Here is a 72,089-nt window from a genome sequence, read left to right on the forward strand (position 1 = left end):
AGGTACCACCTCTGCAAATGTGCTGGGGACCCTCATCCTCAGAGAAGTCAAGGTTCTCCCCAGAGCTGTTTTAATATTGTCTTCTACCATCCCAATATTTGATATTCTATGTAGACTATATTTAAAGACAAAATACATTGACAAAAATACAATAGGGAATAGAACAACATAGATAACATCTCAGAGCTATATTTCGAATACTTCGTCCAGCTCTCCGGCTGTGGGCCGCGTGCCCAGAATGCTGCAGGCATTTTCCCTCTGGATCGCAACACTGAGTCTCTGAATGAGAAAGCTCGTCGCGCTGTGATCCTTGCTTTCTGTGATGAGTTTTTCACCCAACTCTAAGGAACTTTAGAGTGCACTTGCACCATGCTCCAAGGGAATCCGACCATACTGGGATGAAGTTATAACAAGGGGAAAGGCCTCCTGGGTTTCCCGGTAGCTGGCGGTTCCACCCCTCTCAGCAAGTAGGTGTCTGCCAGTGTGGCAGCACAGGTGTAGTCGCAGGTAATCTGCTTACCATTTTACCAGGGTAGCATAGTGGCTCCATCAGGACGCTTTTGACTTCCGTCAGACCTCTGTATTTGGGATTCCCGTTGAGCTGGGCAACGGGCTGTGGCGAGGCTTCTCTTTATAATGTTGTTGACGTCCTCATGTCTATATGCCGTGCCGAATAGGTAAAACCTGCGATTTTAGCATAAATAGCAACGCACTTCTTGCCAAATATGGCAATAGAATATTTGTGTATGTAGAAATTTCGCAAAATCATTCTGAACCTAACGAAAAAAATATATTTCATTGTGATTGTTGGATTAGGCTAAATTAAACTGCGCTTCTTATAATAAGGTTTGGTAAGCTTTTTAAGGTTCAGTTAGTATAAAATTATTAATTTTTCATTAACATACATGAAAAAAATATATCTTTGAACGTATAAGAGAAAATTTAAGAAAGAACTTAATTTTAAATGAGTTCTTGCTAACTCATCAATTTTACTTTTTACCTATTCGGCACGACATTTATATATATATATATATATATATATATATATATATATATATATATATATATATATATATATATATATATATATATATATATATTTATATATATATATTAAATCATAATGACTATGTTCAATATATAAGAGAATCGTTACTGCACAAAGGGTATTAAATAACACATGAAGGTTAAATATTAAATAACTTAATTTCTGACATCAGTGTCATCACTAATTATTAATTACAGGTATCCCCGTGATGCTTTGAAAATGAAGCAATGAAAATATTTAATTTCATATTCGGTTTTAAAAGTTTAAAACTGAAAATATAAAGCATTTTACTGTAAAGACTAGAAATTCATAATCTAAAATTACAGATCAGAATTTGTCCATTATTATATAGCTTTTTAACCTTGATAAGAAAAACCGATAATTAAAAAAAATATGTACATAATTCCGATGTATTAAATTAAACTTTAACAACAAACATATACATAACGGTAATTTAAATTAACCTGGTGGATTTTGGTTGCTGCGCAATCCGAGGAAAGTGCGTCCGTATATCATAACTTAAATCCCTTGTACCTCAGTGCAAGTTATTGGAAAAGAACGAAGTGCAACGTAAGTTGTTAATGCAGTTAAACTTTAGTGCTCAAAAGCTGAAAGGAATTAGAAATTAATAAGGGATCTTCTCGAAGCTGATATCCAAATTTCTTCAGTAAAATTATAAATTAGGACACATTCGGTGCAAATATAATTCAAACCTATCAAATAGACCAACTACAGTGCGCAAGCACATTAGCTTGAAGCCGCCCAGAAGTTTTATATCAGTGGTTTTCAATACGACAAAACACATTAACACAATATTTAAGAGTATGGAAAGCTTGAAGTATATCATAAACGGAAGTGTTTCAACCTTTAAAATATTCTCCAAAAATTCGACCTGGGACTGACGAAGGCTAAAATTAATGAACAACTTTTACAAAAAAAAAAAGCAAGTTTTACCTAAGCCTAGTGTGCATAACCTACGTATATTTAAAAATAGTCTTTAGGGCAAACAGATGTTATCGACATATTAAACAGCATTAAACTATCTTTAATTAGGATAATTGAAGCTAAACACTATGAATTATTGCTGATTAGAAGAAACGTTCTACAATTATTTCACACAAAAAAAATCAATTTGATTTATAAAATTGGCAAATAACTTACACAACATAACATCAAGAAATCGTTTCACTTGAAGAAAAAGATCAGCATTATAACCGTTATTGCAGTTATTGCACAGAACTGAACAAATATTGTACCTACGTAGCCTTAACCCAAGAAACATTCCATACATTTCATATGACTGATGACATTCAGAATTGTTATATTTTAATCATAATTAAGTTCTAAACCCTTAGAGGGGAACAATTATTGAAGTGGGTGATCTGATGTCACTGTCATCAAACCAAGAAAAGTTCTTTGGATCAAGAGCCCCTCACCAGCATAAAGGAAAAAGTAATGCAATAAGGAAAGATACTATTTCGACGTTAAAAATGGCCATTCTTCAGCAATCACTCGAAAAAAATAAAATGGGAATGGCCAGTTTAGCACTATGTCTTGAGCACCCACGCAGCATTATGTCTTGAGCACCCACGCAGCACTATGTCTTGAGCACCCACGCAGCACTATGTCTTGAGCACCCACGCAGCACTATGTCTTGAGCACCCACGCAGCACTATGTCTTGAGCACCCACGTAGCACTGTGTCTTGAGCACCCACGCAGCACTATGTCTTGAGCACCCACGCAGCACTATGTCTTGAGCACCCACGCAGCACTATGTCTTGAGCACCCACGCAGCACTATATCTTGAGCACCCACGCAGCACTGTGTCTTGAGCACCCACGCAGCACTGTGTCTTGAGCACCCATGCAGCACTGTGCCTTGAGCACCCACGCAGCACTATGTCATGAGCACCCACGCAGCACTATGTCTTGAGCCCCCACGCACCACTATGTCTTGAGCACCCACGCACCACTATGTCTTGAGCACCCACGCAGCACTGTGTCTTGAGCACCCACGCAGCACTATGTCTTGAGCACCCACGCACCACTATGTCTTGAGCACCCACGCAGCACTGTGTCTTGAGCACCCACGCAGCACTATGTCTTGAGCACCCACGCAGCACTGTCTTGAGCACCCACGCAGCACTGTGTCTTGAGCACCCACGCAGCACTATGTCTTGAGCATCCACGCAGCACTATGTCTTGAGCACCCACGCAGCACTATGTCTTGAGCACCCACGCAGCACTATGTCTTGAGCACCCACGCAGCACTATGTCTTGAGCACCCACGCACCACTATGTCTTGAGCACCCACGCACCACTATGTCTTGAGCACCCACGCACCACTATGTCTTGAGCACCCACGCAGCACTATGTCTTGAGCACCCACGCAGCACTGTCTTGAGCACCCACGCAGCACTATGTCTTGAGCACCCACGCAGCACTATGTCTTGAGCACCCACGCAGCACTATGTCTTGAGCACCCACGCAGCACTGTGTCTTGAGCACCCACGCAGCACTATGTCTTGACCACCCACGCAGCACTGTGTCTTGAGCACCCACGCAGCACTATGTCTTGAGCACCCACGCAGCACTATGTCTTGAGCACCCACGCAGCACTATGTCTTGAGCACCCACGCAGAACTATGTCTTGAGCACCCACGCAGCACTATGTCTTGAGCACCCACGCAGCACTATGTCTTGAGCACCCACGCAGCACTGTGTCTTGAGCACCCACGCAGCACTATGTCTTGAGCACCCACGCAGCACTGTGTCTTGAGCACCCACGCAGCACTATGTCTTGAGCACCCACGCAGCACTATGTCTTGAGCACCCACGCAGCACTATGTCTTGAGCACCCACGCAGCACTATTTCTTGAGCACCCACGCAGCATTATGTCTTGAGTACCCACGCAGCACTGTGTCTTGAGCACCCACGCAGCACTGTGTCTTGAGCACCCACGCAGCACTATGTCTTGAGCACCCACGCACAACTATGTCTTGAGCACCCACGCACCACTATGTCTTGAGCACCCACGCATCACTATGTCTTGTGCACCCACGCAGCACTATGTCTTGAGCACCCACGCAGCACTATGTCTTGAGCACCCACGCACCACTATGTCTTGAGCACCCACGCAGCACTATGTCTTGAGCACCCACGCACCACTATGTCTTGAGCACCCACGCACCACTATGTCTTGAGCACCCACGCAGCACTGTGTCTTGAGCACCCACGCAGCACTATGTCTTGAGCACCCACGCAGCACTGTCTTGAGCACCCACGCACAACTATGTCTTGAGCACCCACGCACCACTATGTCTTGAGCACCCACGCACCACTATGCCTTGAGCACCCACGCACCACTATGCCTTGAGCACCCACGCACCACTATGTCTTGAGCACCCACGCAGCACTATGTCTTGAGCACCCACGCAGCACTATGTCTTGAGCACCCACGCACCACTATGTCTTGAGCACCCACGCAGCACTATGTCTTGAGCACCCACGCAGCACTATTTCTTGAGCACCCACGCAGCACTATGTCTTGAGCACCCACGCAGCACTGTGTCTTGAGCACCCACGCAGCACTATGTCTTGAGCACCCACGCAGCACTATGTCTTGAGCACCCACGCAGCACTATGTCTTGAGCACCCACGCACAACTATGTCTTGAGCACCCACGCACCACTATGTCTTGAGCACCCACGCAGCACTATGTCTTGAGCACCCACGCACCACTATGTCTTGAGCACCCACGCAGCACTATGTCTTGAGCACCCACGCACCACTATGTCTTGAGCACCCACGCACCACTATGTCTTGAGCACCCACGCAGCACTGTGTCTTGAGCACCCACGCAGCACTATGTCTTGAGCACCCACGCAGCACTATGTCTTGAGCACCCACGCACAACTATGTCTTGAGCACCCACGCACCACTATGTCTTGAGCACCCACGCAGCACTATGTCTTGAGCACCCACGCAGCACTGTGTCTTGAGCACCCACGCAGCACTATGTCTTGAGCACCCACGCAGCACTGTGTCTTGAGCACCCACGCAGCACTATGTCTTGAGCACCCACGCAGCACTATGTCTTGAGCACCCACGCAGCACTATGTCTTGAGCACCCACGCAGCACTATGTCTTGAGCACCCACGCAGCACTATGTCTTGAGCACCCACGCAGCACTATGTCTTGAGCACCCAAGCAGCACTATGTCTTGAGCACCCACGCAGCACTGTGTCTTGAGCACCCACGCAGCACTATGTCTTGAGCACCCACGCAGCACTGTGTCTTGAGCACCCACGCAGCACTATGTCTTGAGCACCCACGCAGCACTATGTCTTGAGCACCCACGCAGCACTATGTCTTGAGCACCCACGCAGCACTATTTCTTGAGCACCCACGCAGCACTATGTCTTGAGCACCCACGCAGCACTGTGTCTTGAGCACCCACGCAGCACTATGTCTTGAGCACCCACGCAGCACTATGTCTTGAGCACCCACGCAGCACTATGTCTTGAGCACCCACGCAGCACTGTGTCTTGAGCACCCACGCAGCACTATGTCTTGAGCACCCACGCAGCACTATGTCTTGAGCACCCACGCAGCACTATGTCTTGAGCACCCACGCAGCACTGTGTCTTGAGCACCCACGCAGCACTATGTCTTGAGCACCCACGCAGCACTATGTCTTGAGCACCCACGCAGCACTATGTCTTGAGCACCCACGCAGCACTATTTCTTGAGCACCCACGCAGCATTATGTCTTGAGTACCCACGCAGCACTGTGTCTTGAGCACCCACGCAGCACTGTGTCTTGAGCACCCACGCAGCACTATGTTTTGAGCACCCACGCACAACTATGTCTTGAGCACCCACGCACCACTATGTCTTGAGCACCCACGCATCACTATGTCTTGTGCACCCACGCAGCACTATGTCTTGAGCACCCACGCAGCACTATGTCTTGAGCACCCACGCACCACTATGTCTTGAGCACCCACGCAGCACTATGTCTTGAGCACCCACGCACCACTATGTCTTGAGCACCCACGCACCACTATGTCTTGAGCACCCACGCAGCACTGTGTCTTGAGCACCCACGCAGCACTATGTCTTGAGCACCCACGCAGCACTATGTCTTGAGCACCCACGCAGCACTATGTCTTGAGCACCCACGCAGCACTGTGTCTTGAGCACCCACGCAGCACTATGTCTTGAGCACCCACGCAGCACTATGTCTTGAGCACCCACGCAGCACTATGTCTTGAGCACCCACGCAGCACTATTTCTTGAGCACCCACGCAGCATTATGTCTTGAGTACCCACGCAGCACTGTGTCTTGAGCACCCACGCAGCACTGTGTCTTGAGCACCCACGCAGCACTATGTTTTGAGCACCCACGCACAACTATGTCTTGAGCACCCACGCACCACTATGTCTTGAGCACCCACGCATCACTATGTCTTGAGCACCCACGCATCACTATGTCTTGTGCACCCACGCAGCACTATGTCTTGAGCACCCACGCAGCACTATGTCTTGAGCACCCACGCACCACTATGTCTTGAGCACCCACGCAGCACTATGTCTTGAGCACCCACGCACCACTATGTCTTGAGCACCCACGCACCACTATGTCTTGAGCACCCACGCAGCACTGTGTCTTGAGCACCCACGCAGCACTATGTCTTGAGCACCCACGCAGCACTGTCTTGAGCACCCACGCACAACTATGTCTTGAGCACCCACGCACCACTATGTCTTGAGCACCCACACACCACTATGCCTTGAGCACCCACGCACCACTATGCCTTGAGCACCCACGCACCACTATGTCTTGAGCACCCACGCAGCACTATGTCTTGAGCACCCACGCAGCACTATGTCTTGAGCACCCACGCACCACTATGTCTTGAGCACCCACGCAGCACTATGTCTTGAGCACCCACGCAGCACTATTTCTTGAGCACCCACGCAGCACTATGTCTTGAGCACCCACGCAGCACTGTGTCTTGAGCACCCACGCAGCACTATGTCTTGAGCACCCACGCAGCACTATGTCTTGAGCACCCACGCAGCACTATGTCTTGAGCACCCACGCACAACTATGTCTTGAGCACCCACGCACCACTATGTCTTGAGCACCCACGCAGCAGTATGTCTTGAGCACCCACGCACCACTATGTCTTGAGCACCCACGCAGCACTATGTCTTGAGCACCCACGCACCACTATGTCTTGAGCACCCACGCACCACTATGTCTTGAGCACCCACGCAGCACTGTGTCTTGAGCACCCACGCAGCACTATGTCTTGAGCACCCACGCAGCACTATGTCTTGAGCACCCACGCACAACTATGTCTTGAGCACCCACGCACCACTATGTCTTGAGCACCCACGCAGCACTATGTCTTGAGCACCCACGCAGCACTGTGTCTTGAGCACCCACGCAGCACTATGTCTTGAGCACCCACGCAGCACTGTGTCTTGAGCACCCACGCAGCACTATGTCTTGAGCACCCACGCAGCACTATGTCTTGAGCACCCACGCAGCACTATGTCTTGAGCACCCACGCAGCACTATGTCTTGAGCACCCACGCAGCACTATGTCTTGAGCACCCACGCAGCACTATGTCTTGAGCACCCAAGCAGCACTATGTCTTGAGCACCCACGCAGCACTGTGTCTTGAGCACCCACGCAGCACTATGTCTTGAGCACCCACGCAGCACTGTGTCTTGAGCACCCACGCAGCACTATGTCTTGAGCACCCACGCAGCACTATGTCTTGAGCACCCACGCAGCACTATGTCTTGAGCACCCACGCAGCACTATTTCTTGAGCACCTACGCAGCACTATGTCTTGAGCACTCACGCAGCACTGTGTCTTGAGCACCCACGCAGCACTATGTCTTGAGCACCCACGCAGCACTATGTCTTGAGCACCCACGCAGCACTATGTCTTGAGCACCCACGCAGCACTGTGTCTTGAGCACCCACGCAGCACTATGTCTTGAGCACCCACGCAGCACTATGTCTTGAGCACCCACGCAGCACTATGTCTTGAGCACCCACGCAGCACTGTGTCTTGAGCACCCACGCAGCACTATGTCTTGAGCACCCACGCAGCACTGTCTTGAGCACCCACGCAGCACTATGTCTTGAGCACCCACGCAGCACTGTGTCTTGAGCACCCACGCAGCACTATGTCTTGAGCACCAACGCAGCACTATGTCTTGAGCACCCACGCACCACTATGCCTTGAGCACCCACGCAGCACTGTGTCTTGAGCACCCACGCAGCACTGTGTCTTGAGAACCCACACAGCACTATGTCTTGAGCACCCACGCAGCACTATGTCTTGAGCACCCACGCAGCACTATGTCTTGAGCACCCACGCACCACTATGCCTTGAGCACCCACGCACCACTATGCCTTGAGCACCCACGCACCACTATGCCTTGAGCACCCACGCAGCACTATGTCTTGAGCACCCACGCAGCACTATGCCTTGAGCACCCACGCACCAGTATGCCTTGAGCACCCACGCAGCACTATGTCTTGAGCACCCACGCAGCACTATGCCTTGAGCACCCACGCAGCACTATGCCTTGAGCACCCACGCAGCACTATGCCTTGAGCACCCACGCACCACTATGCCTTGAGCACCCACGCAGCACTATGCCTTGAGCACCCACGCAACACTGTGCCTTGAGCACCCATGCAGCACTATGTCCTTAGCACCCACGCAGCACTATGTCTTGAGCACCCACGCAGCACTATGTCTTGAGCACCCACGCAGCACTATGTCTTGAGCACCCACGCATCACTATTTCTTGAGCACCCACGCAGCATTATGTCTTGAGTACCCACGCAGCACTGTGTCTTGAGCACCCACGCAGCACTGTGTCTTGAGCACCCACGCAGCACTATGTTTTGAGCACCCACGCACAACTATGTCTTGAGCACCCACGCACCACTATGTCTTGAGCACCCACGCATCACTATGTCTTGTGCACCCACGCAGCACTATGTCTTGAGCACCCACGCAGCACTATGTCTTGAGCACCCACGCACCACTATGTCTTGAGCACCCACGCAGCACTATGTCTTGAGCACCCACGCACCACTATGTCTTGAGCACCCACGCACCACTATGTCTTGAGCACCCACGCAGCACTGTGTCTTGAGTACCCACGCAGCACTATGTCTTGAGCACCCACGCAGCACTGTCTTGAGCACCCACGCACAACTATGTCTTGAGCACCCACGCACCACTATGTCTTGAGCACCCACGCACCACTATGCCTTGAGCACCCACGCACCACTATGTCTTGAGCACCCACGCACCACTATGTCTTGAGCACCCACGCAGCACTATGTCTTGAGCACCCACGCAGCACTATGTCTTGAGCACCCACGCACCACTATGTCTTGAGCACCCACGCAGCACTATGTCTTGAGCACCCACGCAGCACTATTTCTTGAGCACCCACGCAGCACTATGTCTTGAGCACCCACGCAGCACTGTGTCTTGAGCACCCACGCAGCACTATGTCTTGAGCACCCACGCAGCACTATGTCTTGAGCACCCACGCAGCACTATGTCTTGAGCACCCACGCACAACTATGTCTTGAGCACCCACGCACCACTATGTCTTGAGCACCCACGCAGCACTATGTCTTGAGCACCCACGCACCACTATGTCTTGAGCACCCACGCAGCACTATGTCTTGAGCACCCACGCACCACTATGTCTTGAGCACCCACGCACCACTATGTCTTGAGCACCCACGCAGCACTGTGTCTTGAGCACCCACGCAGCACTATGTCTTGAGCACCCACGCAGCACTATGTCTTGAGCACCCACGCACAACTATGTCTTGAGCACCCACGCACCACTATGTCTTGAGCACCCACGCAGCACTATGTCTTGAGCACCCACGCAGCACTGTGTCTTGAGCACCCACGCAGCACTATGTCTTGAGCACCCACGCAGCACTGTGTCTTGAGCACCCACGCAGCACTATGTCTTGAGCACCCACGCAGCACTATGTCTTGAGCACCCACGCAGCACTATGTCTTGAGCACCCACGCAGCACTATGTCTTGAGCACCCACGCAGCACTATGTCTTGAGCACCCACGCAGCACTATGTCTTGAGCACCCAAGCAGCACTATGTCTTGAGCACCCACGCAGCACTGTGTCTTGAGCACCCACGCAGCACTATGTCTTGAGCACCCACGCAGCACTGTGTCTTGAGCACCCACGCAGCACTATGTCTTGAGCACCCACGCAGCACTATGTCTTGAGCACCCACGCAGCACTATGTCTTGAGCACCCACGCAGCACTATTTCTTGAGCACCCACGCAGCACTATGTTTTGAGCACCCACGCAGCACTGTGTCTTGAGCACCCACGCAGCACTATGTCTTGAGCACCCACGCAGCACTATGTCTTGAGCACCCACGCAGCACTATGTCTTGAGCACCCACGCAGCACTGTGTCTTGAGCACCCACGCAGCACTATGTCTTGAGCACCCACGCAGCACTATGTCTTGAGCACCCACGCAGCACTATGTCTTGAGCACCCACGCAGCACTGTGTCTTGAGCACCCACGCAGCACTATGTCTTGAGCACCCACGCAGCACTGTCTTGAGCACCCACGCAGCACTATGTCTTGAGCACCCACGCAGCACTGTGTCTTGAGCACCCACGCAGCACTATGTCTTGAGCACCAACGCAGCACTATGTCTTGAGCACCCACGCACCACTATGCCTTGAGCACCCACGCAGCACTGTGTCTTGAGCACCCACGCAGCACTGTGTCTTGAGAACCCACACAGCACTATGTCTTGAGCACCCACGCAGCACTATGTCTTGAGCACCCACGCAGCACTATGTCTTGAGCACCCACGCACCACTATGCCTTGAGCACCCACGCACCACTATGCCTTGAGCACCCACGCACCACTCTGTCTTGAGCACCCACGCAGCACTCTGTCTTGAGAACCCACGCAGCACTATGTCTTGAGCACCCACGCACCAGTATGCCTTGAGCACCCACGCAGCACTATGTCTTGAGCACCCACGCAGCACTATGCCTTGAGCACCCACGCAGCACTATGCCTTGAGCACCCACGCAGCACTATGCCTTGAGCACCCACGCACCACTATGCCTTGAGCACCCACGCAGCACTATGCCTTGAGCACCCACGCAACACTGTGCCTTGAGCACCCATGCAGCACTATGTCCTTAGCACCCACGCAGCACTATGTCTTGAGCACCCACGCAGCACTATGCCTTGAGCACCCACGCAACACTGTGCCTTGAGCACCCATGCAGCACTATGTCCTTAGCACCCACGCAGCACTATGTCTTGAGCACCCACGCAGCACTATGCCCTTAGCACCCACACAGCACTATGTCTTGAGCACCCACGCAGCACTATGCCCTGAGCACCCACGCAGCACTATGCCTTCAGCACCCACGCAGCACTATGCCTTCAGCACCCACGCAGCACTATGCCTTGAGCACCCACGCAGCACTATGCCTCGAGCACCCACGGGGCACTACATAGCCTCGAGCACCCACGCAGCACTATCTCTCCAGCACCCACGCAGCACTATCCCTCCAGCACCCACGCAGCACTATCTCTCCAGCACCCACGCAGCACTATGCCTTCAGCACCCACGCGGCACTATGCCTTCAGCACCCACGCAGCACTATGCCTTCAGCACCCACGCAGCACTATCTCTCCAGCACCCTCGCAGCACTATGCCTTCAGCACCCACGCACCACTATCTCTCCAGCACCCACGCAGCACTATGCCTTCAGCACCCACGCACCACTATCTCTCCAGCACCCACGCAGCACTATGCCTTCAGCAACCACGCACCACTATCTCTCCAGCATCCACGCAGCACTATCCCTCCAGCACCCACGCAGCACTATCTCTCCAGCACCCACGCAGCACTATGCCTTCAGCACCCACGCGGCACTATGCCTTCAGCACCCACGCAGCACTATGCCTTCAGCACCCACGCAGCACTATGCCTTCAGCACCCACGCGGCACTATGCCTTCAGCAACCACGCAGCACTATGCCTTCAGCACCCACGCGGCACTATGCCTTCAGCACCCACGCAGCACTGTGCCTTCAGCACCCACGCGGCGCTATGCCTTCAGCACCCACGCGGCACTATGCCTTCAGCACCCACGCGGCACTATGCCTTCAGCACCCACGCGGCACTATGCCTTCAGCACCCACGCGGCACTATGCCTTCAGCACCCACGCAGCACTATGCCTTCAGCACCCACGCACCACTATCTCTCCAGCACCCACGCAGCACTATCCCTCCAGCACCCACGCAGCACTATCTCTCCAGCACCCACGCAGCACTATGCCTTCAGCACCCACGCGGCACTATGCCTTCAGCACCCACGCAGCACTATGCCTTCAGCACCCACGCAGCACTATGCCTTCAACACCCACGTGGCACTATGTCTTCAGCACCCACGCGGCACTATGCCTTCAGCACCCACGCGGCACTATGCCTTCATCACCCACGCGGCACTATGCCTTCAGCACCCACGCAGCACTATGCCTTCAGCACCCACGCAGCACTATGCCTTCAGCACCCACGCAGCACTATGCCTTCAGCACCCACGCGGCACTATGCCTTCAGCACCCACGCAGCACTATGCCTTCAGCACCCAAGCAGCACTATGCCTTCAGCACCCACGCAGCACTATGCCTTCAGCACCCACGCGGCACTATGCCTTCAGCACCCACGCGGCACTATGCCTTCAGCACCCACGCGGCACTATGCCTTCAGCACCCACGCGGCACTATGCCTTCAGCACCCACGCACGGAGACAGTCCTGAATTTTGCCTAAAATACTTAACAAAAGCGTTAAAATCCTGAATCCGGTTAAATAAAGCTGTCTTCAGTAATAAATGAAAAATCAATTTGAATCTAACGAAAATGTTGCTAAAAATGCTCCACAAAAAATAACAAAATAGGCAAATTGACACACATACAGCTTGAAATTTATATTAAAAATTACATATTAAGAGTCACCAACATTTTGGGTTTGATACTTAAAACCATTTCAGTAAAATTTAAAATATATACTATTCAGAGTCAACTTATAGGTTATCATATATATTTTAGAATGCGTCGTTATTAATATATTGAAGCCAGTCAGAAGAAGCATTCGTTAGTTATTGAATAAAACATGAAAATCATTATATGATAAAATTAGCAAATTGGGACTTATGGCGGCCAACTGCAGTGCGAGTCTTGTAAAAAAAAAATAGAAGAAACATTCTCCAGTTATATCACGGATTCCAGCGATTCCAAGGTTTTTACTATTTGCCTGCACGCAAACGATGGTTAATAGGTATTATCCTGGCCTTAAGATATATCAGCCATTAAATACTTGAGCCGTTCAGAAGAGGTATGTTGAAATCTATTTAACATGATATGACAGAAATAAAATTTCCTATATTACACGTGAAAACGTTGAAGCTGCATTTACACATTTCATTTTCACTCTCCGCAGTCACCGTAATTTTTTAAAATCTTTTGTAAACGTTAGAAGCTCCACCACTGGAAACTTCGGAATTTATCTGGGCCATTCCACGATGCTGGGAATGAGTTCATTAACGTTGGTCATTGGGGACGTGAACATGCTAATTGATTCTAGAATTTGACTCTTATTACCGCATACAAAGGTTAAAACTTTAAAACTAAACTTATGGTTAAAGCGTTCTCGAGTAATGCGCAAAATAAAATCGAAAAGAAGGAAGAAAAAAGAAAAGAAAAATCAAGAAACCTTCAAGGATACCGAAAAATTCTCAAACCGAAGATTTTTTTTTCACTGATTAACATTTCATTCTCTTTAGAAGAGGAGAGCGAGATTAAATATTTACTGGCAAGTTTTGCCCAAGATGGAGGATCTTCCATATTTTCTTTCGAACACTTTAGTTCTGATGTCATGATTGTGATACATATAACAGCTCGTTTGTTTTCAGATGCAGATTTTTTTTTAAATTTAAGTAGATGTTTGTGACGTGCTCTTGTTACTCTCCAGTTTCTTCATAACATTTATCAAAATCGAAGTGATCAAATTCCTCAATCCTTGTTGCTTTATCTTATTTGTTTCAGTAGAATCGACGATGGTTTACTTCTAGCTAAAAAAATGCATTATCGAAGTTTTTGAGCGGTTGAATTCTCTCCTGAGCGTCAGGTCATTCTCCCTTACATTGAAAATGAAGAAGTTATTCATATATCGGGGATCTAGAGTATCGTGTCGCAGTGTTGTAAATCTCAAACTTAGTTAATGTTGACACTTTCAGAACCGATATGTTACACAAGCATGAAAATCTTGATATACTTAGAGCTTCATTGATGACATGTTTCAAATATTGTACTTGAAGCAGTATTTCTAAAGCAGGATAGTTTCTTGTGAAATATTTACAGCCAAAAAGAGAACTTGGCAACATGTTTCTATTTTTTCAATAAAATGATCGTAGGTGCAATTCCAGTGAGTAGTCACAATCTGAATAATCTTGTGGTTAGATAACTCATTTTGTTCTTGAAGAGCCACTAGTTTACTGCGTCTTAGAGTGGTTAAAGTGGCTCGCAATGTCATATTTTACTCACTGCTCCTGAATACAATCATGGATAACAATGGCAAGGTTTTGTATCCTGTCCCTTCAATTCCTTCGAAGACATTGGCACAATTATCTCATGCTAGCAAATTAATTTTGGAAGCTGGCGTGTTGTATTTACTCATTGCTTTTTTAATAATCTCGATCATATGCGATACTGACTGTGATCCATTAAATGATATCACTCTGTGGATAACAGCTTGCTGAATGAAGTTTTTGCTGAGTCATATGTGAAGGTGTGTACTGTATTTAACTATGTCTACTTACATACAGTCCTGCCTCTCATCTAGCTGTTTACCGGATGCCCTTTCCCAAGCCTTGTAGGCCCTGTCATATGAGACCTACCTCCACAACATGTTCGAAAAAGTCATTCTTCTTCTTAACCACCCTGAGGATAAGGAAGTACTTCCTGACATCCCTCTGCTGCTTTAACTTCTAATCATGCCCCACATGTACCTCACCTCTAGATCAATCCTTGTCTTCCCTATTTATTCATGCTGCTATTAAGTCTCTCCTTGTGTAGCTTACCTCTGTCTTCAGGTTCAGATTCTTTAGCCTCTCCTCATTCCTCATACCCCTTAACTCTGGGATCGGTCTCAATGCATTTTTCTGCACTTTGTCAAGGTTTTCAACATGCTATATCAGGTGCAAGTACCATGCTGTGCTGCATACTCCAAAATGGGTCTGATTTCCACGGGGAGGTTTAAATGAATTTGTCTATATTCCTGAAGGATACTCTTAAATTTGCTAGACGAGCATTGGCTACAAATATACTCTGTGTCTGGTCTTCTAGGTCCTTCTCCAATCTTCATAATAATGCATTTACTGAAGTTGAATTCAAGTATCCACTTATCTAACCTTTTCTGGTTATCATTGGATTTTTACTCCTTATTAGTTCTACAGCATCGGTAGACATACATCTTCCTCAGTCCCATCTGGTATGTCATTCACATAAATCAGAAACATAATTGGATCTAATACTAATCACTGTAGAACCCCGTTTGTCATCTTCCCCTTTCTGACATCTCTTCCCAGACAATCACTTTTCTTTCCTGGAAATACATTCTCTAGTAAACCTGCCTGTTCTTCAAGATTTTCACTTATTTTCTTGTGAAGTACGGTATCAAATGTCTGCTCGCAATCCTAGAATATGCAGGCCATCCATTCCTCTCTCTCGCTCCTTGTCATAGATGTCCAATAGGTTAGTAAGATAAGATATGCCATCTATCAATCCTTGATGATTAGTTTATGAAATCACTTTTTCCCAAGTGCCTTGCCACTCTCCTGATTATCTTCTCCATTGCCTTGCGTATCATGCAGGTCTGTGATACTGGCTTTTATTTCGAAGATTCCTATCTTCTTTCTTAAATATTGGGACCATAGACGCTGTTTTCGAAATCTCTGGCAATTGTCCAGTGTTTTTCAACCAGTTGTAGATCCTAGACAGTGGATCTCACAGTACTTCTGTTGCATCTCGTAGAATCGATGGTGACACATTTCAGGTTCCATTGTCTTTGATGTTTATCAAGAGGCTCAGCATCTGTTCTCTTAGCTCTTCTCGCAATAACGTAAAATGACTCAATATGTGAATTGACAAGGAAACTACCGTATCAGCAGAGAAATATGTTTGCCTGATATGCAATATGAAAAGAAAAGTCTGCTCATAATGCAAAGCACATTTTCTTCTCTAAGACAGAGAACTACAAAGTAAGTCCTTAATTATCACTTGCTGCATGTGCATTACTAAATATTATTATGAACGAATGTATATATCAAATCGTCGCAACTACCTGTGTCTGAAAATTTGAAATGGCAGCTGAGTAAGTCAGGCTTCCAATCTACTCTGATTCCACTGGATCCAATACCAGGAAGCTGACTTGAAATCATCTCTTGTTCATTTCAAAAGCTATTCAGATCTGTCGTCCAGGAGCCGCCGAGTCTCAGCCTCCGAACCATAAATCGATAAGTACACTTATACATATGCTCGAGAATACAAATGCACACGCTAATATATATGTATGTACATATACACACTTCTACATATGCATATCTCTATATATATACGCAGGTATACATCCGTTCCCACATACATATGCATTCATGTACACTAGAACATGTGTTCACAAATATACGCAAATGTATACTCATTAAGAGGTGTACATACGTGCATGCATACATACACACACACACACACACACACACACACACACACTTGCACATTCATACAGACATAATTCGTATTTTGCGCAATTGGAATCATATTACTGCCCTACACCGTTTCATTCTTGCTCCCCGAGGTAGAGCAAGTTGGACATATGGGATACGGGGACACTTTTCTCGGATCATGCAGAGACCGAAATACATCTCGAAGGGACACCTCTATCTAGCTGCCTAATTTATTTTCCTCCTTTATAATTATCGTTCGTAACATGAGAATGTTTCAACTGATCGGCCTCAAATTTTCAACACTGAAGTAAACGCACAAAGATTCATGCAGGAACTCTCACGTACAAATATTCAAGGTTTCATGAACTGGTATGTACAAGTATTCAAGGTTTCATGAACTGGTATGTACAAGTATTCAAGGTTTCATGAACTGGTATGTACAAGTATTCAAGGTTTCATGAACTGGTATGTAAAAGTATTCAAGGTTTCATGAACTGGTATGTACAAGTATTCAAGGTTTCAGTTTCCCTGTGATAACTGGAAAATGGTTTTTCCAGTCCTTAAGTCTCTTTTGTTAAATTTCAAATTTTCAGCCCCGGAGAATCTTACTTAGAAGAAGGTTGGTATTGTTATTGGAATATATAGGTGCCAATTTGCAAAATAAATTTTTAAAAGACGCAGGTTTTTTCCAATAAATGATCTTGATTATAGGCTTCAACTTTGTACACTAACTAATGTTAACTATTATTATGTACTAGCTTTGTACACTAATGCTAGCTTATGTTATGTACTAACTTTGTTCACTAATTAATGTTAACTGTTATGTACTAACTTTGTTCACTAATTAATGTTAACTGTTATGTACTAACTTTGTACACTAACTAATGTTAACTAATGTTATGTACTAACTTTGTACACTAACTAATGTTAACTAATGTTATGTACTAACTTTGTACACTAACTAATGTTAAATAATGTTATGTACTAACTTTGTACACTAATGTTATGTACTAACTTTGTACACTAACTAATGTTAACTAATGTTATGTACTAACTTTGTACACTAACTAATGTTAACTAATGTTATGTACTAACTTTGTACACTAATGTTAAATAATGTTATGTACTAACTTTGTACACTAATGTTATGTACTAACTTTGTACACTAATGTTATGTACTAACTTTGTACACTAACTAATGTTAACTAATGTTATGTACTAACTTTGTACACTAATGTTAAATGTTATGTACTAACTTTGTACACTGACTAATGTTAAATGTTATGTACTAACTTTGTACACTAGTATTTACATTTTAACAGAGCTGTACGTGCTGGTCCGTCTCAAATACAACCTACCCAACATTCTTCACCTGACTCTCCACACTATATATACTCATGTACTCTTTATCCAGGTAGATCCGTTTGTGACTTGATAAAGTTCACTGTTCGGGCGAAAAGTTGTCATTAAAGAATCGCTTTATACTGTATTTGTATTTATTTTTCCATCGTGTCGGTATTTTATACCATTTATCTCCACCTTAAACTACATTCCTAGTGTTTATATTTATTCATTAGGTTTTCGTACTCTGATCTCGCTTATTCGCCAGCCCAGCCTTCTATAGGCCTACGTACATTAAAAAAATATGTAGATTTTTCTCCTTCACTGTTTTACTTTAATTTCCTCTTCTTCCAGTTTGCGTAACTGCTCACGAACACTTCTATTCACCTTAATTACTGCTCGAGTAGTCGTCATACTGATATATAAGCCTATTAGAGCGCTCTTATGCATGCCTATGCGTACTCAGCTATTTGTGGTTGCATGGGTCGATTTATAGCTCCCGGTCCCACCTGTCTGTGTGGGGATGTGTATCCTTTATTATATTCAACATATTATTTTGAGTGGTTCTTAATTTTTTTCTTGTATGGGATTTTATATATTTAGGTAATCTTCTCTTATCATTAGGCAAATCACGGATTCACTGCCTGGGGACGAAAACGATGATAAACCTGTCATTCTCAGTTGGTTGAACTTTTGGAACACTTGTGTGTTTATATATTAATGGCATCAGGTAAATGGTGTTCTGTTTGTGTGTTCAGCATTTTCCCCTCGATAAAAGGAAAAAACTATTAATGCAAGCGGGGACGAATTCGTGCTACAACAACCAACTTAATCACAAGAAGTGAAACATCTCGGGGAGACTTAACCAACTTCAAGTCTACAAGAATGGTGTTCCAAGGTGAACGCCTGCGTGCCCCAGGCCTTGCCCAGGCCTCCCAGTGGACGAAGACCTAATCAACTAGGCTGTTACAGATGGCAATCTTACATTCTTACAATCTTACATTCGTCCGGCTGATCGGGTACTTACTTTAGGTGTCTGTCCAACACCCACTTGAAGGCAACCAGGGGTCTATTGGTAATTTCCCTTATGCACAAGTGGGAGGCTGTTGAACAGTCATGGGCCCCAGACACTTACTGAGTCTTTATTGAAAAGTATGTTATATCATATGCCAAGTCTTCTGCTGTCGTATGAAGTGACTTCGGTGTGCAGATTTGGGACCAGACCTTCTAGGATTTTCTAGGTGTAGATTATAATGTATTTTTCTTGCCTGCGTTCCAGGGAAGGTCACTCGACTTCAAGCGTTCCCAGTAATTAAGGTCTTGAATGCACTTATTTGTGTAGAAAAGATGGTCTGTATTTTCTCTAGATCTGCGATTTCACCTGCCTTGAATGTGGCTGTTAGTATACAACAGTATTTCAGCCTAGAGAGAACAAGTGACTTAAAGAGGTATGGCATCCCTTGTTTTGAAAATTCTCAATATTCATCCTATCATTTTCCTCGCAGATGTGATAATGACACTGTTGTGATCCTCTGACATTAACACCTCTAAGTCATTCACATTTGTTTTTCACTCTATTGTGAGGTTAGAGTTTGTAGTATATTCTGTTCTAGCTATTATTTCGTCAAGTTTTCCATAACTGAGTAACTGAAATTTGTTCTCATTGAACATGGTATTGTTTTCTGTGGCCCATTGCAAAACTTGGTTTATATCCGATTCGAGATTTACCACGTCCACTGTGGAGGACGAGTACACTACCTTGTAGAACAGAGCATTTCACTGCACCAGACTCTTATTTAATTAGCTCTATTAACCATTACTCTGTGTTCTATTGTTAGAAAGCTTATGAGGGGCTCTTGATTTAGGGAATTGAATCTGTGCTCCAGTTCCCCGAATTAAGCCTGAATGCCTTCCACATCCCCCCCTGGGCGCTGTATAATCCTACGGGTTTAGCGCTTCCCCCTTGATTATAATAATAATAATTTAGCACGCATTTTGTGCGCTATTACACCATGATCGCAGTTGCCGAAGGCTTTTGTAAATTCTCTGTATACCACATCTACATTCTGTTTATTTTCCATTAGAAGTCTGTCTCTCCACTTCTCTTCAGTCTGTATCTGCCTCTCTTCTGTCAGTTTGTGTGTATTTCTCTCTGCCTCTCTTCTGTCTGTCTGTCTGTCTCTCTCTATCATGACCTCCACCGTTTTCTCCTTTTGCTTCTTTACTTCCTTCATTGCCTATTCTCTCATTCTGCTCTTCTCTCTACATCGACTTTTAAATTATCTTTTCTCCTTTTTTTATCTTCTGCTTTTCCTCAGAGTTGTTATAAGTTCAGCTGTCCTCACTTCTCAGGTAATTATGTTAGCTTCTCCGTTAATTAAAAGGACCCCAATAGAAATAAGTCACTTTGTCTGACTTTTATGGGTTATCCCAGGTTCTCTACACATACGCTGCTATGTATGATAATCTATATAACTTTATTTGTGTATACCTGAATAAACTTTTTTAATTTTTGATGTTTCAAGATTCAACAGTTTGAGAGAGCTAGAAAATCCGTTTTCTCTTTTACAAGAGAGTAAAAGAGAATTTTTACTACCTGGAGTTTACCTGGAGAGAGTTTCGGGGGTCAACGCCCCCGCGGCCCGGTCTATGACCAGGCCTCTAGACACTTTCTTTTACAATATCACCAAAATTTTGTGTTTTGAAGCTTATTGGTTAACATCGGGGACCTTTTTATTGTGTCGTGTTGGAGAATTTTATGTGAGGGCATGTGAGGTGTTTGTAACCTATAGTTAGTCGGTATATTGGGTTTAAAGCATATCATGACTCTCAATGGAAGTGACTTTTTTCTTGGGTTAACCCAGGAAATTCACACATGTTACTTTGTGTGATAATTTGTGTAACTCTGTTTATATGTACCTGTACCTAAGTAAACTTACTTAGTTACGTGCACACCCCAATGGAAATAAGTCACTCTGTCTGACTTTTTGGAGTTATCCTAGGTTCTCTACACATATGTTGCTATGTATGATAATTTACGTAAATGAATTTGTGTATACCTGAATGAACTTACTTGCTTACACATCACCAGCCAATGATACTTTTATCCGTAAAATATGGATTAAATTAAGTTCTCACTATAAATACAGAGAGATATTCATTTTTCGGTGTATTTATCTTAACGTGTCCTCTGATTTGGCGCTATTTTATCTTCGAATGATTCGGAATATTGGGATTTTATCTCGAAATACTCCTTTCCTCTAAACTTTTTTAAGTTCCACGGTTTAGGTTACTATGTGGGAATATTCCTCCATGTTGACCTTTTGCAAGTGGTGACATTCTCAGTCTTGTTATAACAAACTTAGTGAAAACAAATCCTTAATTATGTACCAGGATTCTTCAGACTCTACAATATCTGATATTCCCTATGCATTGTAACCATGATATCAACACCGCCTATTCCTGCTGCAGCTTTAGCTCGATATTCTCAATCATGATTGAGTCAGGGAGGCAGTGGCGATAATTATCCACTTAGCAGAATGAAGGTGGGTGGTGGTTTATTTGTCAGGAAGCAGAATAGGTGTCTCCAGACTCAGTCTTTGTCGGATAACTCATAAATGGTTACTCATCTGCTGGCTTAATTATTGGAGTTGGGGTTTAGTGACGCTGCAGTGGCCTCCACACTTAACAGGCTGTTTACAAGCCCAGCAGTGGACGTGTGTTGGCGTGTAGAAGGAAGTCTGGGGGTTCGTGCAGGAAAACAAGTGTACTACCAATCACATATAAGAAAGCTGTCCCCTGTGCTATCTTCAACCATTGCAACCCCGTTCAATAAATCTGTTAAAACCAAAACTTTCCCTAACATACTTAAGGCAGCTCGTGTTACCTTATTCCTCAAAACAAACCGAACTGAAAACAAAAATCACTAACTTACATTTATTTACTTAAATCTTTGACACGATTGTATGTAAACGAATATATGCATTAACCACCAAACAGAATATTCTTAAAGCTTGCCAGTTCGGCATCAGACAAAAGCTCTCGCTTGACACGGTGAGTGTCCGGGTTCGACTCCCGGCAATGGTACAAACATTGGGCGTGTTTCCACAGGTTGTCTATGTTCACCCATCAGTAAAATGGTGTGGGTCGCATCCTGGGACAAAACTGACCTAATATGCCGAAATATTCTCCATAACAGTCGGCTTTCTATATAGTAGTATGTCTTTGATGTCAGCTAGGACTGTATACCTTGCACATGTACTTGAAGAAATAAAATTATTATTATTAATTGTTATTATTATTATTATTATTATTATTATTATAACTGACAACACCCTCGAAGGCGTCTTCAAAGGTGTTACTCATTTCATTATCTTTACATCCCTACTGGTTCTGCCGCCTCCTTTGTACTCGACTGAAGAAGTCTACGTACCAATGCCCGTGCCGGGGACTACCTAGATGGGAATTTCCCAAATTCATTCTATCTTGTACCAACTGAGTCCACGGAAGTCACCGCGATCATAAAGTCACTTAAAAATAACTCGGGGAATCTGTCTCACGTCCCACCATTATTGTACAAGCAAGCAGCCCATTACTTTTTAACAAGTCACTAGAAACTAGCACTTTCCCGACACTACTCAAGACAGCAAGGGCTACACCAATACATAAAGGTGGTGACCCTACAGATGTAAACAACTACAGGTCAATATCAAACTTACCTTTGCTATCCAAAATCTTCGAGAAACTCTTGTACGTCAAAAAACGTCACAAAACATACTCAACCCCTACCAATTTGGATTCAGGAAAAATAAAAGCACTAATGATGCAATTATAAAAATGCTAGACCTGCTTTACACAGCATTGGAAAATAAGGAATATCCGCTAGGAATTTTTATTTACCTAAGAAAAGCGTTTGACACAGTAGACCACGGTATCCTACTCCACAAACTTGACCACTATGGTATAAGAGGCCATGCGCTTGCATATTTAAAATCATGCCTTTCTAATAGGTATCAGTATGTCACCATTAAAGACATAGCCTCATCAATACGGCCACTTGATACTGGAGTTCCGCAGGGAAGTGTCCTTGGACCCCCTGCTCTTCCTCATTTACATCAATGATCTCCCAAACATATCCCAACACCTGAAACCCATTCTCTTTACTGACGACACGGCTTATGTCATCTCCCACCCTAATCTTGCCACCCTCAACACCATTGTTAACGAGGAGCTGCTCAAAATATCGACTTGGATGACAGCCAATTAACTTACACTTAACACTGGCAAAACCTACTATATTATGTTCGGTAGCAGAGCAGGTGTTGCGCAACTTAACATTAAGATCGACAACACTCTAATTGCCAGACATAATGCGGGCAAATTCCTTGGCCTATACCTCGACAACAACCTAAATTTCAGCACCCATATCCAACACATAACAAAAAAGTATCCAAAACGGTGGGGATCCTCTCCAAGATACGATACTACGTGCCGCAAACTGCCCTTCTCACACTATACCATTCACTTATATATCCATACCTCACTTATGCTATCTGTGCTTGGGGTTCAACTGCAGCAACACACCTGAAGCCAATAATAACCCAACAAAAAGCAGCAGTAAGAATAATCACTAAATACCATCCCTGACAACACCCCCCACTCTTCATAGATCTAAACTTACTCCCTGTTCAGAACATCCACATTTACTACTGTGCAATCTATATCTACAGGACCTTAAATTCCAATATTAACCTTTACCTAAAACGCTTTCTTGATAGTTGTGACAGGATCCACAGGCATAACACCAGACACAAACATCTCTGTGACATTCCCCGTGTCCGACTAAACCTTTACAAAAATTCAATGTATTTCAAAGGACCTAAAATGTGGAACACCCTACCTGAAAACTCTAGAACTGCAGACACATTCATCACTTTCAAAACTACAGTTAGAAAACATCTTATCTCCCTGATACACCCCGACAACTAACTACATGATAACCACCTGGTGGTTCACAATTACACTCACTCACCTATTGACTATAAACACAGAAATACTAATCTTAATTTTAAAATAATGAATCCTAACTAGTCATAAGTTTGCCTATGATACTCCAATATACACTCTTTGTATTGTGCCAAAACAAAAGCATTCACTTTGCTAAACTCACAAATTATAATGTAGTCACTTAGCCTTAATACCATAATCTGTAAGGATTTAATGTTAAGAATTAATCTAAGTCTGCCTGAAATGCCTAGCCATGCTAGGTGTCCTAGTGGCCCCCTCTGTAATTAGTATTTTATAACATGTAAACCACACAATACCCAAAACCTGTAAACCCCACATTGTAACCCTTATAGAGAATAAACTTGATTTGATTTGATTTGATTTACTGTGTAGGCGAAACATTTCGGAATAAAGTTACCTAACTGCTGAACATCTGTCTTATTTATAAGGTATAAACTGTGCTGCTTTAGAAAAAGAATGATAACAGTCAAATATAAACACTATTATTTAGAAATGAAAATATAAAACAATTAAATATGAATTTTTATCCTACTTGAAAGAGAAATGAGAAATGAAATATAAAAATAATATCTGAATTCAACGCTAAATGTACAGTTAGACTGGGATGTCTGGTTGATGTTGTTGACACCACGTATTGTAGAAATTGTAGCCGTTGCTGATGATGGGGGGGATGGGGTCACAGATGTTGAGTGACAACCCAACGACTAGTTCTTCACAGAGTCTCTAGCCTTGAATAATCCGTCAAGATGATAGGAACGCAGGTCTTTCACCACTGCAAAGATGAGAGTTAGTTGCCTGGGGTTGGCTACACTTAGGTATACAAATAAAATGGTGACGTCCCAGAACTTAGGTAAAGTTCGTCTCCTTCAACACTGTTTCTTTGGTTGTCAAATGACCCGAGCTGACATTCCAAGCTAGAAAGAGACAAAGGTTACCCACTGCCTAAGAAATCACTATCCATGATAAGTAAAGTATTTAAAAAACATGGTGATTATCTAAAAGCACATGGAAATCAAGGCAGAATAAACTACGTCTTAAAATTGGATAAAAGTGAAGCTTTTAACCAATATATTTATTAAAAACAGGAGCAGAGGCTTTTACTTACAGTTGTGTTGGGAGCTGAGAGTCAAGTGATTACCACTTGGTCGGAGCCCCACACGTCACCTTTTGGGGTGGAGAAAAAGGGGGGGAATAGTGGGAGCTAGACTGACCCTACCTTAACAAGCAGACAGGCAATCAAACTATCGTCACCATATACTCGCTCGCTACTCCTATCTGTTGAAATTTTCCCTCACACTCCCCCATACCAAGACTTATAGTCAAGGAGTATAAGAATAGGAGAGGAAAAAGTTCTAACAAGTGGAAGTCGCGTAAGGCACCAAATATTCTACTAACTGTCACGACTTAACCAGTCAGAGAAATAATTGGATGAACCATTGATATACACAATATGGAACTTAAAAGCTTGGAGTGCCAATGTCCACCTCAAGATGCTACTGTTGGTTCCCTTAAAAGTTTCTAGGTATATCAAAGGTTTGTGATCCGCCTCCAAAATGAATTCTTTTCCCTGTAAATAAAATTTACAGGGAAAAGAATTCATTTTAGTGGAGTATCTAGTTTCTACAGGAAGAAGTTTCCAGCTTAGGAAGCATACAGGAAAGGGTGTACCATGATGATAATGTAGTAACACTGCACCTAGGCAGGTATTGGAGGCATCAGTTCTTAAACAAAACAGCTTATTAATATCTGGAATCTTAAGTATAGGGTCTTTCGAGATGTTCTTAATCTCATTAAACTTTTCTCGAGCTACGTCGGAAAGTTCAAGAGGTTCCTTCACAGACTATTTAAGGTAGTCGGATAAGATGCCTGATAGATCGGTGATGTTTGGGATAAACCGTGCATAAAAATTTACAGAACCAAGAAAGCTACGCATGAGCTTCTTGGTTTTGGGGAATTTAAACTCTTAAAAAGCTTTGATCTTACTGGGAAGATTTGCATGATGAGGATGATTCAGAATGGGTCCTTAGCCAGGTGATTCAGAGGAAACTGGCTGGCACCACAGTGCATGAGTTATACCTAAAATATCGGACGAATAGGTTTATGATACAACAAATTATTGAGGGGTTGGGAGATCTCGTTTCTCATTTGAGTATAGGTGTGAGAGAAGAGTCACCACATAAAAACCCAGACAGTTACTAATAGTACTCGAGAGATCAGTCTAAAGTTCATACGACTAACGTTGGAGTGGTAAAGAAGTGTCTAAGGTAAGAACCTCTAAGCAGAACCTCAGAGGCACTCATGCCAGAATATGCGTGTTCTGCGAAGGCCTCACGGAAAGTTAGTATGATGTTGGGAGAGGCTATAAGTCAGGCCCCACCCAAATCTTATGATGTGGTGGATCTCACAGTCAAATTAGGTGGACATCGCACAGACATTACCCCCTTGGTGGTAGAGATGTTACCCAGGGCAATTACAGCGAGAGGTCTTGCTGCAGCAGCTAAGCGATTGAAAGACCTTGACATGAAGCTAGCAGACCAGGGAATTACCACTGACAGTCAGAAATGTAGGTATCCTGGTGGGAGCCAATCAGATAGATGACTTCCTGTCTACACGACGGACGTTTAGGGAAGGAATTGGTTTATACAGATCCCCAGTAGGATACATCATAGGCGGCAGGATTCCACCTGAATTCCCTGCCACGCCAGATGGAGAAGAAGCTGTCCTCATGATAGCTGGGGGAGTAGTGATAATGAGTACCAGTATACATGATGAACCGCCAGGGAAGCTGAACCAGGTAGGGAGTGACGAACACTCGGCCACCTTGGGAAAACACTTTTACAGGGTACGTAAAAAGGGAGATAGATTGCCATTAAATTCAGGGAACTTCGTGTCAGTGGGAGGAAAGGCTACCAGGGCATGTGGGCAACTGGGTGGGAAAGTACGGAGCCACTCAGTCAAGGCTAGACATACGAAAGATGTTAAAGTTAAAGGAAAGGGTGCTAAGACCACTGGAACCAACAAGTTTACACCCCCAGAGGTCCACGCAGGGGAAACTGGACGGTTGAAGTTAGACCAGAGTCTGCTCGACGAGAGTGGCCGAACGGCACTCGTGTCCAGGGTCCACCTTGGGGGCTCGCGGGAGGCAGACTTGATCTAGACTTAGTACCTACCTTCGCCGCCGGAAGGATGTTGGAACTTATTCAGTCCGAGAAGTCCCAACTGGGAAAAACACACCGTTCGAGGGCCCTTACACCCAACCCAAAACAAAAACATTCTCTCCCGGATTGGTAGGTGGATGGAAGGTACTTCTTAATTTATAGATTTACCCTTCAGGGAAGAAGTAGGTAGTTTTACTGTTAGTACACTAATATTAGGGTTATTGAGGCAACTGTGGATAATAATAATGTAGACTTAAGACCTTAACATAGGTAGTAATAGGCCGATAATGTAGGCAAACACTAGGTTAAGTTAGCTAGGGAGAACTGGCAGCCCTAGTTTGAACGACGAGGCGTGGGTCTCGAAGACGCGAGAGCGCCCTTCATTGACTAGACACCACCTGGACAACATGCCATGATCAGCAGATGGCGCCCTGTGAAGGCTTACTCAGCCCTGTAACAACTTCAGTCAGTATTACTCAGGCTGGCTCCTCCTCAGGAAAATTAGTGAATAGAAAAAGAAATAATAACAGACAAACACTTTATTATATAGATAATATAAAACACTTAAATATGAAATATTAATCCTACATTAAAGAAAATGAAAAATGAAAAATATAAATGATAACTGAATTCAACGCTAATAGGGGGTGTCTGGTGTTGGTGACACTGTTGTTGAAATCGTAGCCATTGCTGATGATGGGGGGGGGGGTCGCAGGTGTTGGTGACCACCACTGGCTAGTTCTTCACAGATTAACGCCGCGAGTAGTATCCCGATGACAGGAAAGCAGGTTCTTTACCGCTGCAATGCTATGGGGTTACGTCCTGCAATTTCATACAGATGCACAGGTAGTTCAATACAAAATGGGGACGTCTCCAGGACGTTAGTCCTCCTGTTCTGCTCGTTGATTGACAGGTGACCCTCACTGTCATCCAAGCTGAAAAGATAGACAGGTTACCTACTGCTTAAATAATCACTCTCCATGGCAGTGTACATTACTCAAAAGACGTGGTGATTATTACAACAGTCAGCCTAGAACAAGACTGAAAGGACTAAGTTTATTATTGGTCAAAAGTGAAGCTTTTAGCCAATAAATCCACTAGAATACTAGGCAGGCATGTACTTACAGTAGTGTTGGGAGCTGTGAGTCGAGTGATTTACTGTTTGACCGGAGCCCCACACGTCACCTTTCGGGGGGGGGGGGGGAAGAGGGAGGGGAAGGGATAGCGGGAGCTAGACTGACCCTACGTTAACAAGCAGCCGGCAATCAAACTGTCACTTTAGGGGTGGGGGAGAAAAAGCGGGAAAAACGGGAGCGTGACTTACCCTACCTTAACTAGTAGCCGGTAATGAAACTATCGTTACTATATCTCTACTCCTATCTATTGAACTTTTCCCTCACACTCCCCCATACCAAGACTTATAGTCAAGGAGTATAAGCAGAATAGGCGAGGAAAAAGTTCTAACATGTGGAAGTCGCGTAAGGCAACAAATCTTCTACTGACTGTCACGACTTAACCAGTCAGAGAAATAATTGGATGAACCATTGATATACACAATATGGAACTTAAAAGCCTGGAGTGCCAATGTCCACCTCAAGAGGCGACTGTTGGTTCCCTTAAAAGTTTCTAGGTATATCAAAGGTTTGTGGTCCGTTTCTAAGATGAATTCTTTTCCCAGCAAATAAAATTTAAGTTTGGAGATATCCCACACAAGGGCTAAACATTCCTTTTCTATTGTGGAGTACCTTGTTTCTGCGGGAAGGAGTTTCCGGCTTAGGAAGCATACAGGGAAGGGAGTACCATCATGGTATTGTAGTAACACCGCACCTAAGCCAGTATTGGAGGCATCAGTTCTCAAACAAAAATGTTTTATTAATATCTGGAATCTTAAGTACAGGGTCTTTCGAAAAGATACTTTTAATCTCAGTAAACTTTTCCCGAGCTACGTCGGAAAGTTCAAGAGGTTCCTTCACAGACTTCTTAAGGAAGTCTGATGAGATGCTTGTAAAATCCGTAAGGTTCGGGATAAACCGTGCATAAAAATTTACAGAACCAAGAAAGCTTCGCATGAGCTTCTTGGTTTTGGGGAATTTAAATTCTAATATATTCGTCTCTCAGCCCTTGAGTAGAGAGGACGTGTGCTGCTGCTACCCCCTGGTGTTGACTGGGTGCAGTAATATTTTCACAACATGGCGCAGGCTTGTCGCCGGAGAGTCAATACAGTCTGTATTGAATTAACCAGTGGAGCTATCACTGGGCCGTCTATGGAGCTACTTCTACCAGCAATAATTAGAGACACCTACGGCGTAGCTACTGAAGAGATTTGTGGACTTGCCTTGAATGGCACGAAGAGGATATTTCTTAAATTCAATTCGACGAGTATGTATGAGACAGTGGTTAACAAGTTTCAGGAAGTGGCCATACCTGTGAATCATGCTGTCACGGTGAGGATGCATGATGTATCAAGTTACTTCACTTGGGTGAAGATCAGGAATGTGCCATTTGAGGCGGATGCATCTGACATAAGGTTTGCCATGAGTAAATATGGGACGGTACACACGGTTACTGCCGGAAGATGGTCAGCTGGTACGTATATGGGAATACCTGAGGGTACGTACTCTGCAAAGATGACGATACGACATCCTATACCGTCGTATGTGGTGATGGAAGAATTCAGAACTCAGGTATTTGTGACATACGCAGGGCAACGACGCACTTGTCGTTTGTGTGGGTCGTATGAACACCTGGCAGCGCAATGTGGTAGAGGACGTGGAGACAACGACCTGCAACAACGAAGAAACGTAGAGGTGAGGAGAGTGGAGCAAGAACAGCCTTTTTCGACACTGACTCCGCAGAGTGCGTCATGGAGTGAGGAGGTTGAGAAGGCAGAGAAGATGGCAGGTGCTACGAGTGGGGGGGACTCCCCTTCCTTGGACGTGGTTCAGGCATTGGAGGAGATCATCGCAGAAGTGAATGATAGCAAGGAGGAAGCATTGACGACGCTTGTGGATATTTCGGGCACGGGGCCGTATCAGGAAGAAGGCACGATCCTGGATCTTGGGACTATTATGGAGGACGGAGGGGCGAAGGTAGTTCGTCCTAAGGTGTGTGACAAGGCTGTCTTGTCGGTGAATACGGTGGAGGTTGAGGTTCATCGTGGTGATGAGCTTGATGACGAGATGCAGGTCGACGGTACGACGCGAAAGCGCGCAGCAGTGCTTTATGATTCAGATGAAGTGCTTACGCCCGCACAATGTTCAGGGAAGAAAACATGGGCGGATGTCACGCAGAGGGGTTCAAAAGACACTCAGGGACAGGGATCGAGTAAGAGTGCACAAAAAGGGGGGGGGGAGGGATAAGAGTGCAATGAGGCGATCAGGTGACAAAAAGGTTGTGTCAAGAGGGAAACCACCTTTGTCGGTTTTAAGTGCTTGACATTGAACATCAATGGTTTGAGGTCGCAGAGAAAGTGTGAGTGGTTTAGGGAGTTTTTGGAGCGTCATGGTGTTGACGTGGTGTTCTTGCAGGAGCATAATTATAGACATGGTTATGAGTTGAAGGTGGAGGGATATAAGGTGTATGTTGAACATGCGGTCAGATTGAAAGGCGGTGTGGCTATATTGGTAAAGGAAACTAGCCCGTTGGTTGTCAGGCATTGTGAAGGGGGGGAGGGGAGGGTGATACGTGTGGATGGATTATGGGGTCAGGTACAGATGACGTTGGTGTGTGTGTATGGACCGGCAGAGGGAGACGTACGCGTTAAGAATAAATTTGTGAGGGACGTGTTGGTTTACTACTTGCGTGGATTGCCAGGGGTAGCCGTGATAGGAGGTGATTGGAACTGTGTGATAAGGCGTAAGGATGTGGAACCGAGGGGGGCGGGGCATTGTATGGGAACATTGGGAGAATTGTTATCAGGGGTGGGTTTAATCGATATCTGTGGGGGGGGGGGAGGTAGAGCATACATTTATTAGGCGTGGGTATGCTGCTAGGCTCGATCGTTTGTACGTCCCCAGAAGGGTAGTAATACATAGGGTGAGGGTGTTGGATGTGGTATTTTCTGATCATAGGGGTGTTATGGTGGATTTGGGTTGGGAGGGGTTGCCACGAAGGGGTAGGGGGTATTGGAAGTTAAATGTAAAGTTGCTGCATGAAGAAGAATATAGACAGTCATTTAAACAGTTTTGGGAGGGGTTGGAGGCAGAAGCGCCTGGGAATGGTGATCTGGTTAGATGGTGGGACTCGGTGGCGAAATCAGGTATTAAGGATTTTTATGTACGTAATGGGAGGGAATATAATAGGTTAAAGTATGGGTTTCAATCTTATCTTGAGGGGCAGTTGAGGGCTTGCTACGAACGAGGGAGGGTTAGTTACCCGGTGGGAGATATTGAGGGATTAAAGGAGAGCATTAGGGATTTGCAAAATGAAAGATTTGATGGTGCACGCGTTTTGGCGGGGTTGGAGGAGGTGTTATGGGGTGATAGGCCATCGGCGTGTGTATTGAGAGGACAGCGTAAGAGGAGAGCGGCGACGGAGATGATGGGATTAACTGTTCATGTGGGGATGGGAGGGTATAGGGAAGGGCAGGTATTGATGTCGACTGAAGGTATGAGTGGATATCTTGATGTATGGTTTAGGTCATATGCACAACATGTGGGTATACGAGATGATGCTTTAAGGGAAATGGGTGGTTATGTGCAATGCGAGCTTGATGGTAGAGATAGGGAGACTTTGGAAGGACAGATTACGGAAGGGGAAATTTGGCAAGCTATAGCAGGTGCAAGTTTAGGTAAGGCACCGGGTGTAGACGGGTTGCCTAATGATTTTTATGTTAAGAATTGGGAAGTATTGAGGAGATTTTTAGTCAGATTGTTCAATGTAATGAAGGAAGATGGGGCAATGGGTGAGCAGCAAAGGACTGCTGTTGTTGTATTAGTGCCGAAGGGTGGACAGACCACGGTAGAAGATTACCGTGCAATATCGCTTATGTGCGGTGATTATAAGTTATTTGCAAGGGTATTAGGGAACAGAATCAAACAGGTTTTAGGTAAAGTAATTGATAGAGGACAATATGGCATACCGGGTAGATCAATGTATGAAGGGCATGGAGTTATTAGGAGTTTTATAGAGCATAGGGGGGAGGGGGGAGGGGGTGTTTTGGCTCTGGATTGGAGAGCTGCTTATGATAGCGTAGAAAGGGATGCATTATGGAGTTTTATGCGTTGGTTGGGTTTCGGGAGGGAAATTGTTTCTTGGGCAAAAACTTTGTATCTGGGTGCAGTTATGAGAATTCAGGTTAATGGACGACTAGGTGATAGCATACAGATGGGAAGGGGTTTGCGACAGGGATGTCCTCTGTCGCAAATTTTGTTTGCATGTCTTCAGGAACCCTTTTATAGGGCAGTTAGGTGGAGTATGGCGAGAGCGAGGGTTGGTTTTGCACGAGAAGGGGAAGCGGGTATAGTGGGTTACGTGGATGATACGACTGTCTTGGTGAGGGATGTGAGGGATTTACATAAGGTAGGAAGGGTGATAGACGTTTTTGGTGAGGCTACGGGGATGAAAATTAATGTAGTAAAGTCCAAGTATTTGGATCTAGGGGATAGTGTACATAATGGTGAGACTGTTGAGGGTGGATGGCGTGTGGTAGATCAGCTGTTGATATGTGGGATAGTGTACATGCGGAATGATAGGGATGCACAAGAGGCAAATTCGAGGCGCACCGTGGATGGAGTTTTGAAAAGATTGGGAGGTTTGAGGGCAGAGCAATTAACGTTGCATCAAAGGGTTATAGTCACGAATGTCCTGTTGTATAGCAAGTTATGGCACGTGGTGGCAATATATCCGTTACGACGGTGTGAGGTGCAACGGTTGCAACTGCGAGTATTCAGATTTATATGGGGATCGGGTTGTGACTGGCTAAGTAGAGGGGTGGTGTCGCTTCCCGTTAGCCAGGGGGGGCTGGGGCTTATACCTCTTGAGAAACGTATGTTGAGTGTGTTTCTGAAAAGGGAGTTTGTGAGGGAGGGGGTGAGGGGGGGAGGCCTTGAAAGACTGCGCATGGATATGCAACGGTGGTGGAGGGGTAGGGATTTAATGTTTGGGGAGGCTATGTTGCGAGTTTTACTGAAGGTAAGGGATCCGAAACAGCTTAAATTGAAGGTTCTTGAGAGGGTGGGGGGTGGGTCTGTGGTGGCGGCAGTTGAGGGGGCATACCCTATGTATGCATGGGGTTCTGTATGGAAATGTCTTCAACAACTACGTGTAAAACCAAGTGTCAGGGAGGTTATGTTTAGGTTTTTACATGGGATCTTGCCGTCTGGGGTTGTGTTATTTAATAGGAGATTAAGGGAGGGTGGGGAGTGCAAAGCGTGTGGATGTCCGGAAACCATATTTCACGCTGTGTACTTTTGTACTTGTTTAGAAGATGTGAGGGTCTGGCTAAGTAGGGTAGTTAGGTTAGTGGGTGGGGAAGGGTTACAGGTGTTGCGGGTGTTAAGTTTAGATATAGGTGGGTGGAGTCAGCAGGTGGTGAATGCGGTTGCGTATGTGGTCACTGATTTTATTTATATATCTTGGGCAATGAGGGAGGTGGGAGTCGAGGAAAGGATAAGAGTGTTAGGGGCCACGATGTATAGAACAAAGTGCCGCAATAGGGATCTTTATGGGGGAAGATGGGAGACAGCATTTACTGAAGGTTATCGTAGATTCAGGTTGAAGGATTTAAGAGATTTAAGTGTCAAGTAAGGGGTTGCGGCGGGCTAGTTTTCTTGAGTATGGACATGTGTATGGATGTTAGCGTGTGTGGTATGTTTGGTAATATAATAAATAAGCTTCTTTTGTGATGTGAGTTTGGTCGGGGTAGTTGTGCAAGATATGTTTTTCACATTGTTTTTCAGAAGGTATTGAATATAATATGTAAGTAGTGTTGTTGCACTACATTGTGTGTATGTGTGAGAGGGTACATCTCACAGTATTTGTGTGTTTGAAGGTTTGAGGTGACACAAGGCATGATCTAAGTATGTTTGGTTGTTCTTTTTGTCCTCAAATGTGTTATACAAAGATAATACTGTGGTGTATGTGATGTGTAGGTTTATAGGTATTCAACATGCTTGTTGTATGTTCCCTTTTCGATAATTTGTTTTAATTGTCATTTCAATGTACTTTGTATAGTATTATACAATGGTATTGTTCTTTGCCATATGAAGTGGTTTTTTTTTATGTTATGTTATGTTCTAGGTTTTTGTATGTTAAGATGTACTTAGACTGTCAGCACCCTGATATAGGTTTTTCATGCTATGTTCTTAACGTAAGTTTTGGCTGTATGGTATACAGATATATCTAGCCAGTTTATAGACGCATTCCTTTTGTGTCTGAGATTTTTGTATACGGGTTTATTGTAACTGTAATGAGTCGGTTTTAAGCTGTTTTCTTTGTATGTTTATTTGTATTTTGGTATATGGGATAAGTATGTAGATGTTCTAGTAGGATTATGATGTTAGAGATCCATACTGTTTCCTTTTATTTTTATTTTTATGTATACTGTATTGGTTATAAATAAAATATAAAAAAAAAAAAAAAAAATATGGAACTTAAAAGCCTGGAGTGCCAATGTCCACCTCAAGAGGCGACTGTTGGTTCCCTTAAAAGTTTCTAGGTATATCAAAGGTTTGTGGTCCGTTTCTAAGATGAATTCTTTTCCCAGCAAATAAAATTTAAGTTTGGAGATATCCCACACAAGGGCTAAACATTCCTTTTCTATTGTGGAGTACCTTGTTTCTGCGGGAAGGAGTTTCCGGCTTAGGAAGCATACAGGGAAGGGAGTACCATCATGGTATTGTAGTAACACCGCACCTAAGCCAGTATTGGAGGCATCAGTTCTCAAACAAAAATGTTTTATTAATATCTGGAATCTTAAGTACAGGGTCTTTCGAAAAGATACTTTTAATCTCAGTAAACTTTTCCCGAGCTACGTCGGAAAGTTCAAGAGGTTCCTTCACAGACTTCTTAAGGAAGTCTGATGAGATGCTTGTAAAATCCGTAAGGTTCGGGATAAACCGTGCATAAAAATTTACAGAACCAAGAAAGCTTCGCATGAGCTTCTTGGTTTTGGGGAATTTAAATTCTAATAAAGCTTTGATCTTACTGGGGAGAGGCTGCAGAGAGTTATTAGAAAGTATCAGTCCAAGATATCTAATCTTGTTATACCCAAAGAAGCATTTCTTCGGTTTGGCAGTGAGGCCATGTGAGCGTAACCTACGCAAAATTGATGTTAATGTTTGGATATGTTCGCCTCACGTAGATGTCATTACGTAAATGTTATCAAAATAAACTGAAACATTTGGCATATTACCCAAGACCTTTCTCATCAGTCTCACGTAGGTAGCACAGGCAGTTACCAAACCGAAGGGCATAGTTCTATACTGCATCAGTCCTTGGTGTGCAGGAAAAGCGGTGTACTGCTTAGAAGATGGATCTAACATTACTTGATGATATGCCTGCGCAATATCAATCTCTGAAAAGAAGGAAGAGTCATAAAATTTGTGTAGATCGCTATCTATTAAGGGCATAGGCTCAGCATCCCACCGAGTTACAGCATTAAGGCCTCTGAAGTCAATAGCAAGTCTATATGAATTATCCTCCTTCTTAACCATGACTACTGGTGAACAATATGAAGATACTGAAGGTTCAATGATCTTTAGTTTTAATAATTTGTCTACCTCTCGGTCAAATGCATCCCTAAGGTGAACTGGAACTGGGTATAATTTTCGTTTGATAGGATTGTCCGTCACTAAGTCAATCTTATGGACTACCGTGTAGGTAACACCTGGAATATCAGTAAAGACGTCTGAAAAGTTACTCACACATTGAAGTAGTTCATGTCTCTTATGGTCATCCAAAGATTCATTAATATTAATGTTGGTTGCGCCCGAGTGGTCCAGAGTCACCAAGTCATGTAGTTCTTCATCATGGTCTAAGTTAGAGGTGTCAATTACGCACACTTTACATTCTTCAGTTGTCTTATCAAGTTCGTGTGGAAAAAACTAAGTCAAAGTTATTAAGGCAGTTAACCGAATTTCTTCGGTAATATGTCTTAAGGATGTTGATATGATAAAGCTTAGGTTTCCCCTTTACTTCTATGAGGTAGTCAACTTTCCCACAAATTTTTAATACTTTATATGGACCTTTCCATGCTACTAATAATTTATTTGACTTGATAGGCAAAAGTACAAGAACTTCATCTCCTACTTTAAAACTTCTCCTCTGACTTTTGGAATCAAAATAGGTTTTGTACTGGTCCATTGACAAGCTTAGGTCTTTCGAAACTATGTCAGAGGTCTCCTCAAGTTTAGATCTAAGGTCAAGGAGAAACTGGTAAGAAGACTGAACCTCAGCATTTACCTCCTCATTAGTCCATAAGTCATGAAGGATGGACAGTGGACCTCTGGCCTGTCTACCATAGAGAAGTTCAAAAGGTGAAAACCCCAAAGAGTCACTGGGAACTTCCCTCATGGCAAACAAAGCACAGGGTAGGTAACGATGCCACTCCTTAGGTTTAAGGGAGCAAAGTTTCCTTAAAATGGACTTGAGAATCGAATGCTGGCGCTCAATCCTCCCATTACAGCTGGGATGATAGGGTGTGGTGAAGAGAGGCTTCACTCCCAGAAGTTGGTATAGATGTTGCATTAAGTCAGATGTGAATTGTGTCCCACGGTCAGACAAAATTTCTCTAGGGATGCCCACTCTGGAGAAGATGGACAAAAGGGCTTCAGCCACCTCTGTAGTAGTTATGGTCTTTAAGGGTATGGCTTCAGGGAAACTCGAAGCATAATCAACCAACGATGTCAATAGCTACTCTTTCAAAAGGTACCGTAAAGACTGGCATTTTGATCATAGGTACTCGCCTGGTACCTCGGGAGGATGACAGTTGGCAAACTTTACACGATCTACAATAGGTAGTGACATCTGAGGACATTTTTGGCCAAAAATAGGTTGCCCTAATTTTATTTAAGGTTTTACGATGCGAGAAATGTCCGGCCACTGGCAGGTCATGAGCCATTTTAAGAACAGTCTCTCTGCATTGACTTGGAACAACTAAGATGGAATAGTCTATCTCATCTGAATTTAATTTGATTACTGACTTGTACAAGATACCTTTTATATATTCAAATTTATATGAAAAGTTTTTCCTTTGGATCACTTGATTTTGTTTAGCGGCATTATGGCAATTCTGAAGAGAAGGGCAATTACGTTGTAAATTGACAAAGCAGTCCTTCGATATATCTAAAGGCTTAAAGTCAGGGAAAATCAAAGGATGTATAGTGGGAGAAGCCTGGGCTTTGGTCTGAGCCCTAGTCAAGACATTTATGGTATCGGAGGTGTTATCTTCACTTTCATCTAACAAGTGAACCGGTGATCCTACTACCTCGCTTTCGATAGTATCACTGGTTTTTAATCCTACATGAATCTCACGAGACATTGTCTCATCTGAACTTTCGAGGGACTTCTCTAACTCTACAGAAAGAGGATCTGAAACACTTATGTCCACCTTTGGTGATGAAAGGTCAACCTCAGAAGGAAGATGGCACCTTTTACATTACCTATTAGTACGGAGCAAGAAGTGATGGGAGCTAGTATGGCTTCAGACCAACCTGTGAACCATTTAGACCTAATGTAACAACGGATGGTAGGAAAAGTGTCTGTACGGCCCAAGTAGTCTGAAAGTATAGCAGAGGAATGAGTTTCTTTAAGGTTAGGGAACAGCTTATCAGAAATGACTATACATGTGCATCCAGTGTCTCGTAAAATGGTAGATACATTAAGTCCATTAACTGTTCCTGAACAGAAGGGTGCTTGGTCATTACAGTCTTTAAAACATCTTCCAACTTTTTGGACCTTCTTAGGACAATCTGGACGTTTATGTCCCTTAACACCACACAAATGACAAACAGGAATAAAAGAAGTCATTTTACTTTCCACTAGAGGCTTTGATTTCTTAAGGTCTGATGAACCATTGCCCTTAGGGTTCGATCCCTTTAGGTCTTTATAGGAATTGTGAGCCTCAGCATACAGGTCAGCAGCTTCAGCAACTTCCTCAGCTTTAATCAGGTTACGTTCTCTAATGAATGTTCGTATCTGGTGAGGAAGAGCTGTCAGGAACTGGTCAGCAACCATGAAGTCTCTAAGAGATTCATAACTGTGATCAATTCCTGAACTCTCTATCCAAAAGTCGAACAAACGAAAGAGTGTTACTTGTAGCTGCTGAAAGTTCTGGCCAGGCTGTAAGGTGGCATACCTGAAATCTTTCCTGTAAGAGTTAGTGGTTTTTTGATATGCTTTAAGGATTGCCTTCTTCAGTAGGTTATAATTACATATGATATCCTGCGACAAAGTTGCATAGATATTTAAGGCTGTACCAGAAAATAACATTCCTAACCTGGAAGCCCAGGTGTCAGCAGGCCATTCACAGAGGGTAGCGGTATTTTCAAACCTGATAATGTATGAAGTTATGTCTTCCCCCTCTGTGAAGGGAGGTAAATTAGGTGTTGGAATATGTACACTGACTGCACGTTGTTCCATTACTCCTTCCTCTAATTGTTGTTGTGTAAGAGTTAACTTTTTATTCTCCAATTCAAGGCGAGATTTTTCGAGCTAGCGATCCTTTTCTCTCTATTAACTCATGCTCTCTAGTTCTTTCCTCACGTTCTCTAGCTTTTTCCTCAACTTCTCTATCCTTTGCTCTTTCCTCAAGTTCTTAATTTAACCTGTTCCTCACGTATCTTAGCCTGTTCCTCATGTATCTTAGCTTGTTCCTCACGTTCCCTAGCTCTTTCCTCACGATCAAGTCTATCACGCTCTTTTTGGTCTACTCGCTCTCTGTCTTTCTTGGATTTCTCTCAATTCTCTCTCCTTTCTCTCCTGTCTTTCAAGGTTCTCTTTCTCCTTTTTCTCTTCTCTTTCGATTCTTTCTCTCTCCTTTTCTTCTTCTCTTTCCCTTTCTGTCTCTCTTCTCTCTCAATTCTCTCTCTTTCAAGTCTTTCCTGGATCTTAGCACTAATGAAAGATTCTAATTTTTTTCCCTGTTATTCCTAATTTACTTCCAGCATTCATCCAAAACTGGTATTCCTCCATGCTTGCAAGAATAACTTAAACTATCAGGGGAAATGAAACGGGTATTAAAGAAAACGGAGGGTTCAATTCCTGCTCCGCTCAAACTGTAAATAAACCAGAGGGCTCGATCCCTGCTTCAATTAAACAATATGTATTAACGAAAACGAAGGGTTCTATGCCGGCTCCGAGCAAACAGTAAGTAGAATGGGGTCACTTGACCATCCAATCTTCTCGCCAACAAATCAAGAGTGTCCTATGACAGTTCCCTTGATATAATAAAGAGCTCAATGAAACAAGTTGTCACTGGAAAATCTCGGGTCCCTAGAGTCTAATCCTCCAAAGTGTTTCAAGCTTACATGAAATTAGGTGGCAGAATTAAATATTATATCCTGCCTGACTTGACTTACAATAAATTGAGACTATAACAATCACCAAATCTTTTAAATACCTGTACCGTAGTCCTACCATAGAGAATGATTACTCATGGCTGGTGGTAACCGTCTGTGGTATGCAGCGTTGAAGTTCCAATGGTAGATTCGAGATGGAGTAGAATCTTGATTCAGTAGAGTTGATCCTGGCAAGGTCGCCACTTGAGAAGGCTTACTCAGCCCTGTAACAACTTCAGTCAGTATTACTCAGGCTGGCTCCTCCTCAGGAAAATTAGTGAATAGGAAAAGAAATAATAACAAACACTTTATTATATAGAAAATATAAAATATAAAACACTTAAATATGAAATATTAATCCTACATTAAAGAAAATGAAAAATGAAAAATATAAATGATAACTGAATTCAACTCTAATAGGGGTGTCTGGTGTTGGTGACACTGTTGTTGAAATCGTAGCCGTTGCTGATGATGGGGGGGGGGGGTCGCAGGTGTTGGTGACCACCACTGGCTAGTTCTTCACAGATTAACGCCGCGAGTAGTATCCCCCGATGACAGGAAAGCAGGTTCTTTACCGCTGCAATGCTGTGGGGTTACATCCTGCAATTTCATATAGATGCACAGGTAGTTCAATACAAAATGGGGACGTCTCCAGGACGTTAGTCCTTCTCCTGTTCTTCTCGTTGATTGACAAGTGACCCTCACTGTCATCCAAGCTGAAAAGATAGTATAACGGGTTTATTTGGTTGGTAGGTGCTGTAGCAAGCGGGTGGTTAATGATACATCTTCGGATGCTTCTTACTTTATTGTTCAGTCGTAGGTGGGTTCCACACGCTTGTGTGTTTGTGCCCATGGCCCGGGCAGGGCCATCCCACGAGAGAGAGCTGGGAGGTCTTGTGTGTTGATGCCAGGCCGCTGTGTGAGTGAGGGCGAGGCAAGTCTGGGCATACTGAAGTGGCAAGGCCTAGGTGGCAGCACCAGCATAGCGCGAAATATGAACTAAGCTGGCAGACAGCATGGGCTGTCTGTGCAGACAGTACAGGCTGCCTACATACGCTCGGCCACCTACCGCGCGTCGTCCCGACGCGACAATACTGGTAGTAAAAGAAACTCGGTCTCTCTCTCTCGTAGGAACAGGGCACAGAACACAAAATAAAAACATATATATACATATGGACATGGAAAAAAAACTTCCTACAGAAAGGGAAGGAAAAACATGTGGGGTGTGCTAAACATCGTGGTCAAAGGCAGTGAGCGTCGATTGGCATCAATGCACGCCTTCCTGCGTCTGGACAGATACTGCAACACAGGAGACATCGCTGCGGCTGAGCTGTGACGTAACAGGGTACGGTCTCCTCTGGAACGGTGAAGCAGACATCGTAGGAGTCGCTGCAGGTTTTCACTCAACCTGGGGCACGACATGCTGGTGCCCTCGAGTGAGTCGTCGACAAAACTCGGCAACTGGGCAGGACTTCTGGCAAGCGACTCAGGACACTTCTCGACTGGTACTGTCGCTGGGCTGTCACTGCCTGCGAGCGTGGAGCGAGTTGTGGAGCGAGTCGTGGCAGAGACGACTGGGCGAAACATCTGGGAGTCGTAACATCATACACCAGACTGCAGTGAGAGAGCTAGCAGTCAAAGTGACATCATCTTTGTGCAGGCTGCTCACTGAAGCTTGTGACACGAGGCTGACACAGCGCCTGCCGACAGGGCTGGCTGCGGCTTGACGAGTATCATCTCTCGACAGTTGGAGTTATAGCAGAGGTTAGCCTAAGCGTCCCCAGACTTGTTTCTCTACATATAACTGCACTCTGACGGTCTGGAGGTGAAGTGAAACAAATCTCGATGGGAATCGTAGCAGGTACGATTCTGCAGAACATCACGAGCGACGAGTATAAAAGCTTTCTGTACAAGAGGGCTCGTACGCTCAGGGCTGAGTAATCAGCTGTCAAACACACTGGTCACATGGGTGACTTAGCACAGTGGTGCAACTCAAGGGTCTGACCACAGACATCACTGGACACACGGAAACTTTAAAAACACACAGCTGTACATACGGTACAACATGGCTTAACTAGCAAATGATGCTTTTCTGTGCACAAAACTGACACTAAGACATATACTTAAATGTGAGAACACTGACTGAGAGGAATTAATTAACACACGACATATATTTTCTCTCAATCTTCTCGACAATACTGAAATAATTACTGAACACTCGATGGTGACATCATGTGATGTCAGGCGTGATGTCGCGAGGTGACATCAGCAGGGCTGTGACGTCAGCAGACATCTCGAGGTGACGTCAGGCAGACATCGTGAGGTGACGTCAGCAGACATCTCGAGGTGACGTCAGGCAGACATCGTGAGGTGACGTTAGCAGACATCGTGACGTCATGAAGTCGGGCAGCATCGTGGGTGACGTCGATGTGATGCGGGCAGCAGACCACAGCATGTGGCCTGGGATATCTGGTAACTCACGTGGCTTTGTAGGTCTACGTGACATCGGCCACACCCAACGTGGTGTCAATCCACGTGGTGTCGTGATCTACGTGGCATGCTGATCCACGCAGCTTCGAGTGGCCTCGGGCACTCGGATACACAGCACTGGCGACGAATTCACATGAAAAACAGCAGAGAACACAGCAGAGGGAGTGAGCAGTGGTGAGTGGTGTATGGTAGTGTGGTGGCGAGGAGCGTGGGTGAGTGTATGGCGGGGCGAGCATCTAGCCATTCCTCCTCCTCCTCCACCCACAAACACGTGGAGAAGCTCACACTGGACGCAGAAATCACCACAAAACTCGCCTCTGGCTTGCTAAAACAGCTGTGCTGAGCTGAACAAAAACAGCATACAAGTGACGCTGAACATGTGACTTGGGAAACAGTGTGGGACACTGTAGCGTGGGACGCTGTAGCGTGGGGTCACTGTGACGCCACTCACAATTCTCGAAGACTTTCGACAAATTTCGGCTGGATCCTGCTAGTACCTGTGTCTGGATACTCAAAAGTGCAGACACGACATCAGGATAACTCGTTGAGAGACGGATGCTTCTTGTATGGGATGATGAAGTGAAGATGACTTCATACCTCTTCCTCCCTCTCTCCAGGCAAACACAACTGCTGCGAGCACCGCTGTCACCATTTATAACGGGTTTATTTGGTTGGTAGGTGCTGTAGCAAGCGGGTGGTTAATGATACGTCCTCGGATGCTTCTTACTTTATTGTTCAGTCGTAGGTGGGTTCCACAGGCTTGTGTGTTTGTGCCCATGGCCCGGGCAGGGCCATCCCACGAGAGAGAGCTGGGAGGCCTTGTGTGTTGATGCCAGGCCGCTGTGTGAGTGAGGGCGAGGCAAGTCTGGGCATACTGAAGTGGCAAGGCCTAGGTGGCAGCACCAGCATAGCGCGAAATATGAACTAAGCTGGCAGACAGCATGGGCTGTCTGTGCAGACAGTACAGGCTGTCTACATACAACAGGTTACCTACTGCTTAAATAATCACTCTCCATGGCAGTGTACATTACTCAAAAGACGTGGTGATTATTACAACAGTCAACCTAGAGCAAGACTGAAAGGACTAAGTTAATTATTGGTCGAAAGTGAAGCTTTTATCCAATAAATCCACTAGAATACAAGGCAGGCATGTACTTACAGTAGTGTTGGGAGCTGTGAGTCGAGTGATTTACTGTTTGACCAGATCCCCACACGTCACCTTTCGGGGGGGGGGGGAAGATGGAGGGGAAGGGATAGCCGGAGCTAGACTGACCCTACGTTAACAAGCAGCCGGCAATCAAACTATCACTTTAGGGGTGGGGGAGAAAAGGCAGGAAAAACGGGAGCGTGACTTACCCTACCTTAACTAGTAGTCGCCAATGAAACTATCACTTTCGGGGAGGGGGAAGGAAGGCGGGAGCTTGACTTACCCTACCTTAACTAGTAGCCGGTAATGAAACTATCGTTACTATATCTCTACTTCTATCTATTGAACTTTTCCCTCACACGCCCCCCCACGTTTCCTCACATATGAGACCTGGGGAAATCTGGTGGAGGCACCTCGATGTACCATAGATGTCCTCCTTCAGGCCCATACAGTAAGACAAGACCTCCACTTTTTCATAGGATTCTGGCCAGCGTCTGGGGAAAGTTGTGAGTTGATCTGTAGGCCTTTGTGCAGCTGGCAGTGCATGCCCAATACGTACCAGCGTCTCTTGTCAGCCTAGAAGCTAGTGTCCGTGTCTGCATAGTTATACTAGGGGATACACACCCCCTTGGATATAGGAATTTCTGAGGTGCAGGCAGGTCACTAATGTCGATTGAATATTGCAGGAACTAAGGCTCCCGGTTGCACGTGGTTTCTGAGGGGAAGTCCAAAGGGGCTAAGCCTAGGGAGGTTGAAGATCAGGATATATGCTGCAACACCAAGTAAGTTCGACGGGTGTGTAAGTGTGACGAATTTGAAGTGTCATGTATGTAAAGATCAAACTGGGACCACAGGAAAATGTGATGCCACTGTTGAATCTTGTGGTACTGATGAAGTTTACTGTCTTCGGGAAAAAAAATGGAAAAGCACATCTTCGTCAGTTGGTCCACCACGGCAACTTTCTGAACATATGCACTGTGCTACAGAAGAAGAATGTAGTGGAAGCGTCAGTGACATGGAAACATGTCCCACACCTCCATGGAAAGACTGGAATTGCACAGCTTGCTGTAAGAGTGATTGCTGCAATGGTATCATGGCTTGTAGCCATGGCACAGTGTTCCAAAACCTGAAGCTGATGTTAATACTAGTAGCTGGGATGCTGACAGCTCTGCAGCCTTATCTTCTTGGGTCACTGAGGATCACATAGCTAGTTTTGGGCACATGTGTGATAAGATCTAGTCACATACTAGTTACAAACAGGAGACTAAATAATTGCTGGATAATTTAACACTAATCTCATCCATTCAAAAACTCACAAGACGCCAGTTTTCAGAAATCAAAATTATAATTAATGAGTCAGCTGCTACTAGACCACATCTGAACCAGTACAATAGATCCTCAAAAAAAAAAAAAAAAAAAAAAAAAAAACATTGTCACTGACAGGAGGCCTGGTCACAGACCGGGCCGCGGGGGCGTTGACCCCCGGAACTCTCTCCAGGTAAACTCCAGGTAAGTTAGTCCTTTAAACGTGCATGCAGGCGAGGTTTCTTGCAACATCAGTCATTTATGAAAATCTGTCCTATAAGCCACTTGTGAGGCTGAGGTACCGACCTCAGAGCTCGGTGTCAACAGAGCTTGCCAGGGTAGTCGACTCACTTGGAGGCAGTCCAGACAAATTTTCACATCAATCTTATGGACTACCGTGGAGGTGACACCTGGAATATCAGTAAAAACATCTGAGAATTTACTCACACCAGTGTGTGTATTTCCACTCCAGCGTGCCTCGTTGTGCTCCCGGTTTTCTGGTGTTTTCACGGTCGCTCTTACGTGCTAGAACTTTAATTTGTGTCATCAATCCTATACGATATATCCCTCTAGCGCCTGGAACCAATCCTGGGCGGAAAACATTATATACTGAGTCAAAAAAGGAGAATTAGTGTGCACTACCTAGCAGAGTTTACTGCCAGAGGGGAATCATAGGCCTGTCCCGTGTGAAAAAAAATAATAATAATTGAACTTTGTGTCAGAGGAAAGAAAGTCTCCCTGAAAGCATTGAGTATACATAGTGTATAGTGTATACTACAGTGGCTCCCTAGTATATTGATGATAAAGGCTAAAGTGTCATTTGAAAACAGGTGAATTTGTAAATGAAGTGATAAGCCTATAGGGGCAGGTGCCAGAAGTCGCCAGAAACTTACCACAGGTCAGCTGTTTTTAATAATCTTCCTGGCCTGCTAGTGTACTCGCATATAATCTAGTGATACCAGTGAATAGCAGAATACAGTGTTGTGTAGCAACTAACCAGTATTATAATGGTACTTAGTGGAGTGGAGTGACTTTCATTAGTTTCTTTTCTTGAAATACCAGACGTTACTGTGAATTTCATATAACCTGTAGTTACCAGCGGTCGCAATATACACAACGAGAAGCAATTATTACTACAGAAAAAGCGCCCTTCCTCCAAAATTTGCACCAGTCAACTATAGTGATAATATAGCATTTATTGTGGTGGAGACGGAAAAAAAAATAGAGAAGCTAGATACAGCGATTGATAAACAAGGGTGGAGGCTCGACCGTTCGTCATTGTAGGAGTGCCAGCAGTCACCGGCTCTTCAACACGCAAGTTATACTTTTGTATCAATCAAATCACATATTACTCGGGTAGATAATTTCCAGTAGATCCTTCATGTGTTAGCTCAAATCACCGACCAGTATGGTTTAAATAAGTGACCCACTGATCAGATCAGATAGACTGGTCCGAACCCTTGACTGGTCCGAACCCTTGACTGGTCCGAACCCTTGACTGGTCCGAACCCTGGACTGGTTTCAAACGGTTTCGTTGTGCACCACCTAGCAGGTTATTAATAGAATATTCAAGAGGTTGCTAGTAGAATTGCAGTAAATCAACCATTCAAATCATTATGAAGCTGTGTGTAGTCTGTGGTCAGTCAAACAAACGGGCTTCCACATGCATAAATTGTCATTTCTGTGGAAATTGGTGTCACGCCCCTTGTGCAGATATCCAAGAACTAGCTACAAGCAGTATTAAAACAGGGAAGTGTTTTTGGGTATGCCCAAATGAGATAAATCTGTGGACTAAAATCACAAGGGTATTAAAAGAGGTCAACATCAAAGCTGCTTTCATAGAAAACCTGGAAGCTTTCTACAACAGATGGGAACATAAAAAGTCCGGGCTGAATGGTACTGCCCTTGATACTGGCCATGTAGTCAGAAACTGTAAGGCTGGAGATGATGTCCTGGTAGTCAGTAAATGGGGGGCTGATAGTGCTGTCCTGGGAGACAGTAATGGGGAAGCTGGAGGTGCTGTCCTGGGAGACAGTAATGGTGAAGCTGGAGGTGCTGTCCTGGGAGACAGTAATGGTGAAGCTGGAGATGCTGTCCTGGGAGACAGTAATGGGGAAGCTGGAGATGCTGTCCTGGGAGACAGTAATGGTGAAGCTGGAGATTTTGTCCAGGTAGTCGGGAATTATACGCAGGAAGGAATACATATAAATGACCTCATAGGGGACAGGAGCCATAGTAGGGAAACAAGTGTAGTCAAAGATAAGATAAAACCAATATTGCAAACTAGAAATACCGCAGGAAATAGCAAACAAGAGGACTCCACTAGCAATAGTGAGGATATATTACCAAAAACAACTGGTGGGAGCTCCATTGTTGGTGCTAGGGAGGATAGAAGTAAGACAGGGAAACATGCACCAACAGGGAATACAGTCACAGAAACCCAAGGCAAACGGAAACCAAGCCTGTGCACATACTATGCACTCGGTATCTGCTGGCATGGGAAATCTGGAAAAACAGATGGGACGTGCAACTATGACCACCCTAGGAAATGCCATGCCCATATGACAACAGGAAAATGCAAACTCCCTTCCTGTAAGCTTTTTCACCCTGAACTGTGTACCTCTTCAGTACAGGAAAGACTGTGCTATAACTTAAATTGCCAGGCATACCATCTAAAGGGGACAAAAAGATACAAAACATCCAGGCCATGGGAAAACCTGGGTAGCCACAGCCACTCAAGAGGGAGAGGTTTTTTAGTGCCAGGAAGGAAAAAAAACTGGCAGGAAATGGCAGAAATCGTACACCAAATCCAGTCATTCCTGGAGTGGAACCACAGTCGATGGCCTCCACTCCAAACCAACAGATACAGATACTAATGCCGGAAAAAAAATCCCCCCCCAGTACCAACAATACCACCAGTCCGATAACATTCTTCTTTGCAAATATACAGGGTCTAAAGCCAGCAACAAACAACAAAATACCTTTCATCCGTGGACTGCTTGCAGAGGCAAAGGCAATGTTCGCGGCTTTCACTGAGACCCACATAAAGGATCACTTGGACAACGAAATATGGATCCCAGGTTACAACCTATACAGATGTGACAGAGTGAACAGGCAAAAGGGGGGGGGGGTTGGCCTGTACATTGCAGAGTCACTTGTTTGCACAGAACTGCTAAATGCCTCCAATGATGTAGTGGAAGTTTTAGCAGTAAAGGTCGAGAACCAAAACCTAGTCATTGTGATAGTCTACAAGCCTCCGGATGCAACATCCCAGCAATTCCAGGAACAGCTGTTAAAAATTGACCACTGTCTGGAAAACCTTCCAGCTCCTGCACCCAACATCTTGCTCCTGGGGGATTTCAACTTAAGGCACCTAAAATGGAGGAATATAGCAAATAATATTGTTGCAGTAATAACACCAGGAGGCAGCTCTGATGAAAACTCACACTCACGCGAGCTTTTAAATCTCTGCACAAAATTCAATTTAAACCAGCAAATAATAGAGCCTACTAGACTGGAGAATACACTAGACCTCATCTTCACTAACAATGATGATCTGATAAGAAATATCACCATATCAAAAACAATATACTCAGATCACAACATAATTGAGGTTCAGTCATGTATGCGCGGAGCCCCAGACCGACATAATGAGATTAGTCACGAGGGAGCATTCACCAAATTCAACTTCAATAACAAAAACATAAAGTGGGACCAAGTAAACCAAGTCCTAACCGATATAAGCTGGGAAGATATACTAAGCAACACAGACCCCAACTTATGCCTAGAACAGATTAACTCGGTGGCACTCGATGTATGCACAAGGCTTATTCCTCTAAGAAAAAGGAGGAGTAGATGTAAAACAGAAAGAGACAGGCGCTCCCTTTACAGGCGACGGAAAAGAATAACAGAGCGGCTAAAAGAGGTCAATATATCTGAAATGCGTAGGGAGACACTGGTCAGAGAAATAGCAAGCATCGAACTTAAGCTAAAAGAATCCTTTAGGAGTCAGGAATCGCGGGAAGAACTAAAAGCCATAAATGAAATCGAAAGAAACCCAAAGTATTTCTTCTCCTATGCCAAATCAAAATCGAGAACAACGTCCAGTATTGGGCCCCTACTTAAACAAGATGGGTCCTACACAGATGACAGCAAGGAAATGAGTGAGCTACTCAAGTCCCAATATGACTCAGTTTTTAGCAAGCCGCTAACCAGACTGAGAGTCGAAGATCAAAATGAATTTTTTATGAGAGAGCCACAAAATTTGATTAACACAAGCCTATCCGATGTTATCCTGACGCCAAATGACTTCGAACAGGCGATAAATGACATGCCCATGCACTCTGCCCCAGGGCCAGACTCATGGAACTCTGTGTTCATCAAGAACTGCAAGAAGCCCCTATCACGAGCCTTTTCCATCCTATGGAGAGGGAGCATGGACACGGGGGTCGTCCCACAGTTACTAAAAACAACAGACATAGCCCCACTCCACAAAGGGGGCAGTAAAGCAACAGCAAAGAACTACAGACCAATAGCACTAACATCCCATATCATAAAAATCTTTGAAAGGGTCCTAAGAAGCAAGATCACCACGCATCTAGAAACCCATCAGTTACACAATCCAGGGCAACATGGGTTTAGAACAGGTCGCTCCTGTCTGTCTCAACTATTGGACCACTACGACAAGGTCCTAAATGCACTAGAAGACAAAAAGAATGCAGATGTAATATATACAGACTTTGCAAAAGCCTTCGACAAGTGTGACCATGGCGTAATAGCGCACAAAATGCGTGCTATAGGAATAACAGGAAAAGTCGGTCGATGGATCTATAATTTCCTCACTAACAGAACACAGAGAGTAGTCGTCAACAGAGTAAAGTCCGAGGCAGCTACGGTGAAAAGCTCTGTTCCACAAGGCACAGTACTCGCTCCCATCTTGTTCCTCATCCTTATATCCGACTTAGACAAGGATGTCAGCCACAGCACCGTGTCTTCCTTTGCAGATGACACCCGAATCTGCATGACAGTGTCTTCCATTGCAGACACTGTAAAGCTCCAGGCAGACATCAACCAAATCTTTCAGTGGGCTGCAGAAAACAATATGAAGTTCAACGATGAGAAATTTCAATTACTCAGATATGGTAAACATGAGGAAATTAAATCTTCATCAGAGTACAAAACAAATTCTGGCCACAAAATAGAGCGAAACACCAACGTCAAAGAAATGGGAGTGATCATGTCGGAGGATCTCACCTTCAAGGACCATAACATTGTATCAATCGCATCTGCTAGAAAAATGACAGGATGGATAATGAGAACCTTCAAAACTAGGGAGGCCAAGCCCATGATGACACTCTTCAGGTCACTTGTTCTATCTAGGCTGGAATATTGCTGCACACTAACAGCACCTTTCAAGGCAGGTGAAATTGCCGACCTAGAAAATGTACAGAGAACTTTCACGGCGCGCATAACGGAGATAAAACACCTCAATTATTGGGAGCGCTTGAGGTTCCTAAACCTGTATTCCCTGGAACGCAGGAGGGAGAGATACATGATTATATACACCTGGAAAATCCTAGAGGGACTAGTACCGAACTTGCACACGAAAATCACTCACTACGAAAGCAAAAGACTTGGCAGACGATGCACCATCCCCCCAATGAAAAGCAGGGGTGTCACTAGCACGTTAAGAGACCATACAATAAGTGTCAGGGGCCCGAGACTGTTCAACTGCCTCCCAGCACACATAAGGGGGATTACCAACAGACCCCTGGCAGTCTTCAAGCTGGCACTGGACAAGCACCTAAAGTCAGTTCCGGATCAGCCGGGCTGTGGCTCGTATGTTGGTTTGCGTGCAGCCAGCAGCAACAGCCTGGTTGATCAGGCTCTGATCCATCAGGAGGCCTGGTCTCAGACCGGGCCGCGGGGGCGTTGACCCCCGGAACTCTCTCCAGGTCCAGGTAAACACATTGAAGTAGTTCATGTTTCTTATGGTCACCCAAAGACTCATTGATATTAATGTTTGTCGCACCTGAGTGGTCAGGAGTCACCAAGTCATGTAGTTCTCTGTCATTGTCTATGTTAGAGGTGACAATTATGCACACATTACACTCCTCAGTTGTCTTATCCAGTTTATGTGGAAAAACTAAATCAAAATCATTAAGGCAGTTACCCGAATTTCTTGGGAAATATTTCTTAAGAATGTTGATATGATAAAGCTTAGGTTTCCCCTTTACTTCTATGAGATATTCAACCTTCCCACAAATTTTCAATACCTTATACGGACCTTTCCATGCTACTAATAATTTATTTGACTTTAGTGGCAAAAGTACCAGAACTTCATCTCCTGCTTTAAGAAATGGGAAATTTCTTTTCTATACTTAAAATCTTTCTATAAAAATGTTGAGTACATACATAGGGCCTGGTGGCTAAAGCTCCCGCTTCACACACGGAAGGCCCGGGTTCGATTCCCGGCGGGTGGAAACATTTCGACACGTTTTCTTACACCTGTTGTCCTGTTCACCTAGCAGCAAATAGGTACCTGGGTGTTAGTCGACTGGTGTGGGTCGCATCCTGGGGAACAAGATTGAGGACCCCAATGGAAATAAGTTAGACAGTCCTCGATGACGCACTGACTTTCTTGGGTTATCCTGGGTGGCTAACCCTCCGGGGTTAAAAAACCGAAAGAAATCTTATCTTATTTTATCTTATTAGTGGTGGCTGCGTGAGGGTGGTGGAGAATGAGAGAGTTATCCTTATATCCAAATAGTTTCGTCTTATGTTATCATAGAAAACGGTTCCTGCGTGAAGAAACTAACCATTAACTATTGCAGGAATTAATTGCCCGTAATACAAAGAAAAAAATCTGCTGGAATTATTTAACCAGAGGACTAGTAACCCAGAATAACCCAATAAAGGCTGTCCGTTATCGGGGACTTTCTCGGGAAAATTTCGTTTTGATATGAGAGTTGCCTGGAGTATACCTGGACAGAGTTTTGGGGATCAACGCCCCCTCGACCTGGTTTATGAGTTGGCCTCGTGGTGGATCACAGCCTGATCAACCAGGCTGTTACTGTTGACCCTTCGTAGACCGACGTAAGAACCGCAACCCGGCTGGTCAGGTACTGACTTTAGGTGCCTGTCCAGCGCCTTCTTGAAGAGTCAGGGGTCTATTTGTTAGTAAGTAACCCGTCAATCAGTTAAATTAACATCCTTTGAATGGTTGTTTAATCGTGCCACCTGAATGGCTAGTTTATTAATATAAGATGAGATCAGATTTTTTCGGATTTTTAACCCGGAGGGTCAGTCACCCAGGATAACCCAAGAAAGTCATTGCGTCATCGAGAACTGTCTATCATATTTCCATTGGAGTTAGTTGACTGACAAGCCCAGTCTCTGTCCATTCACTTTTCATTTTATGTCACTGATATCTTCATACAAACTGTACTGCCAGAGATACTTATAGCAGCGGTTGTAGCAGCAGCAGTAGCAGTAATAATAATAAATAATAATATCAATTTATTTCTTTGCTAAGGTTACTATGTGTCTTTACTTATCATAATTTGATTGGAGCAAAGAAAGCCACTATCATACCGAGTCATTTCAGGCAGACTTAACCAAATACTTATAGACTACTTAAGTCTAGACAGGTGAAGAGTGTTAGAATACAAATAGTTAATATTTCACTCTATTATTAATATGAAGTAGTACAATTTATGATACAATCATACATTTTTAAGTTCGTAATTAAGTTCATTTACTCATTAGTGATGCAAACATACATTTATAAGTTTGTAATAATGGTATTAATAGTTAAGGGATAATAAAATATTTGGGGAAGTTGCTTAGAATTTGGTTGGGGTTTAGCAAGATGTGTGTATGTTGTTATTGAGAGATGAGATGATTTTTGAGTAAGGGCCTAAACTGATTTGTGGGCAGGGGACCTCTTGCTGTTTCAGGCAAAGAGTTCCTGATCTTCGGGCCCTTTATGTGCATTGCATTTTTGAAAAGTGTGAGACGGACACAGGGTATGTCAAAAAGTTTTTGTGCCTCGTCTTATGCCTGTATGTTCTGTTGAAGCTGTCGAGGAGAAGTTTGAGAGGAGGGTTGATATTGGAGTTTAATGTTCTGTATATGCAGTAGGCACAATAACAAGTGTGTATATTATGTATATTAAGTAAGTTCATGTTTTTGAAGAGAGGTGGAGTGTGTTGTCTGGCGCTGGAGTTTGTGATCATCCGCACCGCCGCTTTTTATTGGGTTATTAAAGGTTTGACGTGATTGGCCATGCTAGATCCCCAAGCACAAATACCATAGGTGAGGTAAGGGTATATTAGAGTGTGATATAAGGTATGGAGAGAACTTTGGGGTACATAGTATCATATCTTGGAAAGGATACCTACTGTTTTGGAAACTTTCTTAGGTATATGCGGGATGTGGGTCTGAAATTTAAGATTACAGTCCAGGTGGAGACCTAGAAATATGCCCTCAGTGTGTCTTGTAATGGGCGAACCATTTATCGATATATTTAGCTGGATGCCATGTTTCCAAAAAGCATGAAGTAGGTTTTGTCTATATTGAGTGTAAGTTTATTGGTCGTCAAGCATTTTGATGTTTTATGTAGCTCGCTGTTTACAGTGTTAATAAGTATAGCCGGGTTTGGGTGGGAGAAGACATAAGTGGTGTCATTTGCGAATAGAACTTGTTTAAGGAGTCGCGATGCATTTGGGAGGTAATTGATTTAAGTAAGAAAGAGTAGAGGATCTAGTACACTTCCCTGTGGTATTCCAACAACTACAAGATGAGTATTGGAGGATACGCCATTTGTGCATACATACTGGAGTCCACCAGTAAGATAAGATTTTAGGGAGTTGAGCGAGTGTCCTTTGACCCCGTAATGCTTAAGTTTTTGGTCTACTGTATGAAATGCTTTCCGTAGGAGTATGAGGAACTCCAGAGGATATTCATTTTTGTCAATTGCTGTATATAGTACGTAATTCGAGCATCTGAATAACTGCATCATTCGTGCATTTTCTCGCCTAAACCCAAAACTGGCAGGTGTTCACTATGTTATGGGATAGGAAGTATACAGTCAGATATTGGTCTGTAGTTATTTAGTTCTGTAGGATGGCCTCCTTCGTGGATCGGGGTGACCCTTGCCGTCTTCAGTATGGATGGGAACGTAGAAAATTCAACAGATTTGTTAAATAGTGTTGCAATAATGAGGGACAACACATGGGGTGCTTTTTTGTACATAATTGTTGGCAAGATATTTAGGTCTTTTGCCTTGTTTTTTAATGATTTAATTATTAGTGAGACTTCAGTAGGCTTTGTAGGTGCTATATATAGAGTATTTTGGTAATCACCAATGAGGTAGTCTTGTGGCTGACTACGTGCGTTTGGGATTTTCCTTGCTAGTTTTGATCCTATAGTAGAAAAGAAGATATTAAGTTCGTTGGCAATGTCTATAGGTTGTATGTGTGTGTGGTTCATCTGATTTCGCTATGTTAATCTCTCTGATTCTAGACAGTTTTCTAAAGCCCAAAATTTCAGAGAGAGTTGTCCAGGTCTTTTTCACATTACCTGGAATATTGCTGCACACTAACAGCACCTTTCAAGGCAGGTGAAATTGCTGACCTAGAAAATGTACAGAGAACCTTCATGGCGCGCATAACGGAGATAAAACACCTCAATTACGGGGAGCGCTTGAGGTTCCTGAACCTGTATTACCTGGAACGCAGGCGGGAGAGATACATGATTATATACACCTGGAAAATAATAGAGGGACTAGTACCGAACTTGCACACGAAAATCACTCATTACGAAAGCAAAAGACTTGGCAGACGATGCAACATCCCCCCAATGAAAAGCAGGGGTGTCACAATAAGTGTCAGGGGCCCGAGACTGTTCAACTGCCTCCCAGCATACATAAGGGGGATTACCAATAGACCCCTGGCAGTCTTCAAGCTGGCACTGGACAAGCACCTTAAGTCGGTACCTGACCAGCCGGGCTGTGGCTCGTACGTTAGTTTGCGTGCAGCCAGCAGTAACAGCCTGGTTGATCAGGATCTGATCCACCAGGAGGCCTGGTCACAGACCGGGCCGCGGGGGCGTAGACCCCCGGAACTCTCTCCAGGTAAACTCCAGGTAATAATACATGTTTGGACTTCCGCATTAGATTAGTAATAATTGAGGTGTCTGAACTGTTTTTCATATAGACGTTTTTTATCGATGGATTTAAGTATACTATTTGTAACTCATGACTCACGAAATCGTAATGACACGATTGCAAACAAACCATACCACGGGCGGGGATAGAACCCGCGATCAGAGAGTCAAAACTCCAGACCGTCGCGTTAGCCACTGGACCAGCTAACCACAATAAGATTCGTCCAACTAGGTATATTTCTACACCATAGGAAGGTTAGCATAGGCACCACTGTGACCACAAATACAAGTATTTTAACGGCTTTGCAGGAGATTCGTCTGTAAAAACTTGCATTTGTGGTCACAGTGGTGCCTATGCTAACCTTCCTATGGTGTAGAAATATACCTAGTTGGACGAATCTTATTGTGGCTAGCTGGTCCAGTGGCTAACGCGACGGTCTGGAGTTTTGAGACTCTATGACCGCGGGTTCTATCCCCGCCCTTGGTATGGTTTATACTATTTGTAAGGCTGTTTAGTCTCTTTGTTGAGATTTGCTTCGTTTTCATTGGACAATGTTTACGGTAGGAATATTTTGACACATTCATCAATAGCATTAGAAATCGTCCTTATGAAGAAAGATTGAAGACTCTTAAATTACATTCACTTGTTAGACGAAGAATGAGGGGAGACCTGATCGAAGTGTATAAGTGGAAGATGGGTAATAAAGGGGATATTAATAAGGTTTTGAGGATATCTCTCCAAGAGAGAACCCACAGTAATGGATTTAAATTAGATAAGTTTAGATTTAGAAAGGATGTAGGAAAGTATTGGTTTGGAAATAGGGTAGTTGATGAGTGGAACAGTCTACCTAGTTGGGTTATTGAGGCCAGGACTTTGGGTAGTTTAAAATTTAGGTTGGATAAGTACATGAGTGGGAGGGGTGTGATTTGAGTGGGACTTGCACATCAGAGCTTATTTCTTGGGTGGCATTGAACATTGAACATTGAACATTGGGTTGGTCAAATGTTTTGTTAGCATAATGATCATTAGAGATAAATTACAATTGCTTTGATATGGAAATAATGAAGAATTAGGAATTAGTACAGGAAATATCTTAGGTGTCTAAAAAATGTCTTCTATATTTTTATATTAATTTAAAAATTAATTATTTTTAATACGTTTGTATATTTTTTTTCGTTTTTAAACATTTTCCAGAAAATATATCAATGTGTGTATATTATGCTTAGTCTACACTACGATAATGAATTCGGTGAGGAAAATTACCAGATGAGTAACACCATTTATCTACCTTCATCATCATCTCACTGTACACTAACACTTCTACTTAACCTTCATTATCATCTCACTGTACACTAACACTTCTACTTAACCTTCATTATCATCTCACTGTACACTAACACTTCTACTTTACCTTCATCATCATCTCACTGTACACTAACACTTCTACTTTACCTTCATTATCATCTCACTGTACACTAACACTTCTACTTTACCTTCATTATCATCTCACTGTACACTAACACTTCTACTTAACCTTCATTATCATCTCACTGTACACTAACACTTCTACTTAACCTTCATTATCATCTCACTGTACACTAACACTTCTACTTTACCTTCATCATCATCTCACTGTACACTAACACTTCTACTTTACCTTCATTATCATCTCACTGTACACTAACACTTCTACTTTACCTTCATTATCATCTCACTGTACACTAACACTTCTACTTTACCTTCATTATCATCTCACTGTACACTAACACTTCTACTTTACCTTCATTATCATCTCACTGTACACTAACACTTCTACTTAACCTTCATTATCATCTCACTGTACACTAACACTTCTACTTAACCTTCATTATCATCTCACTGTACACTAACACTTCTACTTAACCTTCATTATCATCTCACTGTACACTAACACTTCTACTTAACCTTCATTATCATCTCACTGTACACTAACACTTCTACTTAACCTTCATTATCATCTCACTGTACACTAACACTTCTACTTAACCTTCATTATCATCTCACTGTACACTAACACTTCTACTTAACCTTCATTATCATCTCACTGTACACTAACACTTCTACTTAACCTTCATTATCATCTCACTGTACACTAACACTTCTACTTAACCTTCATTATCATCTCACTGTACACTAACACTTCTACTTTACCTTCATTATCATCTCACTGTACACTAACACTTCTACTTAACCTTCATTATCATCTCACTGTACACTAACACTTCTACTTAACCTTCATTATCATCTCACTGTACACTAACACTTCTACTTTACCTTCATTATCATCTCACTATACACTAACACTTCTACTTAACCTTCATTATCATCTCACTGTACACTAACACTTCTACTTAACCTTCATTATCATCTCACTGTACACTAACACTTCTACTTAACCTTCATTATCATCTCACTATACCTCTTCTGTTGAACAATATATATACATATATATATCACAAGTCAAGAATTTGAACAGCAACACTGATAATATTTCTGTTAAGAGTATCCAGAAGGACCAAAACATCGTTCAGGACTAAAACATCGTCCAGGAGGAACAAAATATCGTCCAGGAGGACCAAAACATCGTCCAGGAAGACCAAAACATCGTCCAGGAAGACCAAAACATCGTCCAGGAAGACCAAAACATCGTCCAGGAAGACCAAAACATCGTCCAGGAAGACCAAAACATCGTCCAGGAAGACCAAAACATCGTCCAGGAAGACCAAAACATCGTCCAGGAAGACCAAAACATCGTCCAGGACCAAAACATCGTCCAGGAGGACCAAAACATCGTCCAGGAGGACCAAAACATCGTCCAGGAGGACCAAAACATCGTCCAGGAGGACCAAAACATCGTCAAGGAGGACCAAAACATCGTCAAGGAGGACCAAAACATCGTCTAGCTGTTCTTACTAATTCTTAAACTTACGACTTGTTACAAGGAGATTATTGCGGTGTTTATTTCTCTATAATAAAACACATTTATTGCCAAGATCTGCAATGTTCAGACAAAATATATTAAATAGTAAGCACTATCAACACTATTAATGTACAGGTGAACACCAGTGTTGTTCATGTTAGTGTTCATGTATAACACTATTAATGTTAAGGTGAACACTAGTGTTGTTCATGTTAGTGTTCCTGTATAACACTATTAATGTTAAGGTGAACACTAGTGTTGTTCATGTCAATGTTCATGTATAACACTATTAATGTTAAGGTGAACACCAGTGTTGTTCATGTCAGTGTTCATGTATAACACTATTAATGTTAAGGTGAACACCAGTGTTGCTCATGTCAGTGTTCATGTATAACACTAATAATGATAAGGTGAACACCAGTGTTGTTCACGTCAGTCATCACGTATAACACTGACTATTAATGCACGTGTTCATTCATCATAGTGAACATTAATCTTGTTCTTGGGGGTGATAGCCACTTATGCATACGTATGCATGTTCAAGTGTATACAGATGCTCAAACATTCTTAAATACAAGTAAACATTTAAAAATTATACGTACCATACATACATGCACTAATAACCTGCACATAGGAGACAAACTCAGGACGACTTTTGGGTCCTACCTGGACCATTAACTAGTTACAAGGAAGCACAAGGGGATGATAATATTGATGATAATATAATCATCAGGAAGTCCTGACACGAGTCTTTTTCAGGTGTTGACCCGTCACTGTCTACTGAAGGTGTTTGTACACGTGATGTATATATTTATATGTACATGTGTGTACTCACCTATTTGTGGTTGCAGGGGTCGAGTCACAGCTCCTGTGTGTGTGTGTGTGTGTGTGTGTGTGTGTGTGTGTGTGTGTGTGTGTGTGTGTGTGTGTGTGTGTGTGTGTGTGTGTGTGTGTGTGTAACGTAGAGGTAAAAGTGTGAGGTGTGGATGCGTGTTTGTGTTTACATCCTAGAAATACCGAAAAGAGAGGATTATATGAACTGTTGAATAAATGTATGTGGATGTTTCATACAGAGGACTGTGCGTGCGTGTGTGTGTGTGTGTGTGTGTGTGTGTGTGTGTGTGTGTGTGTGTGCTGCTTTATTCGTGAGTCTCTGTGTGTTGTGTGTGAAAGATGTGTATATGGAAATACAGAACTGAGTGTATAGAAGAGTGCGCGCTTGTGAACCTTTGTGTACCAGGCAAATAAAAAAGACAAATAACAAGAAAAAAATGTAACTAATAACAATTAATTACAGTTACCATGCAGGGAACACAAAGTTCACACACCGACACTAATCTAAGCACATAAAAACGTTCACAAATTCCTTTGCACAGCTAAATAATTGAGAAAACTAATAAATGATGTAGATACAATATTAAATATATGTTCCAGATTTTCACTGGTGGCCAGTCCTTGGTGGAGGAACTGGTATAGAGATCTCTCTTGTTGTCTCAGGTAGTCGACGTTCGAGTCTGTCCAGGAGGATGTTATTACAGAGCACAGATTATCTGCGTGTCCTCCTCTGTAATAACATCTACCTTCGTATACCGATATTAATACACTTGGGTAGTAATATCATATATGGACAGTACTTCAAGGCTGGTTAAAACTGCTGACCTCAGGGAAGTGGTGAAGGGTGAATACCTGGACCCACGGACCTGGGGTGGGACTTGCTGACCTCAGGGAAGTGGTGAAGGGTGAATACCTGGAACCATGGACCTGAGGTGGGACTGCTGACCTCAGGGAAGTGGTGGAGGGTGTATACCTGGAACCATGGACCTGAGGTGGGACTGCTGACCTCAGGGAAGTGGTGAAGGGTATATACCTGGAACCACGGACCTGGGGTGGGACTGCTGACCTCAGGGAAGTGGTGAAGGGTGTATACCTGGAACCACGGACCTGGGGTGGGACTTGGTGACCTCTGGGGTAAGGAGCTGGGTTAGGCATCAAAAAAATCGAAAAGACTTTCCAGAAGTTCAGGGGAAGGGAAGGGATGACATCCGGGGGCCCACGGATGGAGTCCTGGACACATGAACCTGGGGAGGGTAAGATTACTGAGTGTAGGACAGGAAGTGGGGAAGGGAGAATATGAAGGGATCTGGGAAAGCATCGAAAACACCGTAAGTGGAGGGACGGCGGGGATGATGACCTTAAAGACGAACCAATGGCCTCCGCGTGGCAAGGTCTGGTAGCTCAGAAATAACTACCAATACTACTATTACTACAACTACAAATAACAATAATAATAATAATAATATGTAATTATATTGTTATTAGTTTCGCGTCTTTTCCTGTTCACATTGTTCACATTCTGTTATTCACGTTGATCGATCCCGGCACGTTTAATCATGTTTCCTCTGCTAGGTTTGTAATAGTTGTATCATGTACTTGTAGAAATATGAGATTATTATTATTATTATTAGTAGTAGTATATTATTAATTATTATTAAATAATAGCTTAGGTTCGCAGAACGTTATCAAGGCGACATCTTGCCTATGCTCTGCTCTGTTCAAAGAAAGTGTCATCACACAACCTATTCTTATCACTTCATTAGACACTGCAGACATGATACCACCGAGAATAAATATGTAGTCCTCCGTAATAAATCTGTTGCCATACACGTCTCCAACATCTTTTCCAATACCGCATTCCAAGTATCTACCGGGTATCTACCAAGTATCTGCCGGGTTATATGATAATTGTAATCAATTATCCGTGTTTTGAAACATCCAGAGGCCTTCAAACACGTATTTCAGTACATCAATACGCAGGCTGAATAAATGACTTGAGGAATGCCTGTGTTTTACACCGAAAATCCCACAACCATTTAATTATCTACATAGACACAAGACTCCTCGCCAGGGAAGAAGACAGAGTCGCAGGATCTTGAAATCATCACACATCTGTGTATCTAATAATTATAGCCATAAAAACAGCTGACGCTGAGGTCAGTGATCACGATCGGTCATACCTGTTCTAAGCTGTCTGGGATTAACGTGGGTGTTACCTAGCACCATGACTTCTTGTACTGTTTTAAAATCTCAAGTTAAAGCGTTGAGGAAGGTGATTCTGCTTCTTCAGGAGGAAAATAGGAGGTTTCGTCTTGATGGATTTGGGAGTGAGTGTGAGATGGTGGTAGCTGGTGAGGAGGAAAAAGTTACCAGCAGGGATTTAGAGAGGCCCAGCCGCTTTAAGTGGCAAGTGGTTCACAATTCAGGAAGAAGGATGATAAGGAAGGTTAATAGAGAAGATGTGAAGGTAGGAAATCGATTCTCTGTTCTCCAGGACGAGTGTACTTCAGTGGTTAGTGAGAGTAAAAGTACCACTGACTCCCCCGCTTATCAAGGTAAGAATATTCTGATTGTGGGAGATTCTCAGGTCAGGGTCAAGGTAGCGTGATTGTCAAGGTAAAGGTAGCATGGTGGTCAGGGTCAAGGTAGCGTGATTGTCAAGGTCAAGGTAGCATGGTGGTCAGGGTCAAGGAAGCGTGGTTGTCAGGGTCAAGGTAGGGTGGTTGTCAGGGTCAAGGTAGGGTAGTTGTCAGGGTCAAGGTAGGGTGGTGGTCATGGTCAAGGTAGCGTGGTGGTCAGGGTCAAGGTAGGGTGGTGGTCAGGGTCAAGGTAGCGTGGTGGTCAGGGTCAAGGTAGCGTGGTGGTCAGGGTCAAGGTAGCGTGGTGGTCAGGGTCAAGGTAGCGTGGTGGTCAGGGTCAAGGTAGCGTGGTGGTCAGGGTCAAGGTAGCGTGGTGGTCAGGGTCAAGGTAGGGTGGTGGTCAGGGTCAAGGTAGCGTGGTGGTCAGGGTCAAGGTAGGGTGGTGGTCAGGGTCAAGGTAGCGTCGTTGTCAGGGTCAAGGTAGCGTGGTTGTCAGGGTCAAGGTAGCGTGGTTGTCAGGGTCAAGGTAGCTTTGTTGTCTGAGTCAAGGTAGAGGGGTTGTCAGGGTAAAGATAGCGTGGTTGTCAGGGTAAAGGTAGCGTGGTTGTCAGGGTAAAGGTAGCGTGGTTGTCAGGGTCAAGGTAGGGTCTTGGTCATGGTAAAGGTAGGGTGGTTGTCAGGGTCAACGTAGGGTAGGGTCTTGGTCAGGGTAAAGGTAGGGTGGTTGTCAGGGTCAAGGTAGCGTGGTTGTCAAGGTCAAGGTAGGGTGGTTGTCAGGGTCAAGGTAAGGTGGTTGTCAGGGTCAAGGTAGCGTGGTTGTCAGGGTCAAGGTAGCGTGGTTGTCAGGGTCAAGGTAACGTGGTTTTCAGGGTCAAGGTAGCGTGTTTGTCAGGGTCAATGTAGCATGGTTGTCAGGGTCAAGGTAGCGTGGTGGTCAGGGTCAAGGTAGTGTGGTGGTCAGGGTCAAGGTAGCGTGGTGGTCAGGGTCAAGGTAGCGTGGTGGTCAGGGTCAAGGTAGCGTGGTTGTCAGGGTCAAGGTAGCGTAGTTGTCAGGGTCAAGGCAACGTGGTTTTCAGGGTCAAGGTAGTATGTTTGGCAGGGTCAAGGTAGCATGGTTGTCAGGGTCAAGGTAGCGTGGTTGTCAGGGTCAAGGTAGCGTGGTTGTCAGGGTCAAGGTAACGTGGTGGTCAAGGTAGCGTGGTTGTCAGGGTCAAGGTAGCGTGGTTGTCAGGGTCAAGGTAGCGTGGTTGTCAGGGTCAAGGTAGCGTGGTTGTCAGGGTCAAGGTAGCGTGGTTTTCAGGGTCAAGGTAGCGTGGTTGTCAGGGTCAAGGTAGCGTAGTGGTCAGGGTCAAGGTAGCGTAGTGGTCAGGGTCAAGGTAGCGTAGTGGTCAGGGTCAAGGTAGCATTGTGGTCAGGGTCAAGGTAGCGTGGTGGTCAGGGTCAAGGTAGCGTAGTGGTCAGGTTCAAGGTAGCGTAGTGGTCAGGTTCAAGGTAGCGTAGTGGTCAGGTTCAAGGTAGCGTAGTGGTCAGGTTCAAGGTAGCGTAGTGGTCAGGGTCAAGGTAGCGTAGTGGTCAGGGTCAAGGTAGCGTAGTGGTCAGGGTCAAGGTAGCGTAGTGGTCAGGGTCAAGGTAGCGTAGTGGTCAGGGTCAAGGTAGCGTGGTGGTCGTGGTCAAGGTAGCGTGGTGATCAGGGTCAAGGTAGCGTGGTGATCAGGGCCAAGGTAGCATGGTGATCAGGGTCAAGGTAGCATGGTGATCAGGGTCAAGGTAGCATGGTGGTCAGGGTCAAGGTAATGTTGTGATCAGGGTCAAGGTAGCGTGGTGGTCAGAGTCAAGGTAGCGTGGTGATCAGGGTCAAGGTAGCGTGGTGGTCAGGGTCAAGGTAGCGTGGTGATCAGGGTCAAGGTAGCGTGGTGGTCAGGGTCAAGGTAACGTGGTGGTCAGGGTCAAGGTAGCGTGGTGGTCAGGGTCAAGGTAACGTGGTGGTCAGGGTCAAGGTAGCGTGGTGATCTTCCATAATCACCCGGGACAACTGGCAACAGTAAGAACACTGGCAGAGTTTGTTTACTGCTTACCTGCTGATTTTCCTTATTCTGCACATGATTGTGGCTTTTACAGTAGATACTAAAGTCAGCAAACAAGTTCATTGATATTCTTATAATTTGATGTGCATATGATTTTACTTGTTTGTAATTTTCAGTGCGACTGTAACGGTAGATGCCCCGTGCAGCCTGTTTTATACTGTTAGGAAAACAGCAAGTACTGTTAGGTAATCATTAAGGAATTGTTTTTTTTTGACCTGAAACCTTGGGGATGGCAAGGGTAGCTGTGGAGAGACCAGAAGTGGATAAAATTTGCAACATTTCGTCTGCTTATAAAGAATCAAAAGGTATACGTAGAAGAGATATATGTATATGGTAAATGCACACTCAAACTCCCACCTGATCAGCGATGAGTTTAGGTGTCTGAACCTCTAGAAATGAGAACTGGGAAATGATTGTTGTCATGAAGCTTATTTATTAACGTTGATTCATACTTAGCGATATAAGTATACGAAGACCAGAAAGTCTAAGGGTTCGTGCTGGAACACCGGTGCTCAAGACAGAGGTAGTGCTGGAACACGGGTGCTCAAGACAGGTAGTGCTGGAACACCTGTGCTCAAGACCGTTGCTTTAACACCGGCGGTCAAGACAGAGGTAGTGGAGTAAGAAAAGACTAGCTGCTCTGTGCATGTCAAAATGTAAATCTGTCATCAGGAAATCAAAAGAACACAAATCTCCTAATACAAGAAGTTTTAGATAGGACCTGATTAAAGGTAGCAGGTCAGTTTAAGATAAGGAGTTCGAGGGAAAGAGGTGCGAAAAAGAATATTGTGTGCAACCTGTCCAAATAGACACGAGCTGCAGTGTAATGAAGTGGCGAATGAATAGGTTTTTGAGGCGGGATATCATCATGAACTTGAAGGTCAATATCGTGGTATGAAGCATCTGGAAACTGGTCTAGTGATTGTAAAAGAAAATAGCTAGAACTTTCATGAGGTTCCAGTTCTTGCAAACAAATACAAAGGAAAAGCGGAAAACTCAGTGTTTGAAACTCTTCCCATTTCCCCGTGTATCATCTGTACTCCAATGTAATTGCCATAAATTATTACAACATTGCATGTTGCAAGCTATGGGTTAGCGGCCCTAAAATTTGATGTGGCGTGGTAGAGGGTTGCTGTTAAGAAGTGGTTTAGGCGATTCAGATTGTTTGAAAGTGCTAAAAGTTGAGAGTGAAGGTCGATGTGAAGCGCAAGGATGAAAAGCACTAATATTAAGCATGTTGAAAACTAATTGCAAAAATCGGAGTCGAAGTAAGACTATGTGCATTTGGGTTTGGTTGATGGTACTGTGAATTTTCCTCTAAGATATAGCAAAATCTATTACATATTTCTTAGATGAACACTGATATGACCTCAAGAAGTGAGAGAGGAAAATAGAAGTTCCAAGGGGTCTGTTGAATCTTGAAATAGAGTTACTTATAGTTAAATAAACGAGTTGCATCCGGAATTGATGGCAAAAAACATAGGGTTGCAAGTATTTCCATGGCTCATGGATATAGGAAGAATCAGAGCTTATGCGTGTCTGAGATGAAACTTGGAAGGAATTTGCAGTGGTTTTGTTTATCTGTGGAGGTTGCAGAACAGCCTTCCACGAAACAGCTGGAGAGGAGTAAGTTTAGTAGTAGACAGAGGGAACAACTTTATGAAAGGTTGAATGTCAGATGTGAGAATACTGTAAAGGTTAAGAAAGACAACTAGTTCAGCCATCACTTTCTTGAGGCTGTCAAGCAACTCGTGATCAGGATTCCTGTGTATATTTCTGTTGGCGTAGTTGTATCAACTTGATTACAAGACAAACCCTCTCCTCCAAATATTGGATTTCGCTTTCTCGAAAGAGAACGGGGCACCTGCAAGTGTATGTGGGGGAGAAAAGAGCGGGATCTATCACAGCTTTTTAGTACATGGAAGATGGTTGCCGGATAGTTAATTATGATCAACTGCTCTACAGTCTCTGCCTTCCACTTGATATACATTATTTGGCCGGGTGGCCAAAGCACCAGCATTTGCTTAAATTGCATTACTTCTAAGCATTGATCCCTTCAGGGATCAATGTGACATTAGATTAGGTAACATTCATTGTTTATAGTATGTTAGGTTGTAAATAGTGGGGTGGTTGGATAACCACGGGGGGGGGTAATATGTCTGTATAATATGTTCAGTGCAATGAATTGCATGGTCTGTAGTCGATTATTAAGTACCATTTCTAGGGATGTGTATATAAAAGTGTTGTTCATATCATGTAACTCTGTTGGGTAGCTCCAACAGGTTTGGGTTAAGTGACAGGATGAGGGAGCAGGGAGGAGGGGTGTACCCACACGGAGTTGTAAGTGTGGTGTGTAATGTTAGCTGTAGGTAGGATTGTGTTAATTTATACCCTTAAATGAGTTTTATATATTATATTTTTGTAATGTCATGTTTTAAATAAAATATATACATAAAAAAAAAAGATCCCTTCAGGATAACTGGAGTTACTTTTGACATGATACTTGGATATAACTTTCTGTTTTAACCTTGATATAGAGCTGTGTTGTTCTGGGTGTGTCAAAAGCTGCCATACATCAGCTAAATAGTCTATTATGTAATCACGTACATGTCCCAATATATACTCGTTGTGGGCACTATTCCTGCTCCCACCAAGAGAATAATTTCTATACTAGGGATAAAGGAATCTTTCTACGTCAACCGCAAGAAAATAATGAAAAAAAAGAGAATCAAGGAAGGAATATTGCTGTATCATAATGGCGGTGATGCTGACAGTATTGATGTGATGTAGTTTGACGGCATTCTAGCCCTTCAGTGCACGAGATGTCTTGTCAGCCCGGAGAGGATTTTGTGAGTACTTTCCAAATTTTGTGCTGGGGTTTGTTGGCAGGAGAGGTCTTACAAGACCTCTTTTAGATATCTTGTATCTGACGAGGTTTTCAGGTAGTGTGTTTCTTAGAATGTTAACCAAAAGATGTGCGTGTTATGATTCCAGAATCGTCAAATATTTGCCAATTCTTTTGGCAGACACCCGAAAGAAAACATCTACGAATCGTCGTTGCGTCGTGGTTAAAACTTTTTCCACTGAAAAGGTGAAACCTAAAGAACAAAAAGGCATAATACCATGACGGGAACACACAAATAGCCCGCACAAAGGAGAGAGAAGCTTACGACGATGTGTCGGTCCGACTTAGACCATTTACAAAGTCACACTAACAGAAGCGAGATAGGAAGCCATTATATATAGGCCAACTGGCAGGGACCGGACAAGAGAGGTGATAGTAACTGTAGTAGTAATGGTAAGGCAGGCAGTGGTTGTAATAATAATAATAATAATAATAATAATAATAATAATAATAATAATAATAATAATAATAATAATAATAATAATAGGGGTGGTGACAGTGGTTGTTGGGGTAAGGCTGGCAGTGGTAGTGTAAAGTAGGAAGAGTGGTTGGTGGGACAAGAATAGAAAGGTGGAGTGAATGGTGAAGGAAGGCAAAAGTGAAGGTAGGGGTCAAAGGCTGAAGGAAAGTAAGTGAAATCAGTTTCAGAGTTCCAATGAGAATAGGCAGAATGTCGGTACATTGGATTCAAACAATTTCTCATTGGTCATTAAGCGGTTACGGGTGTTAAAAATAATTCATATCCTTGTGAGGAATATTGGAGGGAGTCACTTCTACAAGGAATCTAGGAAAATTAGTCAGGTAGGGATTCGTTCATCATCCAGTCAGATAAAGGAAAAGAAGGAGCAGCTCTAAGAGTCACGCTTTTGTTCCTGGAAACCACGTCTCTCACCACTGGATATTCAATACCAAGACGACACCTCCAGAATAAATTGAACAATGCTTAGTTAAACAACTCTTAAGACAAGAACACTGACTGTGCTTTCGTCTTTCTGCCAATAACGACGGTAGAAACGGATTGATCGCCAGGAACCGTTCAACATCACTTGCCACTTCCTGGGTCTAAAGGAGACCTAGAGTAGATATTGTCTGGTCTAATGACCCAGCCAGGTGCTCTCATTTTCACTGAGTGCACTTGAAACTTACGTATTACTTCGCCGGTGTACTCGGCACATCAGTGCAACTTACATGTGTACATGTTGCTGTCGTACATATAACCTACGTAAACGTCACTTGAGTATGTAGTCTATGTAGACTTTCTTTGTGTACATATCAATTATGAACCCTCCGGCTGCAGAAAGAAAACCTCTAGCTACAGGAACCCTCCTGCTGCACAGGAACCCTCCCTGAGGCACAGGAACCCTCCCTGCTGCACAGGAACCCTCCCTGCTGCACAGGAACTCTCCCTGCTGCACAGGAACCCTCCCTGCTGCACAGGAACCCTCCCTGCTGCACAGGAACCCTCCCTGCTGCACAGGAACCCTCCCTGCTGCACAGGAACCCTCCCTGCTGCACAGGAACCCTCCCTGCTGCACAGGAACCCTCCCTGCTGCACAGGAACCCTCCCTGCTGCACAGGAACCCTCCCTGCTGCACAGGAACCCTCCCTGCTGCACAGGAACCCTCCCTGCTGCACAGGAACCCTCCCTGCTGCACAGGAACCCTCCCTGCTGCACAGGAACCCTCCCTGCTGCACAGGAACCCTCCCTGCTGCACAGGAACCCTCCCTGCTGCACAGGAACCCTCCCTGCTGCACAGGAACCCTCCCTGCTGCACAGGAACCCTCCCTGCTGCACAGGAACCCTCCCTGCTGCACAGGAACCCTCCCTGCTGCACAGGAACCCTCCCTGCTGCACAGGAACCCTCCCTGCTGCACAGGAACCCTCCCTGCTGCACAGGAACCCTCCCTGCTGCACAGGAACCCTCCCTGCTGCACAGGAACCCTCCCTGCTGCACAGGAACCCTCCCTGCTGCACAGGAACCCTCCCTGCTGCACAGGAACCCTCCCTGCTGCACAGGAACCCTCCCTGCTGCACAGGAACCCTCCCTGCTGCACAGGAACCCTCCCTGCTGCACAGGAACCCTCCCTGCTGCACAGGAACTCTTCCTGCTGCACAGGAACTCTTCCTGCTGCACAGGAACCCTCCCTGCTGCACAGGAACCCTCCCTGCTGCACAGGAACCCTCCCTGCTGCACAGGAACTCTCCCTGCTGCACAGGAACCCTCCCTGCTGCACAGGAACCCTCCCTGCTGCACAGGAACCCTCCCTGCTGCACAGGAACCCTCCCTGCTGCACAGGAACCCTCCCTGCTACACAGGAACCCTCCCTGCTGCACAGGAACCCTCCCTGCTGCACAGGAACCCTCCCTGCTGCACAGGAACCCTCCCTGCTGCACAGGAACCCTCCCTGCTGCACAGGAACCTTGACATTTGCATCGAAGTTCTTACCTGAAGTAAAATGATTAACGGGTTTGAACAGAAATACTGCGTGAAGCTGATCTAACAATCTTACTGGATGAAAATACTTGGGAAGATAAAGGTAAAAATAATGAGAAATTTACTAAAGGGATGTAAAAGTATATATTACATTTGGAAAATTTTTGGAAATATATACATGAACAAGTAGCATATTAACTAACTGTACTGTAATCATTTAAATCAGTCATGGTGCTTAATTTATCTGATAAATCTATATTATTTCTGATATTAAAGTTGGAAATTTTTCCAGCAATTGAGCTCAACATATGTACTAGCCATTTAGATAATTCATAGAAAATTTAACATATAAATTATCCTATAAACTATCTAAAGGGCTAGTAGATATATTGAGCCCAATTATTGGATAAATTTTTAACTTTAATGTTAAAAACAACATGATAGTTAAACTTTCTATATTCCCATGAATACTTTTGAGAAGTTTGCGTGTTACTATCCCAGAGTTCATAGATGAACAAGTCTTGAAGATTTATGAAACAGGTAATGATCTAAAATACTCAAAACACTTATTTGATAAACCTTTTAAAATTACTAGAAATGCCTTTTACAATTCAAAAAAAGTACAATGAATCTTATTCAACTTAAAATATGTTGGTTCTCCTCTACCTTGAAAACTTTCTTGATATATCTTCTCTACTTAAGAATTTTAATACCAAGTTGAATTTAAAAATCCTGATACAGTAAAATTTTTTGTATAAATTCTAATGTTCTGTTTATTCATGAGAGAGATTTTAACCGTCCAATTGATTTTCAAAACGTCGAGAAAGTTATATCGAGCAGGTCCATGGTGGAGAAAAATATAATAGAATCAATTTCGTATAAAAAAAAAATAAATTAAAATATTGCTTTTGGATTACATAAACTGAATTCATCCAAAATTAATATAAATTGGAAAGAATTTAAGATACACTGGACAAGGTAAAATCTTGAAGCTTGGGTTGAATGTAAGCTGTGTTTGACAGGTCCTTGACTATCTACATCATCATGAAAAGGTCAAGTGTTGTCAGTTGACCGCGAGTTGTAACCTCGTCCTAATAGGCGTTTCTGCTAATTTTTTATTTTTCCATACATTAGGATATTACGCAAGTGCTAACACACTTCCAGAGAACCTCCTGACTCGTTCTGGCACTCGGGCTGCGGTCTGAGTGACAGGAATGACTCAACCGTGCCCTTGTCGTTGGGCTGCCCTCGCCAAAGGGCTGTAAAAGGTACACCACTTGACACAAAGACGGCTCAAGGCACCCTAGTCATAGGGCTGTAAACGGTACACCACTTGACATGAATGCTCACCGGGAAAGTGGTCAAGGTGACTGCGTGACCCACTTCTAACACGAGCTCCGCGGAGTCCAGAGAGCATTCGAAAATCAGTTTGTCATTATTAACTGGATGACCTATCAGATCACTGGCATTTCAGGTACGAGCTTCTGCTTTCGTGATAGAGTTCAAACTGCTAGTGAATATCCGGGTCATATTGAGGAAATTCTTGTCGTATTGCGGTACTGAGAATGAGAACAGACCCACACTTCGAAATGAGGAAAAAATATCTTTGATAACTTCGACACATGTCCAACACTTAGCATCTTTATTTAGGATGAGGAAACTATTCGCCACACACTGGCTTCATCAGTCCTATACAAAAGAAGAATGGTGAAGATCAGGTGGAGTCCGAGATAATCAGTCCCTCAGCCTGGAGTCGATGTAATCAATCCACCAATCTTGAACAGAATACAGCATATGCGCGAAGTGGCTTGTATACTGTAGACAGGTGAGGTAAAGCAATCGTAGGCGATATCACAATGGACAAACCCACATGTAGAAGTAGGTCATGACTATAAGTTAGATAAGTGAAGAATTCCCTGTATCAAGATCCCAAGACATCATCTTGGGATTTTGATACGGGGAATTCTTCACTTATCTAACCTGTAGACATGACCTACTTTCTCATGTGTATTTGTCCAATGTGATATCGCCTACCACTGCTTCACCTCGCCTGTCTATAGTACATAAGCATATGCTGTATTCTATTCAAGATAGGATGATTACATCGATTCCAGGCTAAGGGACTTATTATCTCAAACTTCTGATCTACACAGTTCTTCTTTGTATAGGACTCAGGAAGCCACTGTGTGGCGAAACGTTTCCTCATCCTCAGTAAAGATACCCAAGTGCTGAACATGTGTCTAATTTATCAACTTGTCGATTCTCTGCACCATTTATCTACAGCAATATCTTCGTACCGTTACCAGGACATTGTCGATACAGCGGATGTGGGAAATGTGTGCCTGAGCTGTATGACGTACAACAATATACTACATCCCACTCTTGATAACATGGAAGGATCTGTTTTGGCCGACATCATAAACCTTGGAGTTGAAAAACCTCGATTTCTGTGTAATGGTGTCGGTTATGATTACAGCTGATACCAAGCAGAGTCAGCTATGTTGGTATGCTGTCACTAGTGTTTGTCAGTGCCTTGATCTGTTATCGGTATATGTTATCAGCTGGAGGGATAAACAGTTTCGTCCATGACTATCTAAGAAATACGTTGTGAGGGGAAGTGATCTGGTAACGTGTTACGCAGAATGTGAATGACAAAGGAATGCCAGATTAAGTATGACAATCACTTAAGATATGTCTAAGTCATTTGGACTATGGCTTCAAGTTATTGTCGCGAGTAATACTCAGTCCTGAAATCGACGCAGCGTCGTGGGAGATACCAGGAGCCTCATCATCTTAGAGTGAAGGTGAGCGGCATCAAAGGTTTCATGGTTAACGCAGGTACTGGAGTCAGCCAGGTGTTGACCGAAATTGATACCGGCTTCTGAGGAAGATTAGTGGGCGTGCCAGGGTAAGGAGTGTGTGCTGCAGGGATCAGGGGCCCCGGAAGAGACAGCGTGAACATGACATTAAGTGACAGATCTTTCTTAAAAGGAGAGGGGGGAGGGGGTAAGGAGGAAAAACAAAAAGAAGCCATCAACTTGTCCCTAAAACCAGGTTGTGCTGCGGTGCGGCAGGTGACGCTTCATGGAAACCACACTCTACACTTCCCTGCATACCAGGATTCTCAGCACATCAGGATGTCACCTCCTCAACTGACTGAGCTAGTCTCGGCCAATAACAGATGTGGGAGACCAACAACACCTGGTGACTGCCACACCAGGAATCATATCCCGTTCACTGTCTTCCCCAGATCCGAC

This window comes from Cherax quadricarinatus, chromosome 62, assembly GCF_038502225.1.
Source record: "Cherax quadricarinatus isolate ZL_2023a chromosome 62, ASM3850222v1, whole genome shotgun sequence".
Lineage (NCBI taxonomy): Eukaryota > Metazoa > Arthropoda > Malacostraca > Decapoda > Parastacidae > Cherax > Cherax quadricarinatus.